The sequence below is a fragment of the Ceratotherium simum genome, chromosome 6 (genome assembly GCF_057802395.1).
Source record: "Ceratotherium simum simum isolate JZ-2026a chromosome 6, ASM5780239v1, whole genome shotgun sequence".
Lineage (NCBI taxonomy): Eukaryota > Metazoa > Chordata > Mammalia > Perissodactyla > Rhinocerotidae > Ceratotherium > Ceratotherium simum.
The window spans coordinates 3,540,254-3,603,102 of NC_141905.1; the positions used below are offsets into that span (position 1 = coordinate 3,540,254).

The 62,849-nt window shown below is 50.4% G+C and overlaps 3 protein-coding genes across 4 annotated transcripts in view; all 3 read left to right on the forward strand.

Moving 5' to 3' along the window:
* Positions 1-14,539, forward strand: part of GHITM (growth hormone inducible transmembrane protein) — a 17,351-nt gene extending 2,812 nt beyond the window's left edge. For both annotated transcript variants that reach the window (XM_004432487.3, XM_087431788.1), the window contains exons 4-9: positions 1,313-1,424; positions 2,382-2,523; positions 5,620-5,728; positions 10,263-10,451; positions 11,229-11,400; positions 13,087-14,539. In XM_004432487.3, coding sequence (XP_004432544.1) covers positions 1,313-1,424; positions 2,382-2,523; positions 5,620-5,728; positions 10,263-10,451; positions 11,229-11,400; positions 13,087-13,171 — 809 coding nt within the window. In that variant the 3' untranslated portion in view covers positions 13,172-14,539. The remainder of the gene's footprint in view (positions 1-1,312; positions 1,425-2,381; positions 2,524-5,619; positions 5,729-10,262; positions 10,452-11,228; positions 11,401-13,086) is intronic.
* Positions 14,540-23,627: 9,088 nt separating this feature from the next.
* GPR15LG (G protein-coupled receptor 15 ligand) lies at positions 23,628-32,234 on the forward strand. Its single transcript, XM_004432486.3, has 3 exons — positions 23,628-23,712; positions 25,937-26,026; positions 31,083-32,234. The coding sequence occupies exons 1-3, from the start codon at positions 23,643-23,645 to the stop codon at positions 31,166-31,168; spliced, it is 246 nt and encodes an 81-aa protein (XP_004432543.1). The 5' UTR covers positions 23,628-23,642; the 3' UTR covers positions 31,169-32,234.
* Positions 32,235-39,516: 7,282 nt separating this feature from the next.
* CDHR1 (cadherin related family member 1) lies at positions 39,517-60,210 on the forward strand. Its single transcript, XM_014789040.2, has 17 exons — positions 39,517-39,571; positions 40,179-40,274; positions 41,208-41,353; positions 42,197-42,247; positions 43,488-43,577; positions 44,816-44,902; positions 46,087-46,203; positions 47,286-47,429; positions 49,075-49,153; positions 50,459-50,559; positions 53,138-53,341; positions 53,829-53,981; positions 55,556-55,720; positions 56,217-56,284; positions 56,862-57,090; positions 57,725-57,982; positions 58,656-60,210. The coding sequence occupies exons 1-17, from the start codon at positions 39,517-39,519 to the stop codon at positions 59,193-59,195; spliced, it is 2,583 nt and encodes an 860-aa protein (XP_014644526.2). The 3' UTR covers positions 59,196-60,210.
* Positions 60,211-62,849: the final 2,639 nt, after the last annotated feature.

The following is a 62,849-nucleotide window of genomic DNA, read 5'->3' on the forward strand; positions in this document are numbered from 1 at the left end:
GTCTCATACAAGTAGGTGGCAGTCTTTAGTGCTTAAACTGGAGTAAGTGGGTATGTTTTAAGAGGTACATGAACAGCCTCCTAAAAATATGCAGACTTGTGTATATGTGCATTTTCTGGGAAGAAAGGCTATCATTCTCAGGGATCTGATGACCCAGAAAAGATGGATACTTGACACTGGGTACAATGGTTCCCAGTCATATTTCTTCCAGAGAAAATTTTATTTTCACCATTATTTTTTTTTTTAAGCTTTAGTTAATATACCATGATCTAAAACATATAGTCTGTTAAGGAAGTTCATTTGAAGTTGCACAGAATCTTCATTCAAGCATATGATATTTGTGTATGTTTCAAGTCAAGAGTAAATCACCAAAACCTACATGTTTATAAAAACCTAGCTATTTAAGAAGGGTCCTTAACTGGCTGCCCGTATAGGGCCTCTCAGGAAGCAACACTCTAATGCAGTCAGTTTGGTTCACAGTTTGAATTTCAGCTTTGCAAGTTCAGAAACTAGATTGTTAATCTACCCAAAGCCAAGGAACACTACTGCTCCTTAACAACCTTGCAAAATGTCGGTGTACTATAATGGGAGAGAGCTCTAATCCGTTTCCCTCAAGGTATTTCTTTCTGATTAGTAAATTGGCTCTCAGAACCAAATTATATGAATCATGTAGCGACAGCATAGTAACACTCTTAGTGAACAAATTCAGACTGAAGGGAGTAAATGCTCTTTATGAACGCCTCCATCCGGTTCCAGTTGGTAAGTTGTTTCTTTCTCAGTACTCTAAAACAAGAGCACAGCCTCTCCCTTGATTTAAAACAAGAGCACAGCCTCTCCCTTGATTCTGCTGCGTAAACGCTGATTACGTTTTGCTTTGGTTCCTTGTTTCCTTGACTCCATGTAAAGGGCCATCTTTGTTAATAGCACTTTAGACTCACACTGACTTAACAGTTCTTTCTCATCTTTACTTTCTAAGAGTGTCGTGAGAACACACGCCAGACTTTTATGAATAAAATAACATATCACAGAAGTATCCTTATCTCCAGATACACTGCCTCCTCAGGTTTTATTGAAGTGAGATTGTAGGTTGATCAGGTCTAATCCTTTTTGTACTGATTATTAACACCTACGTTTCAGTTTCAGCAGTGCCCTTTTTTACTTGTCCCCTAATTTTGAAACCATTTCTATATCTCCATATGTACTCATTATTGCTGTTACAAAGAAGTATGGTATATGGTTTGATTTACCACCTGCATTTTAATTTAGTCAAGACATGACAGTGTTAATGTGTGTTTCCTCCTGTGTTCTTCAGTTGATCAGATGGGAAGATGGTTTATTGCTGGAGGGGCTGCTCTTGGTCTTGGAGCGCTGTGCTACTATGGCTTGGGAATGTCTAATGAGATTGGAGCCATTGAAAAGGCTGTGTAAGTAAATTGTTCCCAAACAATTTCAGCCTTAAAGGTGCCAATTTTCTTTTCATTCTTTTGCCACTTTTGGAATGTTTTATGTTTAGTCTTCCAACTGTGTAGCAATATACAGGAATAAAAATAGAGTCTCCTTGTGGTACACACACACACACACACACACACACACACACACCGGAATACTACTCAGCCATAAAAAAGACAGTTGTGACACACACACACACACACACACACACCCCGGAATACTACTCAGCCATAAAAAAGACAGTTGTGACACACACACACACACACACACACCCGGAATACTACTCAGCCATAAAAAAGACAGTTGTGCCATTTGGGACAACATGGATGGACCTTGAGGGTATTATGCTAAGCGAAGTAAGTCAGGAAGAGAAAGACAAATACTGCATGATTTCACTTTATGTGGGAGATAAACACATAGATAAGGAGAAAAGATTAGTGGTTACCAGAGGGGAAGGGGGTTGGGGAGGGTGAAAGATGTAAAGGGGCACATATATATGGTGATAGATAAACTAGACTATAGGTGGTGAACTCAATGCAGTCTATACAGAAACTGAAATATAACAATGTACACCTGAAATTTACACAATGTTATAAGCCAGTACGACTGCAATAAAATAATAAAAACAAAATAGAATCTCTTGTTTCCTTGGCATATATTTATTGAAACCTAAATAAAAATCTTTTACCAAGGTTATATGTGTTTAAACAAGGAGAAAATGTGTTGCTTTGTATATGTGCCAAGTGCTTGTATGTTTTAGATCATTTAATTTTTATGGTAACTCTTAACGTATGCATCAGTTCCATGGTAAATGAGGTGACTAAGATTTAGAGCAGTAAAGTGATATTCCCCCAGGTCTCCCAGCTAGGAAATGATTCAACCAAAATATATATCCATAATCTTATAAATTAACTATGTTGTGTTTCTTACAGAATTTGGCCACAGTATGTGAAGGATAGAATTCATTCTACCTATATGTACTTAGCAGGAAGTATTGGTTTAACAGCTTTGTCTGCCCTGGCAGTGAGCAGAACTCCTGTTCTCATGAACTTCATGATGAGAGGCTCTTGGGTGGTAAGTTGGCTTGTTTTTGTGTTCCTTGTCCACTAAATACCAAAAGATTAGATGCAAAATGTTAGGAAGGGGTATTAAATGGAAAGAATACTATGTTGAAAGTTTTTGTTCAAATATATGAATTATTAGTGCAGCTGAGACAAAGTAGGAAGTACATTCTAAGGTTAAGTCAGCTGTGTTTGTTGAATGTGTATTTTAATAGCAGCAAAGGAGTTGGAAAGCAAACTTACAGGAACATCCTTCTTATCTAGCAGATGTCGAGCAGCCTCTTTTGTAGCAGTTTACTAAAAAATAAGGCAGATGGAAAACCATCTTAGAGGTCATTGGAAAATATGTCACAAAAACTCAAGCATTCTATACTATTAAGAGTAGAAGAGTCCTGCCACAATTATTCTGAACTTTCTCGACCCAGTATAAGGTTTTATATTCACTGAGTGTCTTTTGATCATTTGTTGTTTTTCTAGATACTAAAAAGTGGTTTCAAATTCGGTGCCTATTTTTCTGCTGATTGAAGAGATGAACTGGAGTAAGTGGTAGAGGATGTGCAATAAGTAGAAAGTGTAAAATCATTTGAAAGACTTTTTGTCTTGAACTAGTAGGGAAGTTCCATGAAGGAGGCGTTTATTTCATCAGGGCCGTTGAAGGCTAGCATTTTTGATTTTAGGAGAGGGCAAGAGCGGTCCAAGTTTGCAGAACAGCTTGAACAAAGTAGAGGAGGTAGTCATTAAAAGTAACTTTATAATCCCGTTAGAGTGAAGTTAGAATATTTGAGGTCTGGAGTGTGAAGAAGACACAATTAGAGAGGCAGTGTTTGACTGCCAAGCTGAGGAGAGAACCTAAGCAGTCAGAGGCCATTACAGTTGCTGGAATGGCAAAAATATAATTTGTATTTGAGTTTCAGGAACTAATGTGGAAGAGACAAGAAGCAGGTGTACCAGCTGTGCCTTTGCAAGATCTGAAATGAAGGACGATAAGAACTAGAGCAATGAGTGTGAGACTGGAAGGGCAGGGGAGATGGGAGAGTTTATAATACTTAACAGATTTCCCATGGCAAACCAGTTCTCCCCAGAGGTAACCCAGGTCCATCATATTTCCACTGTAGTGTACTTTCCAAGAGGAGAACCATTTACAGTAGCATAGCCGTGTGGACGCCTCAGTATCCTTAGGATCTTGCTTTTCAGAGGGGTGTCATGAACTCCTAACCTAGAGGATCATGAAGGCACAGAATAAGCAGGGTGCGTTCTCAGCTGGAATGTCAGTTTTAATCAGAGTTTTTATTAAATTATGTTTAAATAATTTAAAACAATGCTTTTGTAATAAAGCAAACATGGCTGTATGAGAGAGATTTAAGTATGCAAAAGAGTTTAGCCCCGCAAATAAGACTTCAGAGAAGTGTTGTGCTTGGGCCATATTCTCAACCTCCTGTGGGCGTAAGATTGCTCTCACCTGCTATTAGGGCTACTTAAGTAAAGTAGTTTGGAAAGCCAGGTAGGTGCTACAGAGATGGAGAATGGAGCCTTTAGGGGGTGACAGACATACAGAGATAAAAGTTTGTACCAAGTGCTTTTGGAACAGAGGAGAGGCATCTGACACTGCTCGTGGCAGCCAGGGTACCTACCAGAAAACCTTCCCAGAAGAAGAGGTAATCCTTGAATAAGTCACCCGGCTAGGAAGGAGGTATTCTTAGGCCTCATGAACAGCATTAAAGAGGCATGAAACTGGGACATGTTGCAGCCCTACTAGTTCAGTGTAGCTTGAGTGTAGAGTGTGGAAAGGTAAAAGGCCAAAAATGAAACTGAATCCTGAAGGACCTTAAAAGAAAAAAATATGGTTGTGATAAATACCCTGAAAATGCTTTGCACAGAGGTGTATGAAATAGTCTTTAGTCACTGTTTTTCCATTGGAAAGTGGTAGAGTAGAACCCAGTGTGCTTTTTTGTATTAACATGAGTGAAGGCTTTTCCATTCTCAGCAAAAACAGCTGTTCTGTTTACCTGTACTTTACACAGGGGTTGAACGTTCAGATGCCGTGGGTCCAACAGGTAATGCAGATGAGTGGGGCAGGCCAGGTATGTGGCACAGGAAATTGGCATCTAGAGAAAGCCTTCCCAACTAAAAGCATTCACATGGAATTGTTTTTTGAAGACTTCGCCAAACAAAACGTCTGCCTGATTGTGTCCAGAGGCTGCAAGTTTGCAATTTCTGCTTTAAATTTCCTGAAGGGTCATTATCATCTTTCTTCCATTGTATATATTTCTTCCTTGTTATACACAAGGAATATTTAAATGTTAGAAGAGTGGAAGTCTAAGATAGGCAAAGAAAAGAGATGAGGACCAATTCAGCCAGAAAACTGGGAGGACAGAAACATAGCATCTTGTTTCTCCTGTTTTCCATGTGCTTCTATTTTTCAGGTTCTCATTTAGCAAATATGGAGTTTCAAGGCAATGTGCTATATATATTCTAAGTGGTATATTATGACTGATTTTTTTTATTTTATTTGTGCTGTACTAAAATAAATATAATTAAAAATAATTATTTGGGGATTCTAAAAGGGGTTTGTTACACCTGTAACAAGAATAAAATTTTTAAGATGATGGTGTCAAAGCTCAACTCATTCACTTTAAGTTGTCTGCAAAACTTTATGTATTGCAGTAGGGGGCACTCCTGCTAATTTAGCCAAACGGAAAGGAACCTCAGGCCTTTAATGTGCTAGATAAATAAAGGATTCAGTTTATGGTTTTTTTTTTTTTTGGTGAGGAAGATCAGCCCTGAACTAACATCTGCCAATCCTCCTCTTTTTGCTGAGGAAGACTGGCTCTGGGCTAACATCCATGCCCATCTTCCTCCTCTTTATATGGGACGCCACCACAGCATGGCCTGACAAGCGGTGCGTCGGTGCGCGCCCGGGATCCGAACCGGCGAACCCCAGGCCGCCGCAGCAGAGTGCTCACACTTAACCGCTTGCGCCACCGGGCGGCCCCTCCGTTTATCTTTTTAAACATGGTTTATCAGAGGGACTAAGTGAAATTGGAACTTATGGGTTTCTGCTTTGTTGTTGTACAAGGATTGATTTTTCTTAGTGATATGTGTCTTTCAGACAATTGGTGCAACCTTTGCAGCCATGATTGGAGCTGGAATGCTAGTACAGTCAATACCATATGACCGGAGTCCAGGCCCAAAGCATCTTGCTTGGTTACTACATTCTGGTATGTTCTGATTTTAAATTGTTATTAAATAGTCTTGAATCATACCTTTTTTGGTGGCTCTTCACAACTGGAAATGACATGTGCATAATTTAGTTAAGCCTCGTGTTTAGAAACACAGTTTTCTCCACTTACTACGGTTGTATTATTGCCACACCTCTACACTGAAAAATGAATGATTCTCATACTGAAACCATGGACATCCCCAATGTTACACTTGCCTCCTGTGACAGTCTAGTATATGCAGAGATTTCCTTTTATGCATTTTGTCTAATATCAGGAGGATTTCAAAGCTGGTACACATCATTTGAGAATTGTTCTTGTTATGTATCTTTAGAAAAATAAAAACTGAGGGTGGAGAAGAGAAGGAGGAGGTAAGACGTGGAAGAATAGGAGTAGAGGTTTTGGCAATGGAGCACTGGGAGCAAGAAAGCAGTAAAAAAGATCTTTGGAAATGCGTGTTTGTGTCTCATACGGTTAGCTGGGTAGGTATTTAGATAGCTCTTGGCACAGAATTACTGTGGGCAGGGTAAAGGCTCTCCAACCCTGGTATTGCAGGACAGTTTTAATATTTTTTTAAGTACATGTTGTGATCTTTCTCCTAATTAAGGAAAGAAAGATTTTAAAGTTTGGAGAAAGTGTTTTCCACTTTGTCCCAGAAACAAAAATGCTTCTTAGATGCATGTTCTCTACCACAAAGCAAGACAAAATTTTATAAGTATTTCCTTGAAACTTCCAGGGAGACACTCTGAAATGTTTCTGACATTGGTTAGTAATGGGAAATTAGGTTTTGGTACCAGTGTGCCAAATTTCTGGTGTGAAATATGTCATTTATATTCTTCATCTGCTGTCTTTGTTTTGGTGAACATGAGACAGCATGACTTCCCAACCTTGGTGTTCAAGTCTCTTTCGTTAGGTCTTAGGTTTTTTGACTTTAGATATTCTCCATGGAGGTTTACAGGACAAAACCCTTGTGGTTGGCAGGGACGGTGGTCCATTAGCTTCTAGTACCAATAACCTGCTTCTAAGAAAAAATTTAAAATATAGTATGGTACATTTGCTATAAAATTTAATATCTCTAAGTGCCATCTGTAGTATTGAAGGATTATTCAATTGAACTTTGGAATAACTACATACCCTAGTAGTGTACAGAGCTTTTTTTTTTAAAGTGTGTATCCTTTCATTGAAACACCAAAATCCTCACCATCTGAGTTTTAACATTTACATTTATGTTTCTGATTCTCTGGATTGTGTTATCTTGGTCAGTGAATAGAGTTCTGTACCTGTTACCAATATTAGACACTGAATTCCTTGAGAAAATGGGTTTGTTGTCTTTTTATCTCTGATAAGTAGTAGATACTTAGTCACTTGTTGAATTTAATTTAAAAAGCTATGTAGTTTAAATTCAAGGTGAGAGTAAGTAAGCCTTTCTACCTTGGTTGCTTAGAAAACCCCTTTTAATCTGATATTATTGTAGCATATAAATTACTTGAGTCGGGATATTTTATGTGTGTTGTGGGGTCCCCAGACCACCCATTCATTCAGTGATTTGTTAGAAGGAGTCACAGGACTCAGCATATAATTGGACTCGGAGCTAAGGTTTATTACAACAAAAGGATACACGATTGAATCGGCATGGGAAAAAGATAAAGGCAGAGTCTGGAGAAATTCACACCCAGGCTTTCACTGCCCTCTCCTTCCTGTGAGGGGACACCGCAGGAATGCGAAAAGTGCACTAATGTGACCAATGTTTCTGCCCAGGAAGCCCTTTAGAGACTTCACTGCCCAAGATTGGTTTTTTTTTTGGTAACATCCATTGCCAATCTTCCTCTTTTTGCTGAGGAAGATCAACCCTGAGCTAACATGTTGGCAGTCTTCCTCTATTTTGTATGTGGGATGCCACCACAGCATGGCCTGTTGAGTGGTGTGTAGGTCTATGCCCGGGATCCGAACCTACGAACCCTGAGCCACTGAGGCAGACTGCACAAACTTAACCACTGCACCACCAGGGCCAGTGTCCGTCGTCATCCCCCCCGCCCCCAAGGCCTTTATTGAGGACTGATCATGAAGGCACCATCCTAGCAACTATCAGAATCCAGGCTCCCAGGAGGAAACCAGGCATTCTGCATAAATCACGTTGTTTGCACAGATCATCTAACCCTGTCATTTAGAGAACGATTCTAGTGCCAAATTCTCAGCCACCAGCCGAGGACCAACCTTGCAAGCAGGCCTTTGGAAAGAGGGCCTGAGTCCTGCCTGCTATGGTAGCCCTGTCCTGCCCAATATGGATGCCAATTTTTTTTTCTTCGTTTTTTTTGGTTCAAAAGTTGCTTCATTCTTCGTAGATACCTTAGGAAACTGCAGGCGTTAGCATGTCCATTTCACAGATGAGGAAGCTCAGGCTGAGTGAGGTCACACAGTAGGAAGTGCCAGAGTCAAGAGTGACATCCCAACCTCATTTCTTCAAGTCCAGTGCTCTGTCCACTCCTCTATTCACTGGCATGATGGATGTGAGATCCGAAGAGGGTTTGGATGACCCAGGGGCAACCATTCACAGTGTTGAAGGCACATCAAAGCTGGCTTTTCACTCAGAACTAACATGCCAATGCATTCTGTTTTCATTTTTCACCCAGATGTGTAGATACAGCTGTGGTCTCAGGAGTAAGTGATACTTTGCAGAAGTTACTGAAATGCTCATTGAAAAACTACTCTCTTCTAATTGTGTTTCTTTCCCCCAGCTTCACTGAGATATAATTAATACATAACATTGTGTAAGTTTAAGATGTACATGTTTGATGCATTTATATATTGCATATGTTATATATATTTTATATATGTGTATATTAGCATTAGCTAACACCTCCATTTCATATTTACCATTTCTTTTTTGTGGTGAGGACATTTAAGATCTACTCTCAACAACATTCAAGTGTGTGATATAGTATTATTATTAGCTATAATCACCATGCTGTACATTAGATCCTCAACTTGTTAACCTTATAACTAAAAGTTTGTACCCTTTGACCAGTATCCCCCCATTTTTGCCACAGCCTCCAACCCCTGATAACCAAAACTCGACTCTGTTTCGCTGAGTTTGACTTTTTTAGATTTTGCATATGAGTGAGATCATACAGTATTTGTCTTTCTATGTCTGATTTATTTCACTTAGCGTAATGCCCTTGGGGTCCATCCATGTTGTCGAAAATGACAAGATTTCATTCTATTTTTATGGCTGGATTATATTCCACTGTATATATACACCACATCTTCTTTGTCCATTCATCCATTGATGAACACTCAAGTTGTTTCCATATCTTGTCTATTGTGAGTAATGCTGCAATGAACATGGGAGTGTAGATATCTCTACAAGATCCTGATTTCAGTTCCTTTGGATATAAACCCAGAAGTGGGATTGCTGGATCATACGATCTATTTTTAATTTTTTGAGGAATTGTTTTCCGTAATGGCTTGTTTTCTGTAGTGCCTGTACCAATTTGCTGAATGCCAATTTTCATTCACAATAATAATGTTGAGCTATCTTTGTTAGTTTTGTAATTGATTTGTCCTTAAGTAAGAAACATCTATTACTATTTAATATTTTTATCAGAAAGTATCATTGAAAAATCTCTGAATAATCTCCTTAAAAGTTTTGCCAAAAATTTTGCTGTCAATTGCCATACAGGGGAATCCTAATAGAAATTCATACAGAGGAATTTTTATCAAATATCTGTCCTAAAGCAAAAAATATTTTTTAATTATTCGTCATCATGAGATACAATATACCATATTACTTGATCTAGAAATGTTACTCTTGCTAAAGAGACACACTAGTATTGAAATTTCAGTATGAAGCTGTGTATGCCTCATACTGTGTGCATGTTCATGAGTTAAACTATGCATATTCAATGTTTCAGAAAATGGTAACTTGTTCTACTCACCACTGAAATAATGCCTTATCTGAGGTTTATTTTTTAGTTCAGGAGTTCTGTTTACCTTTGCTAATTTTTATGAATATGTTTATAAATATCTGACAAAATTACTTTTTACAAGCTGTGACAGCATATTCTCTATTACACAAGTAACAGCAGTGTCCTTGAAGTTCCTATATTTTAAGATTAGCGTCATATACTCATTCTCTTGTTTTACTTTGTTCACTTTTTAGAGGCAGTAGGTTTGACCTTGAGTTACTTATTTTAAGCCTTTTTACCTCAATTATATATAGGAACATTATTATAAAGACTCATGGTATGCTCATATTTAAATAACGAGCTACATAGAGTTTCACATTACTAAAAATCTAGATTACTGTTTGTACTTGTGAGTTGTGACTGACTAGGAATAATGTTACTATTGTGATTTAGAGTTTGGATAGCCTCAAATTTTGGTTGTGGAATTTTGAGGGTAATATTACCTAAATGAGGGGAAGACTTTTTGTAATCTTTTTAACAATAAGGTTATATAATATGTTCAAATTGCATATTAGTTAGAAGTGGCATTTTCCTTTTGGTTGTTTAGTACATACTTGCTCTTTTTCCAGGGGTAATGGGTGCAGTGGTGGCTCCTCTGACAATATTAGGGGGGCCTCTTCTCATCAGAGCTGCATGGTACACGGCGGGCATCGTGGGAGGCCTCTCCACTGTGGCCATGTGTGCCCCCAGTGAGAAGTTTCTGAACATGGGAGCACCCCTGGGAGTGGGCCTGGGTCTCGTCTTCGTATCCTCACTGGGTAAGCCACTGTGGTTTCTTGGTTCATGATGTCCTAAAGTTATCTGATGTCCTCAGGTATCCTAATGGAGAGAATTTATCAGGAGTCATTTTTACAAGTTGTTTAAAAGAGACAAGCTAATTTGGCTGGATTTTCTTATTTGGCATCATGGTAAAACCATTACTGGTTTTACCAAATACATTTAAATGGGAAAATTAGTGTGGAGAACATGAAAATTGCTCTGATGCAAGAGCCTTCCTGTAATGTGGGCAGGTGACCCACTGCAGGAATGAGTGTCATGGGTCTTGAAGTGAATGTACATAAAATTAGTGCTTATTTTCAGTTAGATGTTTTCTTTTTTTTTTTTTTTTTTTTGGGAGGAAGATCAGCCCTGAGCTAACATCCGTGCTAATCCTCCTCTTTTTGCTGAGGAAGACCGGCTCTGAGCTAACATCTATTGCCAATCCTGCTCCCTTTTTTTTTCCCCAAAGCCCCGGTAGATAGTTGTATGTCATAGTTGCACATCCTTCTAGTTGCTGTATGTGGGACGTGGCCTCAGCGTGGCCGGAGAAGCAGTGCGTCAGTGCGCGCCCGGGATCCCAACCCGGGCCGCCAGTAGCAGAGCGCGCGCACTTAACCGCTAAGCCGCAGGGCCGGCCCAGTTAGATGTTTTCTTATCTGTGCAGTATACCAAAAAAAATTTTTTGAAGTAATGTTAATTATAAATCCAGGTATCGAAAATCCAGTTATGGAAAAGTCCTTTTTCAAAAAAACCTTTTTTTCCTCTTTTGACTTCAGGATCTATGTTTCTTCCACCTACCACTGTGGCTGGTGCCACTCTGTACTCAGTGGCAGTTTATGGTGGATTAGTTCTTTTCAGCATGTTCCTTCTGTATGATACCCAGAAAGTAATCAAGCGTGCAGAAATAGTACCAGCATATGGAGTTCAAAAATATGATCCCATCAATTCGTAAGTAGTCTATAATGTCTTTCCTTTGTTACATAAGGACATTTGTGTTATTTTGGCCTATTTTGTTTTATGGCTGTATGAGTTTCTTAGGGCTGCTGTAACAAATTATACGAACTGGGTGGTTTAAAAGAACAGAAATGCTTTCTCTCGCAGTGCTGGAGGCCAGAAGTCTGAAATCAAGGTGTCATCAGGGTTGGTACCTTCTGAGAGCTCTCAGGGAGAATCTGTTCCATGCCTGCCTCCTAGCTGCTTGTTATGGCCAGCAGTCCTGGGCATCCTTGGCCTGTAGATACATCAGTCCAGTCTCTACATCTGTGTTCACATGGCGTTCTCCCTGTGTCTGTCTCTGGCTCTTATGAGGACACCAGTCATGTTGCATTCAGGCCCACCCTACTCCAGCATCATCTCATCTTAACTCACTTTGTAATTACATTTTCAAAGACCCTGTTTCCCAAGTAAGTTCACATTCACAGTTACCAGGGATTTAAGGCTTCAACATATCTTTTGAATTCAACCTACAACAATGGCTTTGTCAAATTTTACTGTTTTATTTCTGTTGCTCTTTGGTCTGTTCTCGCTCTTTAGTAGGCTGTATGTCCACAGAACATTTGATTATATTGCAACTATTTATAATATTTAGATATTTATTCAGTTAATTGACATTATTTGGTCGTTTAATTTGTTTAGTAACTTAGATTTAGCAGACTTTAAAACTGAAATGTACTAGTCAAGTATTTGCTAGAAAGTGTATGTAATTGACTTGAAATTTTTAGTAGAAAAGCCTATTTTATTGAAAATTGGAAACATCTCAGTATGAAAATTTCATTTTGGAGATATTCCGCTTTAGCTGATACTAAGTATTATATAATAATGCTTTTTTCCTTTCCTAGGCCTCTCCACCAAAGTAGGTTATTTTATTTAAACAATTTTCTTGATTATCATGGTGTCTATCGTATTTTTTTAAGTAATTTATTTTTGTTTCTTTAAAGGTGAAACTTAATGTAATCGTTTTTTTAAATACTGCTATAATGCTTACAGATTTGTAGCAGTTTTTTTTGGATTGGGAGTGTTGAGGGGGTGGAGTATATTTAAAATTGCCAGAGTTGTGTCTAACACCTTTTTGTAAAGATGTTTCTTTGGTTTTGTTTTGATTATGTCATTGTCTATCACCCAGGTTTTTTTGAAAGATCCTGTACTTAGGGTGTCAGAGGATAGAATAATGATTTTTATTTATTTATTTTTTTTTTTTAAAGATTTTATTTATTCATGTTTTTCCCCCCAAAGCCCCAGTAGATAGTTGTATGTTGTAGGTTCACATCCTTCTAGTTGCTGTACGTGGGACTCGGCCTCGCGTTGGACGGAGAAGTGGTGCCTTGGGGCGCGCCCGGGATCCGAACCCGGGCCGCCAGCATCAGAGCACACGCACTTAACCGCTAAGCCACGGAGCCGGCCCGAATAATGATTTTTAAAACTGCCCTTTAACATTTAAAATATTAATCTGCCAGAAGAAAATCTTGACTGTTTTCTAGTCTCGGACTTCCCTAGTTAGCTTTGCTTTTATTTCCATTTCATCTACCTAGGACAAATAATCATTATTGCTTTTTTTCTTTTCTAGATTTAAGAAATAGTTTTTATCATTGTTATTAGAATTGCATCATGTATAATGGGCATAATTTTCTTTTCTAGGATGCTGGGAATCTACATGGATACATTAAATATATTTATGCGAGTTGCCAGTTTTCTAGCAACTGGAGGCAACAGAAAGAAGTGAAATGACTCGGCTTCTGATTTCGTAAAATGTCAGATATCTTGCTTGTTTAATAGGGGCAGATATTCATTAAACAGTGCGTTCCAGCAGCTTTCATGACGTTTAGAGGTTAAGAACTTGTCAACATGTTTCAAATGTTCCAGTAATGTGATGCTTCAGGTCTGCTTTTTCTTCTGGAGAATAAATTCAGTAGTTCTCTTCCAAATAAGCACATACATTTCCAATTCTCATGTTTTGAGTAATTCTAAAATGTTTTAATGAATGTGAAAACTAAGGTTTGTGTTGTGAGAATGTAAGTGTTTTATGTATTAAATTTATTTGGTTAAGTGAAAATCAGCAAACTTGTGTTTACCTGCATATTTAGGGGTATGTGGAGTATTAACGAGTAATGTCATAAATGATGTAGAGGTTTGGTAAAGGGACCAGAGAGAAGTAAAGGGTCACCTGCAGTCTTTCTTGGAATGCTTAGAACTTAGCCCTTGTGTCATTGGAGGTGAGCCAGTGAGAGGGATCTGGCTGTTGGAAACAAACAAGTCATTGCTGTTTTTACATTTGTCTGCTGAACTTACCAAAGCCTTGAGCATGAAACAAAGATATAGGTGATTCATTCTCCTGCTGTTCCTTCTCAGTGCTCTTCACAACGTAGATGTGATCGTGTTTGGGTTTTCGCTATTTGATGCTAGGACAGTCCAGAACGTTATATGGAGAATTCCTGATATATAATATATATTATATGTGTGTGTGTGTGTACATTTTACTTTTGAATCTTCTGGAACAAAATATCCTTAACTTTTCTCAGGATAAAAAATTCAAAGCATGAAAATTGTTGCATTTTCAAGTATTCAAACACTGTGTTTATAATTGCTGAGGGGTTTTTTTGCATATTTATCAAAATATTTAACAGAATGCATGCTTGCCTTTGTCATCTCTTCAGGCTTTGAAGCTTTTATCAGAAAAGCCTGTTTGTGGCTTACACTTGAGATTATGAAAGCAGTTTTTCTCCTAAGACTTAGTTTCTCGTGTTCCCTCTCAGACTAAGCACTAAAAAGGAGAACAAAGCTAGTCTTTCTTCATCAGCTACGTCAGTAAGAAATGTAATGGGGAAAGTGCTTCATTAGAGTTTCCCCTAGCAGAGTTTCCCTTCTCTCCTGCAGACACCATTACTTAGCTCTCTTGTGACATTGTAAGTGTTTTGATACAGAAGAGTTATTTTTGGAAGTTCTTAATGAATGAAATGTGTGTATGATTATTGAGATGATTGGTATTCTTGACAAATATGTATTACAGTAACCCAGAAATAACTATTCTGACCACCTCAAATTACATACGATGCTTATTTCTGAAATAATAAAGGTTCCAGGCAGATGGTCATGGGTCTGTGATTTTTCCAAGTGCACCGTGTTCATACTGTTGCTGTCCAGGAAAGCGGCTTGTTCTTTCCCGGTGTGCTATGAGTAGTACAGTGTGGCTATGACTGCTGCTTGCAGCTGCTCTGCCTTTGCTGGAGCCTCAGCTCTTCCACTTAGTGCTCATGTGACCTTGGGCAGGTTATGTAACCTCTCTGTGCCCGTGTCCCCGTCTCATGCCTCACAGGGTTAAGGTTAAATGTGTGGGCCCTTAGTAAGCACTATATGAATTCTAGCTGCAGTGGCTGGTTTGTTTTGGGGTTTTTTTCTTAAGAAAAATCTAAGTACCAAGCTTCTATTTTTCCCTTCTCTGCGTTGCTCCCTGAACAATGGCAGTGTGATCTTAAAGGGAAATCTTAAAAGGCCTGTTGTCTTTAGTCAGATTTTGAACCAAAGTTGATGTCCTTATGTTTGGGTGGTATCACACACAGAACAAAATGATGTAATTTCAGCAGCGGCTGTTGGGCAGAAGTTTATCTAGAAAATCAAGGGAGCCTTTTTCTTTAATGACTTAGTATTTTATTGTCACATTTTATCTGACTTTGCTAAGACAATGAAGACTTCAATATAAAAAGTGAGTTTAATATAAATGTTAATATAAAATAAAATATTATACTAGATCTAAAGTGATTAAAAAAAAAATCACTAGTTCCTTGGCTCCTATTAACGTAGCACTGGGGATTTTTTCCTCCCATAATCCACAGGGAAGAGGGAAGACCTGCAAATTGATAGACTTAGGCAAAAAAGAAAAGATATATCTATTTCTCATTTTCTGAAACATCGTCTGAAGTGTTAAAAGGATAACTGAGATATATGGTTAAAATAATTACATACAAAAATAAAAGGCCTTTCTGATTTGCTTAGAACAGTTTCTAATGAACATTCAATCAGAAAACGTTGGTGTATCAGGCACCATGCTAGCTGGACCCAGCAGAGACGGTGGTGAGTAAAAATCATTGCCTTGTAAAGCATAGCAACCCCATGTAAACATGGCATAATCCATTGTGTTGAGTGTCATAAGAGAGAAGTGAATTGAACACAGCTGAAATGTGAGAGTAATAAGTTTCCAAGATGTCCCTGGAGGAGGTCTTCAAGAGTAAATTCAGCAGTTATGGCACATGAAAAAGGCAGGAGGGCGTTTCATACAGTATAAGCAGGAATATGGGGAAGATGACAAGAAATGAAAGGTCTCTTGAAGCTAAATTCCCTGCTCACAGTAGGTGTGTGTGCTGTGCCTAAGGCTCTGAAGCCTTGAATATTTTCTGTGCACTTGAAAATGTTAGAACCTGGGAAGAAAGGTATTTCCCTTAAAATTGTTCATCTGGATAGGATATGTCCACGTTCAAGTTCCTCAAACTGAATGATAACCAAGATTTGTATCATTCCAGTAGGGTAGGAGGGTCCAAGTATGCCCTAATAGCTAATGATTGAACTGAAGTTTTTGTATATTGTGTGCTAAGCCCTATACATGAATTTAACGACATTCCTTGGAGCTGGGTACTGCTGTTCCCATTTTGCAGAGGAGTAAACCAAAGGCTGCAAGTTTGATCTTTGCACAAGGTCATATGGCTGCGAAGAATGAGGTGGTCAAGTTGGAACTCCTGACCACTTATACTGGGAAGTTTGTAATTAATGCCATAGGGCTGAAATCCTGTTTGAGAATCACAAAAGCACTGTACAGATTAAATAGGTTGAGATTTTACTGAAAATACCTAGAACATTAGAATTTTAGTGTTTATGAAAAGGGATTGGCCTCAGTGTCTGAAAGATAAATGGTAATGATGTTGTGCTTGCCCAGATCCTGTTTCTTATGTACCAGGAAGTCCTTTTCTGTATTGCCTAGTCCACTTGGAGCTACAAATCAAACCATTTCTTTAAGGGCGATGTAATCAGTAAGATGGAATCCTCCCTAAATGTACTCAGTTAGCTAATACTCAAAGTGGAAGCCATTTTTCAGGGAAAGATACAAAAGTTATGACCTTGAGGTCTTTGTCTTTTGTGAAACAGTTCGGGAAGACAGAGCAAGTTCCCCCAGTATTAACACTTGAAAACAGCAAAAGGAACATTTTATACCAGAAGCAAAGATGAAATCAAGTCTGATGGGGAGGGGACATTATATGGACCATTCTGGCTAGTATTGCTCAGGGCTGCCGGCCAGTTGGCCTAAGTGCAGGTCCTGCAGTCTCCCCTCAGCCTCAGCATTCCAGTTCTCCCCCACTCATAGCGTGCATCGGTTCCTCACCCGGAGGATCACTAGTCTTGCTAAGGGGCCTCTCAGCCTTCCACCTTCAGCTGAGAGGTTGGTGGGGGGGCAGGGGTTGCAGCCTCATTGGATGCAGATAGAAGCCTTGGGGTTCCCCATGGCTACACCCAGAAATGCAGAATTAATATATTCAGGCAGGACCAAAATGACATTCATCCTTAAAACTAGGAACAAGTTTAGAAACAATTTTTAAACATTTAGAACAAATGCTTTCCACTGAGCACTTTGTGAAAGCTGCTGGATCACCTGTAGGTGTGGTGTTGGCTGGCCATCATTCCTCCAGGCTAACCTTCCGTGTGCCTGGAACACGTGGGCTGCTCACCTGTCCACCCCAGAGCCGTTTTATATAGCAGCACAGAGCTTGGTGAGACGAGGTTCATATGACGGTCTCACAGGAAGGGTGTTAGATGTCTTAATTTTATTTGCTCATTAGCCATGTTACCTCAATTATAAAATGCAGTATTTTTCACACTTCATTTCTGAAATGTGTTCAATTTCATGGTTTTTTTGGGGGGGTCACCAAATAGCATATCAAAATCAGTGGCGTTTTCGAATTGAAGAAATATGGTATTTTGCAGTGGTTTGTTTTCCGTGTCTAATAGTTCATTGTCCTATAAGAACAGGTATCTAAAGGAGTATCTTTTGATAATCAGCTGTAGCATCTTTTACTGATGATTCAGAGGGAGTCTTCCACAAGAAAGTTCAAACAAGCTAGCCCCACCCAGTTAGGTACTTTATACAGGCTGAGTGGACTGATTTCCCAGCAATGCAAAATGATTCCCAGACAGGAAGACCAGTGGCAGTTGAGAGCATTAGTGGTTTGGTAGGCTCTGACTCTTCATAAGGAGAGTAAGGGATTTAAGGGTTGTTCAGTTTGATACTCTTTGAAGGAGTTAACTCAGCACCAACTGTGGGCAGAACCAAGGATGAGTAAGACCCTCCTGCCCTGCCGTCACAGCCTGGCAGGTAACACATCAGTCTGGAAGGTAGCATCTGGAAGGTGGGCAGAGGTAGTGGGTGGTAGCCAGGAGAGAGCTAGTGGTGAGAGGAGGCCGCTGGCCTTGCTGGATGTGAGCAGTGAGTGCTGGAGACAGAAGGCCTGACTGTAGGTGGGGAACTTAGGGCCCAAACACGGCAGTGTTCATCTTCACAAATCACTCTTTTGAAAAAGAGAGAAGTCAGCAGATGCGTCTTAGGCACTCGACTGGGTGCCACGAAGTTAAAAATGTGAGAAATAGCAGCAAATGACCCAAGGTAATCGTGAAGTCATAATCCACAAACTACGAAAGCATTATCCAGATGAATTGCTGCAGGGGTTCAGAGAGGGGCAGTGGTGCCGATGGCCTGCAGGAACGTGGGTGTCCTCCACACGCCAGCACAGAAGGGTTAGTGGCTGGAGGGGACTCCCTGCTTTGGGGGTGAGGGGATCGTGGGGAGTATCCTGATCTACTTTGCAGAGAACCCAGCCTCTGCTTGCAAACTAAATGTGTTTATGACTTGGCTTGTGTGCTCACAATCAAATTATGTCACTCTAACCATACTGGGTGCCTCAGAAAAGATGGGAGTGTGATCACCTACCTCATTTAAGTAGCAGCGTCATTTAAAAAGTTGGGGAAGTTACGACAAGATTTTCATTGCTCTTAATTCTGAGTGGCAGAAAAAAAATGGACATTTGGTAGGAGAATGGGGTGTTTAGTATCTTTTTCAGTGTATTTTAGCTGCCCCTAAGTAATTTTTTAAAAAGGAAGGTACATACAGAGAGAAAATACATCGAAACACTTTAAAAGAAGCTTTTCAGATTTTAGGAACTTAGCAGAAAGACCCAGGGCAAGCAGAACATCTCTCCACCCTGTGGCCTTTGGCCCGTCGCGTCTCTGAGTGGAACTGGACCCAGAGCCTTCCAGGTCCTTGCAGCCCTGACATGCTGTGTCTGCAGTGACAGCAGGGTTGAAGTTTGCTGCAGAGCACTGTGGCCAGTGCTGGCCACACCTTGCACGCCCGCCTGGTCCTGGTGGTGCTAGGTGTGGGGTGAGAGTAAGGGAAGGTGATACTTCTCTTCTGGGAAGCCTGCTGCCAGGCCTGCGGGACTCAGGGCAGGTGCCGACAAACAGGATCCATCCCAGCCCTGCCTGCACTTCTCCAGCTGGGCGCTGGCGAGAGCAGGAAGCCTGGGCCCTGCCCTCCCTCCTGCTGCCCTCTCTCACGCTTGCTCTGCTGGGCCTCCGCCCTTCCCTGTCGAAATCCACACTTGTGCGTGGACTTGACAATCGGTCATCTAGACCAGAATTTCAGTGTCTTTCTTTTTTTTTAATTTTATTATTTATTTTTAAAATTTTTCCCCCAAAGCCCCAGCAGACAGCTGCATGTCATAGTTGCACATCCTTCTAGTTGCTGCACGTGGGACGCGGCCTCAGCATGGCTGGAGAAGCAGTGCCTGGGCGCGCGCCCGGGACCCGAACCCAGGACGCCAGCAGCGGAACGTGAGCACTTAACCACTAAGCCACGGGGCCGGCCCTTCAGTGTCTTTTTTTTTTTTTCTTTGCCCTGAGTTGTGGGAAGAAAAGACAGTCGTTGTTCCTTATTAAAGAAGCATTGTACATCCTTGAAGCATTGTACATCCTTGAGTACAAGTGAGAGGTTGGTATTTTTTGGAGACACGTTGCTACTGAAAAAGGGAGGGAGAGCTATGCACCCCACACCTGGGAATAGACCACCTAATATGACAGAACATTATTTTCTTAAAGCACAGCACTGTAGCATTACACTCTCATCAAAAGGATCTGTTCTTCACCTTCAGCTACCGTTTTACTGAGGAACAGAGAAGTTGAGCAAATTGTCCAGGATCACACAGCTGAAACGTGGCAGAGCTCTGCTTAGATCCTGGATCATGTGGCTCTAGAGCCTGTGCTTTTAACAAGTGTAGGGGCGGTACAGAGACAGAAATGGAAGACAAGGGTCCTGAGCCCCGACTCCAGGCTAAAACCATGGGGTGGGTGTGGGGGCTAAAGGCCAGAAGCTCCAGAGAGAGGGTGGAAAGCAGAAAGCCAAGGGACTGTTCCCATCAGGGACTCAGAGATGGTGGCTTCACAGGCACCCCAGCACCAACGTGGAGTGGCCACAGGATGGAAGAGGCAGCGCCCTCTCGTCTCCCCGGTGCCTCTGTGTCGTGGAGGAGATGGTGACTTCCCAGCACAGCCCCACGGAGCAGCCACCATGGCGAGGCAGAGTAGCCCACAGCCGTGCCTGTGCCTGGATAGCCTGCACCCACGGGGAGGAGGCGGGAGCAACAGTGGGAGGGTGGACAGCATCAGTGAGAACCTAGGGGACCCGGAGGGCGGGGGGTCGGCCTTGACCCTGGCAGCGGGACGCCCAGAGGCAGGCAAGACCCCATGGGTCGGAGGCTTAGGAGGAAGTTCGGAGTAGTTATAGAACATAGAGGAAGCTATCATTTTTTGGTACAATTGTGGGGCGGTATGTAAGCTGAATATCAACATTGTGGGTTATTTTCTACTACTCATGGGCTCTCATGGAACCAGCGTCTGGAAAGAACCTTAGCTCTGGGGTCAGACAGACCTGGTTCCAGGTGAGAAGTTGCCGTAACACTCTCTGTGAGGTGAAGGGAAACATCACTTTCCTTTGTTACAAGATGGAAGTGACATGCTTGCCATCCTGAGGCTGGAGGAGAGTCAAATGAGAAGACAGCTGAAGGGTCCCGTGGAGTCTGGCTTTCCTCTGCTGTAAACTGAGCTGCAATGTGCTGAGCAAATAAAGGAGGGAGAGTCATTTCTGACCCATCACCTTTGGAAGAGTGTGGCGGCCAAGAGTGAAGGGAGGGATGCAGGCCAAACATGCTCTAACCACAGAGGGTGGGGACGCTTCAGGCACTTTCCCAATTGACTAGAAATCATAAATTTGATTTGAAAAGCGTTTCTTCCTTGTAAATTCCCCTGAGTGTTAGGTGTGTCTCTGGAGACTTTTTTCTCAGGAAGGCTGCCAAGGGTTCAAAATCGTCATTGGAAATTATTCAAAGCCTCAAATTTGATTATTTTTGTACCCAAACTGCATATGCTTAAAACTAACAGGTGTTCCTGTTAAAATGCTTCTCATTTTCACCTCCCTCAGCTCAGCTCAACATGAGACTTCAAATTTTCTAAAGATCCAGAGGTGTTTCTTCCTTTTTTAAAGTAAGACGTTGACAGCTCTCTTTGAAATGTTAAAAAGCAGGTGAAAATCTGAACAGTGGTTGTCTCTGGAGAGTAGGGTTTGGGGTGGAACTTATATTTTATAAGCTGTGTTCGTTACATTAATGCAGCATAGATTGCTTCAGGATTTTTTTATAAGCATTTAAAAGGCAGTTGGAGGGCCGGCCCCGTGGCTTAGCGGTTAAGTGCGCACGCTCCGCTGCTGGTGGCCTGGGTTCGGATCCCGGGCGCACACCGAAGCGCCGCTTCTCCGGCCATGCTGAGGCCACGTCCCACATACAGCAACTAGAAGGATGTGCAGCTATGATATACAACTATCTACTGGGGCTTTGGGGGAAAAAATAAATAAATACAAATTATAAAAAAAATAAAAAATAAAAAGCAGGTGGAGTTCTGACATCGGAATCTATTCTTCCATTAAACATCTGGCCCGAGGAACACCTGCAAATCTGTGAGTCGTGTGTGCGCGTGGGGAACAGAGCCCTGAGACAGCCAGTCCTCCCTGCTTGGGGCTGTGCGGTGTCCTCACAGCTCTGTTCTGTGGTGAGCAAAAAGCTAGGCTGAGATCCTAACACCTCTTTCTGGCCCCCTGACGGAGTGGCTGAGTGTCCTGGGGAAGTCACCCGAGTCCTGGCTTTGTCGAACAGTGGATCCAGGGGAATCTCTTTCCTCACTCGCCTGAGAGTCTCTCCTGATTTCTGCCCCATTGCTGAGCAGTTCAAGTTCAGCTTGAAGATTTCACCTAATCCCTGCTCCCCCTACCAGGTAGGTGGTTCTTTTCCCCTCCGATGATGGTCTGCCGAAAGCAAAAAGGACCATGCCAATGCAGAGTACCTGTTACGACAGGTACTGGGTGAGTAGCAGCCAGAGGTATGCTGTTGCCCAGAGAACTCAGTGGTGGCACCCCAAATGACCCCGGATAAAAATAAATAAAACCGTGGTGATAGTCCTTGACGTGGTCCATGGATGTAATCCTAATCTCAGGTCGTATCTTTAGGAAACTTCGCTGAGGTTATGGACCTGTAACACGCACTCTAAGTAAGAATAGTGTGCTGGCTGGCAAATGCAGCCCCGAGACAAGACCCGCCCTCTTCCTGACCCTCCTTCCAACACTGGCTGCCCCCAAATCTCTCCTGGCACCAGCTCTGGAGTTGTCCAGGGTAGACCCCTGGGTCTCTCTGCCCATGCCCTCTGCCGTGGCCACTGCCCGCTCAGCACAGCCATCAGGGTTGAGAACACAGCTTGGAGAGGGAATCCGGCTGGGGCTGGGTGGGTGACTCTCATAGGATGACGTACGGTCGGTCCTTCAGCTCAGTGGCCCCAACAAGTTTCTTTGTGTGATCTGGGTTTAACGTTTTTGTAAATGCACAAAAGCATACAGGCTGACTGTGGAAATATCCACTGGCCTCTGCTTTGCTCACTGAGCTGTGTGAGCATGTGGTCTAAATTGTCTCTAATGCCTAGCATGGGAGGAGGGCCAGCGAAGTGCCCCGTTGACCAGTCTTGGGCAGCAGGGAACATTTCAACTGGCTGCTGGGAACCAGTGAGACCCTGGGGAATTGAACCAGATACTAGCATCTTCCCATGAGCCCCTTGAGGCTGGAAACCAGAGCCAGCTCCTTGGTGAGAAGGGCAGACTTATTAAGGCAAGGGCAGATGGACATGATATCACAGGGCAAACGCAAATTCTGTGTATCTGCACGACTGCCTCCACCAACAGATCGTCCTGAGGCCAGGCACAGCATCTTCCGTGTCCCCTGGGCCAAGCGCACGGGATGTGTCCAGCAAATAGGTAACAACTGGGCCTCCTGCACCCATTGGCGGACTCTTCCCCGTGCCTGCCCTCGTAGGATGTTCCCCTCCTCCACGCCTTTGCTCAGGCCGATCCTGTACCTGAAGTGCCCTTTCGTTTCATCTTAAACACCCATCAGGGTCCAGCTGCAGCCCCAGCTCCCTTATAGCTGTACCAGTGTCCCTCCCCGCTGCAAATGGCTTCTCACATACGTGCTCTTTCCGGCTGGAGAGAGAGGCAGCGCTGTGCGCATTTCACAGATGGGAGGCAGACATTCAATGACAAGTTCAAGGTCACACTGCTGAGATGTGGCAGAGCAAGGACTGAAACCCAGGGCGTCTGAATCTAGCCGTCTGCTCCCTACATTTCACCAATTACTCTGGACTCTTCCCTGAGGCTTTGCAAAGGGTTTTATGGTCCTTCTCCTGCCACATCTAAGGAATGAGCAGGAAGATCTGTATTTGATGGAATTATTACTGACTCTAAAAGTTAACGTTCAACCCTGGGCAGTGGCTCTTCCCTGGCAGGAGTTTCCTGCTCTGACCACTGAGGCCAGCGCTGCGAGCTCTTGGGCTGGGCATTTACAGCTCCGTGTGTTACAGCTCACTAAATGCACTCAACTTCTTGAAAAGCTGGTTTTTCCCTCTTGGGAGGGGCTGACTCTACCCTTCATGAAATTTCCAAGGCTGCTGGTGCCCTGCCCATCAGGAAATACCTCTCCCTGTCACTCTATAAATGTCCAAGGTGGCCCTGAGGGAGGAATTCTGTGGCACAGCTGCCTCCCCAGGACGTGAGATTCAGCCACCCCACCATGAGGTTTCTCATCCTCTCCAGCCTGCTCTGCATCTTGCTTCTCTGCTTCTCCATCTTCTCCGCAGAAGGTACGGCCGTCCCCAGGGTGCTGGTGCCTGAGCAGGGATTTCAGTGTCTGGGAAGGTCGGAATCAGGAAATGTTGGGGGCAGGCCCCCCTCAGGCAGTCCTGGGCCTGGAAAGACAGGCTCTCACTGTCAACTCTGTGAGGCACCTCTATGCACAGTGGCAGCACTAAGGGTGGCCTGGGAGCTTTAGACCCCACGATCCCCAGCCACAGCCGCCAATCCACAAAACGAGCACACGAGCTACAGACAAGCGGTGTGCTTACCCTGCAAACACACAACCTCCCAGCTGGATTGCTTCATACGCCTAGTCCCATCCGGCTAGAAGTTCTGGAGCCGAGCTGTGGTACCTATGTCATGCAGTAAATTTGTGTTGACTAAATAAATACATTAGTTAGTAAACCCTCTGAGTGTGAACATCCCAAATCTCACGCACAGTAAATACCTGTGGCAGATGGGATGAGAGGGTGTGTGCTGGGGGCGTGTTTGCGTGTCTTTAGAAGTGGGGGGATGGTCCTTGCACCTCTGTGGATGTGAATATTTAGTTCTCCTGCCTTCCTTGGTTCAGATAGCTGAGTATTTTGAGCTTTTTCTCTTGCCAAACCCTCTAGAAACTGCCTACTTCTATTTTTTGTTTTGGGGGTTATGGTTATTTTAACATTTATTGGAGTTGAGAGTATAGAAATACAGGAGTGAAAAACACCCATAATTTCATGACTCAAGAATAGCCATGTTCAACATTTTGTTTATTTCTTTTGAGTTTTGAATGCTAGTGTGTTTATTTATTTATTTATTTATTTTTGTGTGTGTGTGTGTGAGGAAGGTCAGCCCTGAGCTAACATCCATGATAATCCTCCTCTTTTTTTTTGCTGAGGAAGACTGGCTCTGAGCTAACATCTATTGCCAATCTTCCTCCTTTTTGTTTCCCCAAAGCCCCAGTAGATAGTTGTATGTCATAGTTGCACATCCTTTTAGTTGCTGTATGTGGGACGCCACCTCAGCATGGCCGGACAAGCAGTGCGTCAGTGTGCGCCCGTGGTTCCAACCCCGGGCCGCCAGTAGCGGAGTGCACACTTAACCGCTAAGCCACGGGGCGGCCCATGCTAGCGTTTTTGTAATTGATAAATCTCTGTATGTTCAATGTTGTGTCTCTATTATTTATCACTATATTATTATAATCACCAAAAATACTTACGACTGAGATTATTCTGAAAGCATTTACACCAGACTGTCAACAGCAATGATCTCTGAGCAGTAGGAAGTATTCGTTTTCTATAGTTTCTGCAATTTCTATAGTTGCTGCATATATAATGTGAAATGCAGTGATTAGAATTCCTCATAAACACCGTCCATAGCGGACTTACCAGGATTTATCAGACCTTTATTTGTGGACGTGTTAGAGGTCACCAGTGTTACTTTAATGACAATTTAGTGAAGACCTTTCCCCATAAAGTTTCACTTAGGAGTATCTTGAGCATGCTCTCCAAAGTGGTGTTATTAACTAACATTTTTAGGTATAACTTGCCAAAGAGTGAATATGCTATGATGAACTGACATGCTTAGACATTTAGATTGTTCACAACTTTGCACAATTTTAAGTATGTGGTGAAAAGCACATGTGTACATAAAACCTTTTCCATATTTAGGATTATTTTCTTAGGCTAGATTGCCAAGGGGAGAAGGACTGTGTCAAAAGGCACAGACACGTCCGAGTGACGGTACTGAACCGTTTCTCGGCGGGAACATGAGGAAGACATATTATGGAGGGAATCTCGCTACACCGGCTTTGTTATTTGTTTTTTTTTTTTTTTCTTTTTTTATAATTTTATTTATTTATTTTTCCCCCAAAGCCCCAGTAAATAGTTGTATGTCATAGTTGCACATCCTTCTAGTTGCTGTATGTGGGACGTGGCCTCAGCATGGCCAGACTCGCGGCGCCTCTGTGCGGGCCCGGGATCCGAACCCGGGCGGCCAACAGCGGAGCACGAGCACTTCACCGCTAAGCCACGGGCCGGCCCTGGCTTTGTTATTTGTGAACAATAATTCCCCCAAGGCCCGCCCTTTCCTGGGCCCCCCCATAGCCCAGCCCGTCCTGGGTTTCCTTGAATAAATGCTCCTGACCCCTGGCCTTGGGAGCTGAAGCCCACTCCAGTCATTCCTGCCCAGACCCACCCCACGGTGTCCGCAAGCGTGCTGAGGGAGGTCTCTGCCCTCCGTGTCCACCCTCAGGGAGAAGGCACCCCAGGCATCCCGCCCGGCCCGCGAAAGGCCGGCCCTGCTGTCCCGGAGCTCGGACCGCTGTCCTGACGAACCAGAAAGGTGAGCCCGCGCCCTGCCCGGACGGTGAGGAGAGGCTCCGGGGAGGCCGCGGCGCAGGTGTAGACGCGGACCAGCACCGCCCCCCGACCCCCCCCCCGCCGTGCCTGGCATCCGGCGCCGGGGTGCGGGGGCCGCAGGCAGGTGGGATCTCGACCCCACGGAGCCTCAGTCCAGCAGGGAAATCGGCCCCTCCCAAATTAACCATTTGAACTGAATACTTTCTGTCAAGGGACAGAACAGGCTGCAGCTAGAAACGGTTTGGGGAGGCCCCTCCCGGCGGGAAGCATCAGGAGGGGCGCGTCTAGGAGACCTGGGGGCAGGCGCCGAGCCGCCCGAGGAGCGGAGAGCGCGGCTGTGCGGGCCGCGGAGGCCCGGGCGACGCCGAGGGGGCCCGGGGACAGAGGGCTGGGGTGAGGGGCTCAGGGCGGGGCCGGCACGCGAGGTGGGGTGACCGGCGGGTGCACGGCGCACATGGGTCCAAGGAGCCCCGAGGGCGGGCAGCCCGAGTCCCAGGCGCCAGGCGGGAGGCGCAGAGCCGAGCTCCATGCCGGGGTGAGGCCTGGAAGAGCACGGCCTGGGGCACTGGGCGGTGAAGGAGACGGGCCCCAGGGGGGCTGGCGGCACCCCGCGGCCAGCACTGGGGCACCAGGCCAGGGGCAGGCTGACGCACCGGAGTTGCCTGGCCTGGGGTGCGAGGTTAGGACTGCTGGACCTCTGCTGGCGTTTGGTAGGAGGGTCCTAGAGCCTGGGGCAGGCAGAGCACCCCTGGGAAAGCTGCAGAGCCTGGAGCCAGCCGGGCCTGCCGCAAACCCAGGGCTCCTGCTCCCCACTCTCTGCAGCCTAAGGCCCCCTCTCTGCTGGTTCCTTGGGGGCTGTGGCCCAGAGAGCCTGTGACCAGAGTCGGAGCCTGCACACCCCTCCCAGCCTCCAGAAGTGCTGTGCACCAAGGGGGGCCTGGGTGTGAAGGAGACGGAGGGGGGAGCCTGCGTGGCTCAGCGTCAGGCCGCTTCTCCGGAGAAGCTTCCTTCCACAGTGGCATCACGTCCCGCTGGGGCCGGTAAAAATAACCAGTTCTCACACGCTGAGCCGGGTGTGAGGCACCCGCCTGCCGGGCAAGGTGGAGGGCAAGGGCCCTGACTGGCTGCCTGTGACTCTGCCCACCCTGGGCCCCAACCTGGTGGAGGAGGAGAGTTTCCGGGAAATAAATAAGGTGAAAACCTGGGGAAGACAGAGGCGAAGTCCTCCACAGAAGAGCAGGTGTCCCGCAGCCCTCCTCCCACCCCACACCGCTCCCCCGATGGACTTGCTCAGAGGCAGTGAAGAAAAGAGAAGCTAAGAGTGTGCACACACACACGTGCACACACAGACACACACACGTGCACACACCGGTGACGGGAAACACGGCCAGATTAACTCCTGTGCACAGTACAAGGGCAGCCGTTGTGTTAGTCACACACTTTAGAATAATCTGGATGCATGGCTCCCATGTTGTCTGGAATTCTTTTAGTGCATATATTTTTAAAATTCTGTTGCAGAAATTTGCAAACAACTTAGACCAAGAAAAGCAAAACAAACATTTCTATTGTGTCCTTATCATGCGATTTCATCTAAACCCTTGGAACCACCCTAGAGAAACACTGTCACCATTTTACAGATTGGGAAACTGAGGCTCAGAAAGACTCTGAGGCAGAGCCAGGAACCTGGATCTCTCCACCTCTTTCCACTACAACACACTGCCTCCTGGGCAGAGAGCAGGTTTCCGCAGCACGTGTACGGAGACGTGCGCGTGCCCGAGGGAGACCCGGGCTCCCCGGAAGTGGGGAACGCACCATCCGGGCTGGCATCTCAGCTCCGCCCCTGCTGGCTGTGTGCCCTGGAGCCTCGGTCTCCCCATCTGTGAAAGGGTATGATAACAGAATCGACCTGGCCAGGCTGTGGTGAGGGGTCAGGGGGTTTGTGACACGTGACCATTAGCCTGGCACCGAGTACCCCGGGAGCATGCCCTGCTGTTGCCGTGGAGGAAATCTGAGCCCCGCCGGGGCAGCTGGCGCAGGAGGCCAGCGCTTTCCAGACTGGAAACAAGCCCGTGCAGTCTTGCCCAGGCTGCGTGGCTCCCCGGCTGCCTTCAGGGCTGACCCTGGGCCTCCCTCAGCTCTGTGTCATCTACAGCAGGGCTGCTGGGCGTGCCGGGTCTGGGAGTGTGGCCTCTGTGCTCCGGCTCACTGACGTATCAGACTGCACCTGTGTGTCGAGAGAGAAAAGAACCTAGGTCTTCCTCGAGGATGTCCCTGAGCTGACAGCACTGGCTGTGACCCACACACGCCAGTATTGCAGTGTCTTTCCTGAGCATCTCTTTATGTTAAGGGCTGTGCTGGGCCCAGGGGGGACAGGAAGTGGCAGGCAAAGGACTCTGGGTCAATTCGACAAAACCATCGTCAAAATCAACATGCTGAGTGGCCAATTTGCTGAATTTACCACATTTACCAATTTACTAAAATAGGCTTTCTCTAAAGCATTTGAAAAGTTTGTAGCAATCTGTATAGCAGCATCGTCATAGCAGCAATTTTTTAAAAAAAAGAATGATGAAATCATTGACTCTGTTAGCACTTGAGGGGCTCAGGCTTAGGCTGGGGTCAGACTGAGAGCTGTTTAGGCCCCACCAGCTGGGAAGGTCTGTGACCCTGAGGCCTCTGTCACACTGCCTTCCTTCCATATGTCCTGAGACGGTCAGAGAGGAAGCTCGTAGGGAAGACTGGGGAGGTCTTGTGGGAAGGCCCCTGGAGCCTGAGAGTGGGCCTGCCCATGCACAGACGGCCAGGGCCCGAGAGCTCTGTGCCACCCTTGAAGTCCAGCAGAATGACCTGACCCACAGTGAGAGACAGGTGGTGGAAGGGCACCGATTCCTCCCCACCATGGGGCTATCCTTATCTTCAGGGAGGGGCCCAGCCTGAAGGGACAAATGTCACCCACTGAGGACCACGAGTGTGATGACTCAAGGGTCTGGCAACTTTGGGTGGTACCAGGGTGGACCCAGGCAGGACACAAGGTCCAATACAGTGGACCCTGGAAGGGAGGAGGTAAAGAGGGTGCCCAGCCCATCCTGCCCAGTGGACCAATCAGAGGGGCTCAGATCAGTGGTCTTGCTCTTTGTGATTATATCTGTTAGCCATAGCTGCGTAACAAAGCAGTCCCAACTTTGGTGGCCCCAAACAACAAGTCTTTATTATTTTTCACGAGGCTGCAGGTCAGCCGGGCAGTTCTTCTCGTCTCGGCTGGGCTCATTCATTCCTCCCAAGGTAGAGAGGCAGTTCTGCTGACCTTGGCAGGGCTCTCTCACGTTTGGGGGTCAGTGGTCTGTACGCCTAGGGTGGCCTCAGTTGGCAGCTGGACTCTTCCACATGGTCTCTCATCCTCCAACAGGCTAGCCCAGACATGTTCCCCTGGGGCTGCAGGGCTCTGCTAGGTGAATGGAAGCACCTAAGGGCTCTGGAGGCCTCAGAACTGGCCCACCTTCATCTCCACCGCCTGCTAGTGGCCAAAGCAGGCCACCAGGCCAGCCCAGATGCTTCAAAGAGCAGGGAAACAGACCCACATCTTGATGGGAGAAGCTGCAAAGTCACATGTCAAAGGAGGAGTGGAGAATTGTGACCATATTTGCAATCAGTCAACCACAATATTTACTGTAGGAGCCAGAGAAGAGAGTCTTGGGGTCTGAGGGTGGGGACAGCGGTGGAGGGGAAGCAGTGGTTAGGAAATCCTGGTCTTCCATCAGAAATGGTGGGAAATTCTCACAACATGATATTAACAAAAAAGGGTAGTTTACACTGTGTATTACTATGATTATCACTATGGGAAGATGAAAGCACGTTCAAATAGGAAGAAAAAATGGAAAGAAATCCACTCCAATATTAGCATAAGACATGAGGCTATGGATGAATTATGATAAATAAATTTGTTTTTGGTACAGCTAGTGGTTATGTAGCAATTACTATGCAGCACTTACATCTGCTAATTCATTTAATCCTCACAATAATCCTAAGAGTTAGATACTATTACTATCCCTGTTTTTACAGATGAGGAGCCAAATCACAGAGAGGTTAAGTAATTTGTTGAAGGTCACACAGCTAGTAAGTAAGTAGAACTGAGCTTTGAATCCAAATAATCTGGCTTCAGATTCTCTGCTCTTAACTATCACACCACCTTGCATATGGTAATAATCTGGAAACAGAAGGAGAAAAAAGAATACTCTCATTACCATAACTTAACCCTTCTTATTCGTTTATGTTTCCTTCGTTTTTTTCATGCAAACATGTTTACCCAGTTTTATTTTTACTGTACCTTATTTTTTAATTTTTAAAATTAATATTACATTATAAGCATTTTTATTTGTGTTGCTACATAGCCTTTGCAATTGCAGGGTTTTATCACCATTAAACATTTCCTTCATCATGAGCACCATTACCAATTAACCATTTCTGTACTGTAGGATATTCAGATTGTTTCCAGAATTTTTTTTTCTGCCATTAAAAACAAAACTATGCAGAATAGCTTAATAGCTTAATAATCGTGTGGATTATTCCTCCCATAAATGGGACTGGTTTGTCAAAAGACGCAAACTTTAGCTTTGAGACACGTGCTGTGTGAGAGGAGCCAGCCTGAGGCATGTGAGGGCCTGCGAGTGCGTGCCGGCCGGGCCTCCCACCGCGGTATCAGAGACGGGCCTCCAGGCCCCTCAGCTCTGGTGGACTCTGCTCTGGTCAGAGCCGGAGCCGGGTTAGCAGGGAAGCCGCCTCCTCTCTGTCTTCTGCCCATAAATCAGGTTTCTCCCTGATGGGACTGAAACAGCCTGGGTTGGTCACGTTTGCCAGGAAAGGCCCCTTCTGGGCCTCCAGGAAGGAGGGTAAGATCTGACTTTTGCTTCGATTTTCAAAAAACCTTTGTGTCTGGAAATCAATCTTAATTGTGTTTCCCTCTCCCCACCCCTGGCTCTGCCTCCTTCTCTGCCTCTTGTCTTGCCTTTCTTGTCTTGTCGTGCCTGCTCATTGCCCCTTCCCAGGACGCCCCGTGAGGATCTGCAGACAGTGCAAGTTCAAGGCGCAGACCCGGGTTTGGGTGGTGCCTGGAGCACTCCCACAGGTGTAGTGCCCCCAGCACAAGGCTCCAGACAGCTGGGATCTGCATACCCAGTTTGTGAGGCACCCAGAAGCCTCAGCTTCCCCCAGGATGCTCCCCTCAAAGCTGGTGGCAAGGATCCCAAAGGCTCCGGCCAATAGAAGCCTCTGCCTATGAACCATTAGCTCCTCTGTTAAAGACACGACACTTCCTGCCTCCCATGTTGGATTGTGCTCATGCTGCCTTTTAGAAAAGCGTGAACCAGAATCTTCTGAAAACCACAACACAGATGCAAAGGTCACAGCTCTGGAATGCCTGTCTTGCTGTGTGGCCTTGGACAAGTAACTTAGCCCCTCTGGGCTCATGTTGGCTTCGGAGGTGTAAAATCCAGTAAGAAAAAACATCCAGGGAAGGCCCTGGCACTAAGGGGCTTCACTCGCCCCTTTCAACTTTCATGGCAGTGAGCTGGGATGTTGGAGGACTCATCTCAGGCAGCGAGGGCCCTGGGACAGTTCCAGAACTCCACATCCTGCCCCAATCATACCACCAACCTTCAGAGTTGTTGTGAGCCAGGCTCAGCCCACCTGGCCTCAGTCCCCACCTGGCCCCTCCAGTCAAGATTTCACTGTGACCTGTGGCAGGTACAAATCCAGAGACTTCCGAGCCTGCCTGGGTGCGGGGTAACAGGCACCCAAGAGGGCCGACCAGCACTGCAGAGGCTCAGCCGTCCTGAGATACCTGGCCCCTAACCATCCGGCATCTGGTGGCCCTTGAAGGAACCCTCCCTGACTTCCTGATGTGATTCTGCTAGAAAGAACATTCAAACAGACAAACAATAAATAAACACACACACACAATGCGTGGCACATCCTTGTTTGAGAAGGTTGGTGACGGGCCTGAGCCCAACGTTTTGCTAGAGGAACCCCATGCCCGGAGCCCCCTGCAGGCCACCCCTTCCTCCCAGCACAGTCTAGCTGTGAGAAGCGGGGAGTGAGGAATGTGACAGTAGCAAGGGTCTCATCCTACACACAAGGACTCAAATCTCGTCCTGCCCAGGATTTTGTGTGACCTGGCGAGTCAGTTCCTTTTCTGCGAAGTGGAGAGCGCAGGACCTCTCCAGGGCCGGACACGAGGCTCCCGCACGTAGTTGGATGGCCAGTGCCCACGAAGGCCCGGCACACGCAGGGGCTTGGATCCGGGAGCCCCTGCCTTCCCTGCCCCCACGCCGGGGAGTGTTGATGCCCACAGTGAATGCAGGGTGCCAGAGCTGCGGCTCAGAGGGCACAGGTGGCCCGGTCTAAGGGGCTTATCTCTCAATAGAGCTCCCTTCTAATCGGATTTCCCCAGCAAGGTAAGAACCCCACATCATCCCCACGCCATGTCTGGGGATGCCAGGCCCACCAGGTGCGAGGCTGATGGGCAGGATTCCCTCACATGGGGCACTGGGGACAGGGGCCCCAGGACAAGCCAGAAGTCCTTGCCTTGTCGTAGGCCAGACCTTTCACTTCTTTCAGGAGCTTCATTCGTGGGCTCTCCCTCCCTCATCCGTGCCTGGTAGGAACTGGGCGGACCGTGCTGGGTTCTGAGGTTCAGAGACAAACAACCCAGGCCCTTAGGCTGACAGGCTTGTCACTGCACAGTCCTGAGCTCCAGGAGGGACAGAGGGCAGGCGCAGGAGAGGTGGTAACAGAGTCCTGAGCTCCAGGAGGGACAGAGGGCGGGTGCAGGAGAGGGGGTTAGAGATGAGGAGCCGACAGCTGAACTGAGTCACGGGGAGTCCCTGCTGGAGAAGGGCCGTGTGTGTATGTGTGTGTGTTGGGGTGCAGCAGGGGAGCAGCAAGGGCCAGGCAGGATGACTCGAATGCTTGAGGAGAATTCAGCAACTGGACAGCAAAATCAGGGGACAGAGGGGAAGCAGAGGACTCAGTCCGGGGCCGTGGGAGCCCCTGGGATGTAGTCAGATATTAGACTTTGTCCTGAGGACGATGAAGAGCCAGAGCAACTTGTAAGCAGGAGAGAATGCAGACAGGGAGGGCCATCAGGAGGAGACGGAATGAGCAGGGCCTGGGTGAGGCTCGGGGGGCCAGATCAGAGGGGTTTCCAGACAGCGGCAGAGGGGCCTGGTAGACCCGGTAGCTGGCTGGGCTGTGGGGACAAGCCCACGGCGAGCATTCCTGTGCTGTGTCAGACTCTCACCAGAAGCTCCCTCGGCAAGGGCTCCTCCCCTCCCAGCAGTGCGAGAGCTGGCTGTTCCAGGCCCTCCTCCCTCACCTCCTCCTCTCCTCTCTACCACTCCCACACCACGAAAAGGTCAAGAGAAGACTCACACGAAACTAAACCCGCATGCTCCAGAGTCAACCGGGAGGAGCAGTGCAAAGGTCACGTGCTCTGCCGCAGCACAGGGTCCCTCCTTATGCTCAGGGGACACAGGCCCCAGAAGCCTTGACTTCTCTGCGGGGCACAGCAGGGAAGACCAGTCATTGATGCACACAAGTAAGAGGGAGACAGCCTGGCCCCTGGAAAAGGAGGAGCATAGTCCCTGAGGGGCAGGAGGGCAGTGCCCGAAGCCCTGGGCCACTGGCCTGCAGGAGATAGTGCCACAGAGAGACCAGCCTCGGGCTGGATGGGCAGTGACCCAAAGGGGCCTTCCAGGGACACCAGCCCCTCAGAGCAGCCCAGTCCAAAGGTGGGAGGCACGAAAGGGAGCTGAGGACCCTGCACCTGCCCCACCTGTCCTTCCCCTGAGGCGTGAGGGAGCCTGAGACCAATTCCCAAGCGAAAAGAGATGCCCGCAGAGCTGGCGACTGGCCAATCACCAAAAACCTTCCTCCCCCGCTCACCCGTGGGAAGCCACCTCCAGAACCTGCAGTATGGGCTTTAAACTTGGTGGAAAGACTTCCCCTCAAAGGGTAGATGGAGTCTACGGGAAAGTCAGGTGAATGAGGCAGTTCAAGGCTATTGGGGGCCCTGTGAGGATACAAAGAAAACCCAAACATCTGGAAGTGACTTTAAGTCACAAAACTGGAATTCTTACGTTGCCCTAATTGACCCTTGAAGAACATAAACATGTCGGCAGGTTAGTGTGGTGTCATTAGAGAAAGTGTGCAATCTCCACGGCAACCAAAGGGGCCACGTTCCCTATATGGGTGGGACATCTGGTGTAGCTGACGGAGCACAAGCGTCACAGACAGACAAGGGTTCAAACGATGGCTCTGTGCCCACTGTGTGGTGTGACGTCAGGGAGGTCAGGTGGCCTCGCAGAGCCTCAGGGTCCTGGTCTGTGAACTGAGGCCTCACCTGCCCCAGAGGGCTGTTAGGGGAGCAGGGAGAAGGTGAGAAATGCCTGGCTCTGAAACAGCAGCCAAAGGCGCATCGCAGACCGTGCTTCCACCAAACTACATGGATGCAGGCCTTGCCCCTCTCACCCCCATTCAAGATGGGGTCCTCCTGGACCGAATTCATCCCAGCTGCACAGAACCTCCCGATGGGCACTACATGCACTTCACAGACCGGATGCCTACCACTCCGCTGATTCATCTCCAGGCTTATCTCTGGACAAACCGCCCAGGGTGAGCCGCTTTCTGGAACCCTGCAGAGGCCATGCCCTGGCGGGTTAATGTTCACTCGGGACCCCACACGTGACTCCCCTGAATGACTCCGTAGCCATATTTCCTGCCATGAAAACATCATAAAACTCCTAGGATATGGGTGTGTCCAGAGCTCTAGTCTGGTCTCCCAAGCGTGGCTGGACCTTGCCTGTTTACTGGCAGCCTGGTGACATGCAGGCAGCTCCAGAGGCAACTGGCAGACTTGCCATCAACAGCTCCATATCTGGAAAAGGTCTTTGGCTCCTCTGCTATTTAATGTGTCAAACTGCACTGCCCCTCAGGACTTGCGAAGTGTGAACCAGAAGGTGGGAGGTCTCAAATTACAAGATGTCAGAACTGAAAAGGTCCTTTTCCACATCAAAATGCAATCATTTTGCTTCATTCAACTCAACATTTAAATATGCTGTGGATGTGAACACTTATATATGCGCCATAGTTGCCACCACTCCTTAGTGCCTTTCACACAGCCATCTCACCCATTTCCATTCCCGCCTGGCTCAGCTGCCACTTCAGTTTATACATCTTGGCTACTCTAGTCTATAAATTTATGGATGGTTGGAGGGGGAAAGAGCATGTCAAAGGCATGCAGAGGGTGAGTTGTTGACTAGGACCAGAAACCAAGACTTATGACATTGTCAGGTGCCTCTTCATTCATTCATTTATTCAGTCATTCATTCAGCCAATCAACAACTTCCCATTGAGGACCTACTGTGTGATGGGCCCTGTGCTGATACTGAAGGAACCTATGCATGAAACACAGTCTCTTCACTGCACTCTGGGGCAGACATCAAAGCAGACAGATGACAGCGCTAACGTCTTTTAAGGACCCGGTTGAGGTCCCAAGTAGGGACCAGTCCTACTTGGCGGCAAAAGTATGCTAGAAAAACAAGCCTTCTGGAGGAGAAGACATTCTTTGGTGTCCCCCCTACCCGGGCTCAGAAATGTGGCAAGCTAAGATAGGAAAGGAGACGACTGTAGAGTGAAAACAGTCAGGGTCAGGGCTGGAGCTCTGGCCCACCCATGTGGACACCACTCTGCCCAAGAGCCAGCATTACAGCCCAGGAGTCCGAGCCAGTGGGTACTAGTACCAGCTCGATGGGTACTGGGGACAGGTGGCAGCCCCAGACTCCTGAGGAGTCCCTCAGTTGGGGGACAGGCAAGGCCTTAGACAGATAGGGGAGAGATCCCATCCCCATGACAGAGGAAACTGAGGCAGCCACCCTACACCTGGCCTGGACACAGCGAGGGTGCAAAGGGAGGCCACATTTCAGAGTAGCTGGGGTACAGGGCTCCCCAGGCCCACTGAGCCCACAGCTGAGCCACTAGTCCCAGAGCTCACTACAGGGGAGGGACTCCCAACTTCCTGCCAGGTGGGTACACCCTGGCCCAGACCTGCAGAGGACAGTCTGAGGGAACCTCACCTGTTGTGTCCTCACAGTGTGCCCAGAGAGGGTACCTCCAGGCCAGGTACATCCCCTGACCATGTGCCTTCATGCTCAGTCCCACATCCCGCCCTGGACCAGCACTTCCCTAGCATGAGCAGTTATTTTGTTGGAACTTGGCAACTGGACAGAACAGCTCAGGAGGCCAAGTACCGGGGCAGAGGTCAGTGTGCTGGATGGTCTCACTCAGACAGCTGGGCAGAAGCAGCCCTGGAGACCTGCCCTTTGCCCCTCCTGAGTCAGGGTCATCAGGAAGATGATCCTGAAAGCAGGCCCCTGGTGCTCATCGCCTCCTCAGCACCAGAAGGAGCCTGGAGAGCTCCTTGCCCCGCCTCTCTTGGTGCAGGTGTGCACACGTGCTGGGTGTGCGTTTTTATACGAGGAGATGTGAGCGGACTCACACGTAGATGGGTATGCAAGCATGTGTGTATAAATGAGTTGCAAATGAGACTAGAACTCTTGTGTGTTTGTGGCAGCTGTGTGACTGTGTGCTCGCAGCAGGGCACCATGGGTTAGCGCACTCAGATCAGACATGGGCAGAGTTGCAGAGCCCGGGCTGGCATCTTGGTAGGTGGAGCTAGAACACACACGCACCGCCAGGCTGGCAGCTGACACACCCACTTAGCTGGACCAGCTGTTGTAAACCTACCTGAGGAGGAGCTGTCGGAACCTGACCTAGAGATGACCTGAGTTGGTATTTCACCACAGGTGCCATGGCGAGGAAGCCCCGGGAGAGGGGGAGCTCCTCACCCTGCAGGGTCTGCCAGGCATGTGGAAGACGAGGTGACTGGTGTGCCCGAGGCTGCGAGGGTCTGCGGGTGAGGGTCAAGCTCCACGACTCACAGCAGGTGAGCCTCCCTTCCCAAAAAGACAAACTGAGCCCTCCAGGTAGCTTCCAGACCCTCCCTGCTGCAAGGTCAAGGTGAGGGTCCATGGTGAGAGCCTCCGCGAGGAGCTGCTGTTTTCCTGGGTTCTCAGGTGCTTTGAGGACTGGTGCCAGTCTGGGGTGACCAGCCCAGACCTTCCTGGTTTTAGCATCAAAAGTCCTGCAACCCTGGAAAGCCCCTCCGTCCCAGGCAAACCAGGATGGCTAGGCACCTAGCAGATCTGAACCTGTACAACTGAAGCGGGGTGGTGTCTTTAAGAAAAAGAACATAAACTACAAATACAAAATTAGGGCGATAGAAGGGACGTGTGAGCAAGGGGCTCGGGGGCTGAAGCTTCAGTAGCTTCACAGTCATCTTTCTCTGCCACAGAAAGACTTTCAACTTTTTTTAGAGCTAGCCCAAACTGGATGGGAATCCAGGTTCTGTTCCTCACTGGGTGTGTGAGCCCAGGCAAGTGACTTACCCTCTCTGTGCTTTAACTTCTTCCTTTCTAATAGAGCAGGGACAATCACACCAGGAGAGGCTGTGCTGGTTCCATGAGATAATAGTGGTGACAGTACACACACACACACACACACACACAGCATGTGAGGTACTCCTCAACTGCTCTCCAGTGCAAGTCTGTTGACTGAGTGAACTGAGGAGAGAGGAGTCCAAGGCCCAGAACCACTTGATGGCAGTGGAGATGGACACGCGAGAGCTGGCTCGTGTCAGCACAGACCAGACATTTGCTCCAGGAATCCCTGGCTCTGCCTCCAGCTCACTGGTGATCTACAGAAGGCCTGGGTCTCACCCTCTCTTTATAGGACTTGTGGATGCTGGCCTTGGCTTTGTCCTAGCATTTCGTGACATGAAGATGCAGAAATATCTGTGCAATTCTAGGGGCATCTTTCTAGCGAAAGGGCCAAGCCCGAGGGGATTCAACAAGAAGGATTTTGGTTAATTGGGCCTGAAAATTGCTGAACTCTCTGGAACCACCGATTCATCTTCTCCTTGTCCTAAATCCCTAACTCTTGCTGACATTAGATCAAGGGGGGCGGGCCCGGGGGATGGGGGTGCTCTGCTCCTGGGGAGGCCCCCTGGGGAAGAACGTTGAGACTCCAGCGGTGGAAGCCTCTCCCAGGAGCACAAAGGGGTCTCCTCTGTCTGTGGACACACCCTCCCCAGGGCATCCTGGGGAGTGACCAAGCTTGGGCCTGAAGTGACCACCCTGTGCCCCCTGTGAGTAGAAGGGAGACAGGCTGCTTCTCCAACCAAACTCCAGCATCAGAGCAAGAGAACGAGGTCCAACCTGGGGAAATTTACCAGCTGCCAGAAAGGCTCCCGAGCTTACCTGCTTCTCCCAGTGGTAAGCATCCAGGGCCCCCAAAGCAGCACCTTGCTTTGCCTAAACGTCCTCCAGGGCTGGGGAGCTCACCCCTCCTGGGGCAGTCCATACCCGCGCTGGCCAGCTCTGTTAGCAAGTCTCGCCTAGAACAGGGCTTAAATCCGCCTTCCAACCAAAATATTCACCCTTCCTTGCAAGGCTTGAGTGGGTCTGCTGTTTCCCATGGTCACCCCCTGGACACTGGGGATGTGTGAGGGCAATCTCTGCCTCCCACCTTAGCAGAGACTTGTCTGCCCTCCCTGTTGCCGGCCACACATGTGGACCCCCACTAGTGACCCCATCCTCTGAGAGAGCCCGCCTGGCGGTCCTATAACCCCCACCATCTGCCCCTCTCGGGACCACAATCCTCCTCTTTGTCCTCCAGTCTCACCCCCAAAGCCTTCAGGGACATTATCTCTGGAAGCTATTTGGATTTCTAGGGTCATACCCTCCCCTGAGCCCATTCACCCCTTTTCTCCCCAGCTCTTATTTCCCTAGAGACTAGAGGGAGGGATCCCTCTAGGCCTAGGCTGGGCTGTCTCCCTACCTCTGTTTCACAGTCTGGAGTGCTCAGGCTCAGAGAGGGTGGCAAGCTCCCTGAAAGTCACAGAGGAGGTTCATAAAAAGGGGAAACTCTAGCGGAGCCCAGCCCTCCCAGGACTTGGGGACCCTGAGAAGCCCCACTTTTCCAGTGCCCTGCTCAGGGCAACCTGGGGGAAGGCACATCGCTCCCTGCACAGTGCTCCTATCCGCGGACCTAGGGGCTCCTGGCTCCTGCGCTCCGGACTTGGGCGAAGGGGGCGTGGTAGGAGAGGGGTTCCCTCGTCACGGCCCCCTCCCGCTGCTGGGAGCCGGGCCCCTCAGCTCTGCACCCACTAATTGGTCTCGTCAGGCGGCCGGCGGGCGCTCCAGCTGCGCAGATCCGAGCCGTGTCATCCGCTTAGAGCCCTCGCGCCACCCCGTGCTCCCGCCCCGCGGCACCCCCCACCCCGCATCCCCGCCGTCATCTCTGCCCTCGGCAGGGGATGCTCGGCGCCCTAGCGCCCGGCGAGCGACGCCACCCGCCCGCGGAGACATGAGGCGCGGCCCGCGGGCCGCCGCGGCCCTGGAGCTGCTGTTCCTCTGCCTGGGTGAGTGGGGGCGAGGGGGACGCCCGCGCTCCCTGGGGGGACACAGAGACACAGTTCTGACCGGTCACTTCCAGAGGGACCGGGACGGGGTGGGGGTGGCACGGGCGATTCTTCCAGCCGCCGGGCGCCGCGGGGCGGAGGGGCGCTGCCGGAGCACTTCTCCCGAGGCCAGACCTCCGGAGACCCGGGATTGGGAGCCAGGACCCTGGCTGCCCTCCGCTTCTTCAGAAGCAGGGTGGGAGATGTGGCGGCTGCTCTGACGGCTGCGTGGGGCAGAGGAGGGTGTCCCGCTCCTCGTGTGACCTTGGCCAGGACACTGCCCCTCTCTGGGCGAGAGTTCCCTGTCGGCCGGTTGATGGGGTTGAGATTGGCCGCTGCCTGGGTTCCCAGCGCCGCAGACGGTGCGTGTCCGACAAGCCCGCGCCCACAGCGGGTGGTGGCGGAGGGACCCTCTCCGCGGCGCCCCAGCTGAGCCAGTCGGTTGCCGGGGTGGGGAGGGGAGAGCCCGCCGGCCCACGAGTGGGGCCGGACGCGTGACCACGCCGGTGCGAAGCTGTCCCTCCGCATGTCCGGGTGTCCGTCTGATCTGTCTGCGCTCTGTTCCTAGCCCAGGCCAACTTCGCCCCCCACTTCTTCGACAACGGGGTCGACAGCACCAACGGAAACATGGCTCTGTTCAGCCTCCCGGAAGACACCCCCGTAGGTGAGTAGCCCTGGCACCGGCCCCGCGTTAGTCTCCCGGGGGGTCCCTCGAACACAGGGACAAACCTGTGACTACTCCGCGCCCGTGGAGATGCCAGTGCCAGGCTGCGGGCGCTCCCGGGGGGCGCCCTGTTTGCGCTCTGAATCCCCTGGGGCAGTTGCAGGAAAGGAGGTCACGGCTGCCATGGAGACGTAAGCCGGGCCAGTCCTGGAGACGGGGGGTGGGGGGGCCCCGGGCGGCAGGCAGGTGGCAGTCCGCAGCATGGTGGCTGCCGCTGGGCTTGGCCACGGTGCCGCCTCTTAACCACTGTGCGACCTTGAGCAAAGGTGCTTACCTCCCACAGTCTCGGGTCTCCAGGCTTTGAAACAGTCTGAGCACATCCAGCTCTCTGGGGTCTGCGGACAGAGGCTGAGAAGGAGAAAGAGGAGAGAGAGTGCATTTCCTCTCCCTCAGCCTGTCTGAGCGGGAACCTGAGCAATGGGATGGCAGTGTAAAGGGGTGCCTGCTCAGATCCCTGAGGAGCGAACCCAGGCATGCGGACATGTTGCGCAGGTCACCCCTCCCGCCTTATGGACCCTCCCTTGTTCCCCACCCCCCTCCCCAGGGAGCCCCCCATCTTGACTCCTGGGACAGGAGTCCTTACCAGGCAGAGACCCTCGAGTTAGGCACAGGAGACCTGAATCTCCTTTGTAGCCTGTATTACAGATCACAATCTGTAGAGTGGCAGACAATAACGTCTCGCAGATGTGTGAAGAAGAAAGAGAAACCCAGGGGAAGCAGGCTGCAGGGGGGAGGCCAGCAGTGGTGCTCTGTCAGGGCGGTATGTTTGGCACTGAATTGTGTGAACGGTTGAATCCTTGGTCCCAAGCAGCTGCCCCTTTTAGGAAAAGTCAGGTCCCAGATTTTAGGTCTCCCCCCGATGTCTCCTTCCAGGCTCTCATGTGTACACCCTGAATGGGACAGACCCGGACGGAGACCTTGTCTCCTACCACATCAGCTTTGACCCCAGCGCTAGAAGTGTCTTTTCTGTTGACCCCAATTTTGGAAACGTCACTCTGATTGAAGAGCTGGACAGAGAGGTATGGGGAGGTGCAAGGAGGCCGGCCCTGCTGGCGGTGCAGACAAACCTCTGTGGTCTGGATGGTCCCCTAGAGGTGGTCCTTGGAGAGGTCCTGTAAGCCACAGAAAACTCAGACTGCAGATCGGGCTGGAAAGAGTGGTTTAGAGAGTGGGTCTGAGTTTGGTAAAACCCCACCCGTCTGTATCCTTCTGCAACCTGTGGGTGACAGAGCATGGGCTGTGTTTCCCTTTTGAGACCCTACACCAGGCTGGTGGGTCTATCTGGCCACATAACTAGACCTCAGCTGTGGGGCTGCTGTCAGCTCTGGTCCGATGGCAGACTCCACCAGCCACAGGCCAGAGTAGAGAAAGGAATGGGTGGGTCTCAGAGACTGTGCTGTCCCCCGGGGACCTGGTGACCTTGACACCCTTTCTCATTGAGGTCCCATCGTGTCCTGGGGAGTGCAGGAGACACCACAGACCAGGACCTCTGTAGACCATGGAATGTGGGGAGAGGCGTGGGAGGGAAAGGGGAGAAAAAGGAAAAGAAAAAAGGAATAACCCCCTCTTCCTGGGACCTCCAGCACATGGGGTTAGCGTCTCGCCTCATTTTCACAGGGGAACACTTTCGGTTGGCGCCTCAGCAATCCCTCTGGGTTTATGGGAACCCTTGATATGCTAAGCCCTGCAACAAGGTCTCAGGGGTGCCAGCTTTAGGGTGCCTCCCCCTGCTCTAGGGCTCCCTAAAAATGCCCAGGCCTCCTCTGATGGGCTCAGTGGGGCAGGGAGAGCTCCCCACCGCCTTGGGGGTCCCCATGGTGCTTCAGGCTCCTAGATGCTCACTTGGTCCTTGTGCTTCACAGAGGGAGGATGAGATTGAAGCCATCATTAGCATTTCCGACGGCCTGAATCTGGTGAGCGCACCCCCAAGCCAGCCCCCTGGCAGCACACAGCTCCCCAGCCTGAGCACCATTCCTCCCCCAGCCTCCTGGGGGGTCCCTGGCAAACCCAAGCGGAAGCCCAGCTAGATCTGCCCCAGCATGCCCACAGGAGAGAACTGCAGCTGGTGAGGCCAGTGGGGAAGGAAGGGAGGAGAGAGCAAGATCTGCCAGCTGCAAGTCTGATGGATCACACCCATATTCCTCAGCATCTCCTCAAACCTGCTTTCCCAGCTGCCTCCTCCGACCCCTCCAAGAGTTCTTGGCTCTGCCCCATCACCCAGACCCCTCCTTCTCTCTCACCTCCTTCCCCACAGCCCCCACTTTCCCTCAGCCCTCATCAGTGCTTCCCCAGATAATCGCGAAGGCTTCCCTCCCTCCAGACTCCCCTGATCCCAATCCACCTCTGAAGTTCAGCCAGAGCCATCGCTGTGGAACAGAGACCTGGCACTAACAGCTGGCCCCCATGACCCTGAGGATGAAATCCAAGCTTCAGTCCAGCATTCAGGGCCTCCCCATCGAGCACCACCTGCCTCACCCACCTTTTCTCCCACATTCACCCTGCCAACATCTAGCCATAAATCTACTTATGTTCTCTCCACTCCCCATGCATCTCCCTCCCCTTCACCTTTGCACATGTTGCTCCTTTTTCCTGGCCCACCTATGGCCTCTTTCCCTCTCACCTGGCAGTCTGCTGCAGAGCTTGGTTCCCACTCCTCTGGGAAACCCCCTGCAGTCCACTCCCACAGGCTGGGGTAGACACCTCTTCTTGAGGCCTCTGGATGCAGCCTCCTACACTGTGCAGCCACAGCCCTGAGGGTTGCATTTACCTCCAGCACGTTGTGCGTGGTGCCCCAGCATTTGCAGTGCAGGCGCCCTGCCCTCGGTGCCTGGCACGCCTCTGTTATTGCACTGAACGATCACCATAGGCTGATCTTTGCTCACCATCCCATCCCGCAAAATACACACCCATCGGACTGTGTCTTCTGTCTCCGCGATGGAACACAGTGCTTGGCACTGAGAATTTGCTTAATAATACTTGTTGCATGAATGAATAAAAGAGGGAAGGAAGGAAGGAGGAAGGGACAGAAGGGAGGGAGGGAGAGAAAGGGGAGGGGTGGGCAGAGACACACACCTGGGGCATTAGAGACCACCATCCCTTTATCACCTACAAGGTCTCACTGCCCCAACTCCTGTCCCCTTTGCCCCTTCTCAGGTTGCAGAAAAAGTTGTGATTCTGGTGACCGATGCCAATGACGAGGCACCCAGGTTCATCCAGGATCCCTACGTTGTCCAGGTCCCCGAGGTGAGCCAGGGGCTCTTGGCAGGGCCAGTGCACTCCCACCCCAGGCTGGGGGCCTGCCCTCTGGGCTGCCCTGTGACCTGGCCAAGGGGACCGGGCATTGGAGTGAAGAGCATCTCTTCATGGCTCACGGCCTGCTGGAGAGCATCCCCTCACTGTCCTCCCCCACTTCTGTTGCCATCTCTTCACACAGTCATTTTTATTCCAAAGTAATGTTCATTTACATTTTCCATTATATTCATAATGTATGTTTATTCACAGTTCATAACTGTGAAATATATAGAAAAGTAAGAAAAAAATGTTTCGAAACTCGTTTTCAATCCCTCCAACTTGGAATAACATTGTTAAATTTTGGTGTATTTCCTTCTAGTCATTTTTGGGATTATAGGTTCTTATTTTCTGTTTGTTTTACATAGTCGTGAGCATACTAAACATAGGCTTTCTGTGTCCTATTTTTCACTTGATTTATAGCTAAGCATCTTCCTCAGTAATTGTAAAGTTTGGGTAACTGTCATTTTAACAGCTTCCATTTAGTGCATATTCCATCATTTACTGAACTGTTCCTTTATGTTTGGATATTTAAGATGCTTTAAATTTTTGCTGTCGTAAGAAACATCGGTTTCTGAACATAAAAGTTCCTTTTCTCTAATTGGAATGCATTCCTTAAGACACAGTCCAGGATTTGGAATGGCTAGGTCGGAAGCATGAATGCCTGTGAGGTGTGGCCAGAGGCTTCCCTGGAATGGTGCCTATCTGCCCTTTCCCCTGGGATGTGGGAGAGGGTTCATCTCCCCATCCCTCGCCAATGCTGGGGATTTGCAAATTTGTAAATGTTTGCCAATTCCATGGCAGAAAGACATTTCCTTCTGGTTCTAATTGTATGCGTGTGATCCTTGGTGAAGCTGCAGATGTCCGTGTTTATCAACTGTTTTCCCATTTCATAGTCATTTTGTATTTGAACCCTTTCTCTATCTGGAGTCCTAGTTTTTCTTGGTCTCCCTGAGGCTATCCTTGGGGGAGATATCTGACTATTCCTCCTTTCCTTTTCCTTCTTTCCTGTGCCCACTCTGACTCGGGGTGTCCTCTCCCCTGTTAGGTGCTCCCTGGTCAGTCACCACCTCTTCACCTGTTTTTAGCCCTTCACTCCCCGGACCCCACCTTCCATGGCCCCAAGACCCCCAGTTCCCTGAGCATTCTGTCACTGCCCCAGCACTGACCCCCCTGTGGCTGTGACCCTTCAGGACACTCCTGCCGGGAGCAGTATCCTTAAGGTCCATGCAGTGGACAAGGACACAGGGTCTGGAGGGAGTGTCACCTACTTCCTGCAGGTAAGGTGGGGCACACAGGATGTAACCAGAGGCAGGGGCCAGAGGGGACACCTGGATGGCCCCCACCTCCATCACCAAGCCCTTACATCAGTGCCTCTCCCATTCCCAAAGATCGTCAGAGATGCCTCATCAGATCGCAGCGGGGTCTCAGTAAACAGGAGTGGGACGGACAGGTGGGGATGTGAGAGCCACATATCCAGGACCCTCTGCTCTTCAACCCCCACCCCTTCCGCAGGAGAAGGCCCCGGCACTTGGCACCCAAATGTGGTGAAGAAAACCTGTCTGGGCCTAGAATTGTCAATAGGAAAAAAGGCAGAGGCAATCCTCGGAAGGAGCAGAGCTATGACGCCCCACCCACCCGGTCCATCAGTCCCTCCCTGTCACAGGCGCAGCCCCTCCCTGGCCTCCCTGGGCTCCTCAGGAACCGGCCGCCCTTCTTTGTGGGGCTGCTCTTTCTGTGGCATTTCCTCTGCTCTCACATTTTGTCACTTGCTCTCAAGGCAGTACAGCATGGTGGCTAAAAACACAGGTTCTGGAGAATTCCCTGGCTCCGCGGGTACTGGAGAGACCCCACCACTTCCTTCGTGGGGCCTTCACCCGTCATCTAACTTTCCCAGCTGAGTTTCCTCACGTGTAAACTGGAAAGATGCAGGCACATCCTCACTGGGGTTTGTGAGGTTAAATACATGTGCAGCTCTGATGACAGCTCCTGAGACAAGGAACCCTTCCTCAGACTAAGGGCCATCTCCTGTCCCCATCCAACCCTACCCCCGCCCCCGCCCCCAGATGCTGCCTGGGACTGGCCCGCAGTCACTGCTTGGTCCCGGAGGTTCCTTCCGTCACTCTGGCTCCTGAGCCCCAGCCCCTCTGGTTAGAGCCCTCCGCTGACATTTCTCCCTGCTGGAACCCCGTTGTTTTCCAGCTGAACAGAGAGAAGAGCAAAGGCCCAGCTGGAAGGGAACTTCTCGGTTTTGACTGAAGGAGTGGGAGGGGAAGCCCAGAGCCCTAGGAAGGGGGACCCTGGGGGCCAGAAAGACTGAGTGCCCTGAAGTTTGAACCTCAGCCCTAGGCTGGAGTTCCTGTGACGAAGGAAGGTGAAGACCCCCTTTCAGTAAGCAGAGCAGGCATTCCTGGGGCCGGCCTGCGTCCCTCCCCAAGGCCCAGCCTGCCCCTCACTCTTACAGAATATGCGCTCCACCAAATTTGCCATGGACCGTCACAGCGGTGTGCTGCGCCTCCAGGCTGGGACCACCCTGGACTATGAGAAGACCCGGGCCCATTTCATCACCGTGGTTGCCAAGGTAACAGAGAGGGAGGATGGGGAGCAGCCAGTCTTCCCTCAGCCTTTGTCAGGGGAAGCCGTCCTGGGATCGGAGCAAAGGGAGGGTCTACGATGGAGTAGCGGCAGTTTGGAGAGTGAAGGTGTGATGGGGGCAGCGATGGGGATGCGGCTGCTCGGAATCTCTGTTGAGTGGACCCTGCACGGACATGGACATATTCTCCAGGGAGGCTGGTGTCTGTGGGCTGGAGAGGGTCTCTTCCCTTCTAGGAGAAGGTGTGTGCCCTCTCAAGACTCACAGGCCAGGTCCCCTCCATAGGACCAGGTGGCCGTGGTCAGCACCTCCATCTCTCCACCCAGGCCTGTTCGCCCCACCTCTTCCTCTCTTGGGACCAGTTACCTTCTCTGAGCCCCGGTGTCCTCGTCTGCCCACCCTTGCACTTAGCTAGACTCCGCATATTTCTAAAGTGCTGGTGTGGGGCCTGCAGCTCAGCCGGTGCCCAGCCAGAGCGGCTGTTCTCCCCCTGAGGGCAGGAAACCCCGGCCACCGCTCGAGGCCCGGCATTTTCTTCTCTAGGAAGAGAAAGACCCTTGCTGGTCACATACTGGCTATAGGCCATCCCACTCCAGACTGCACCCGGAGGCCCGGGGTGGCCCTGCCTGCCCGTTACTCCGCGGGCCTGCTCGGTGGGCACGCATCTCCGTTGTACACACTCGGGCACGGGCCCAAGTCGTGCTGTTAGCGGGTCCTCGGGGGGTGTCTGCCACTTGGGTCCTGGCTGGGCGGGGGAGTTCGGCTCTGAGCCCCTCCTGCTCTACCACTCATTGGACGTGGTTTCCCGGGAGAGAGAACTAACCCTGCTTCTGAAGGAACACTTTTGAGTGCCTGCTGCATACCAGGCCTGACTGCAGACCTCTGTGCATCATCTCATTTAACTTGTCCAACACTCCTGTGAGGGAGGATTATCTCCGGGGCACACAGGAGCGAACAGAACTGAGAGGGGGCAGCTGGCACCGCGGCCAGTCAGTGGCAGGAGCCAGATTCCACCAGAGTCCGTCCGCCCGCAGAGCGCAACCTCCCTTCGTTCTCTGATTCTTCCCCAGGATGGCGGAGGGAGGCTTCGAGGGGCTGACGTGGTGTTCTCGGCCACCACCACGGTCACAGTCAACGTGGATGACGTGCAGGACATGGCCCCTGTCTTCGTAGGCACACCCTACTACGGCTATGTGTACGAGGACACGCTTCCGGTGGGTGGCCGTGCCCCTCAGCCCACTGTCCCCTCCAGACGCCTCCTGCCCTACCCTGCATGCTGCCCCAGACCCCCGCTGGGATGGCTGGGCTCGGCCCCGGTCATCCTCCCTACACAGAGGCTGGCTCTGGACTTGCTCAGGCTCAGGCCACGACCAGGTCCGCACACGCAAAAGCCTCGAGATGTATGGGGGAGAAGGTACTGGAGCTTGTGTGGAGCCACGGCTGTGCCAGGCCTTTCTGCACCCATTCAAACCTGCCCAGCCCAGCCACACGTGTCGGCCCCTCAAAAGGGCTAAGAAGAGAGGCTGGCAGGTGGCGATGGCCTTGGTTTGGGTGGGGCCTTTCCTACACCCTGTGGGGGCTGAGAGTCCTTGGTGCCCCCCAGCTCCCAGCCTGTACCCTGAGGCTCCTCAGACTGGTAGGTGGCCCACAGTTTGCTGCCGAACCACCACGACCCCTGTCAGACATCACGCACAGGCCCAGCTCACCTCAGCCTCCTCCTGCTTCAGTGCGATCTCGCCCCCTAAACTGCACGTGTCTCTCCACTCCGCCCCCATCCCTCTGCCTGAACCGTGCCCATGGGCCTGATGCCCCTGCCCTTCTCTCTTCCCCGCCTTCCCCGACATCTTTGTTCAGATGGGAGCCCCCTCTCTGCTCCCACACTCCGCACACCCCTCTGTGAGCACACCCCTCCTTGGGGGGCGCCCGTGTGTTTATATGCCCCCAGCCGGACCGTAAGCTCCCCGTGGGCAGACACCAGGCCGGAGCCAAGCCCCCCACGGCCACGGCTCAGGAACTCTCTGAGGAATTGAGTTCTACTCTCAATTTTCACTTCCCAGTTTCTGATTATCCTCGATTTTATAAAACAATGAAAACACTTACTGAGGGCCGTTCACATGCTGGGCCCAAGCTAACATACCAGCTGGCAGCCCAGGGGAGGTGATGAGCACAGAGCGAGGGAGCGAGGAACGCCGGCTGCCGCGGGCAGGGCGGGGCCCAGATGGTCCTGCCCGGGAGCTAAGGGCTAAGGGCGGGAGAGATGCGGAGGGGAGATGCGGAGGGGAGAGGCGGCCATCAAGCAGGCGGGGAGCAGCCGGGAGTGTGGAGAGGCCAGGAGAAGGGCCTGAGGAGGGCGCTCAGAGGCGGCACCCTGCCCTGCCCAAACCCTTGGAACGGCACCCCAGGGCCACAGGCACAGTCCTAGTTCCTGGACTGTGCATTGGTCCCCTCTGTGTCCTGCCTCCCACCTGTCTCTCCCGTCTCGCTCCGGGCACCTCTGTAGACAAAGATGGCCGAGGCAGCGGGCGTGGCTGGAGGGCGGCACGGGAGAGGCCGGGTGTGGTGTGTGGGAAAGGAGGCAGGGGAAGAGGTGTGCGGAGGAGGCCCAGGCAGAGGCCTGAGTGTCCCTGGGCCGCCCATGCCAAGCCGTGTGGATGAGGGAGCAGGGAGGCCAGGCTGTCCCTCCAGCCCTGGGAGGCCAGTGGGTGCTGCGAGCTCCCCGCAAAGCAGGGGTGGGGCCACACAGAGGCCTGGCTCTCTTCCTCGGCGGGGGTGGCACCCCCTCTGTGATGGGGCCAGTGTCTGGGGCGGGGAGAGCCCCTGCATCACCCATCGGCCTGAGGCAGCTGCTCCTGTTCCCAGGGCTCAGAGGTCCTGACGGTGGTGGCCATGGACGGAGATAGAGGCAGACCCAACCGCCTTGTCTACAGCCTCGTGAACGGTGAGTCTGGGGCACCTTTGGGGACAGGCGCATCGCTGGGCTGCAGCTCAACACCCTGGGCGACCACAGCAAGGTTTCCCAGCCTCTCTGGGTCCCAATTTCTCATCTGTAGGGCCAGAAGAACAAGACATATGGAGAGGAGAGGCTGGGTCCCTCCGGGAGGCGGCAAGTCTCCTTGGGCGTATGCTTATCATTATGCCCAGCGACAGGGAGAGAAGCATTGGGTGGGGGTCCTGAGTGCCACATGGGTGGCACAGATTCATTTCCCTGCACTCTGGGTATGTGCTCATTGATGGGAAGGGGGTGCCAACATTTTTACACTCTTTAAATTGCTATGTGTTTTCCTCATTCTTTTAAATTTCTGGCCTAGAGCGTATAGTTGAGTTAAATGAATTAAACGCAGCGATGATACAGCACTTCGCTAGTGCCAGCCCCATATATGGATGAGAAAACTGGGGATCGGAGTTCCCATTGGGTTTGAATTGAGGTCTGCTGGCTCCAGGGCCGTGCTCTTTCCACAACTGGGCAACAGCTGAGCAGGGGGAGCTGGCCCTGGGGTGGGCTCTGCAGCCCTCAGTAGCTGGTCCCCACGGGGTCAGGCCGCTTATGCACATGTCTGTATGCTCTCAGACACCATCACCTCCCCCGACCCTGTCCCTAGGACGTGCCGGCTCACACCCTCCCTGCAGCGGCTCACACACGCAGGACCGTGCCCACCATCACACCAGGCTCCTTTCCCCAGGCACACAGACCCTCGGCTGCCTTCCCTCCCAGCACCACTGCAAACCTTCACCCAGTCTCCAAGCACCCACCCCGCCCATCGCCGCTCCTCTCTTCTCCCCCAGTGGCTCTCCTCCTCCAGTCTCTTTCCTCTCCCTCTCTCCTGTGTCTCCCCTCCCTCTCTTCCCTTCTTTCCTTCTCTCTCTCCCCTTCCTTTTCTCCCTCCCTCTGTATCTCTTTCTGTCTCCCTTTCTCTTTTCATCACACACAGAGACACACACAGACACACACATACACACACACACTATGCATAAGAGAAGCAAAGTACTACTGAACCTGGGAGCCAGACAGAAGTGAGTTCAAGTCCCAGCTCTGCACTTAATGTGTCACCTTAGACAAGTTACTTAGCCCCTCTGAGACTCAATTTCCTCTCTGGCAAGACACAGATGATAGAATTCCATTCTATAGAAGAGACTGCAGTGAGAGAACGCGTGAGTAGCCTGTGGCACCCTGCCTGGAGCGACTCCCCTGCGCCCTCCTGTGGTCCTCGGCAGAACTGCAGGGCGCATCTCTCCTCTGTGACAGGGAGCGATGGAGCCTTTGAAATTAATGAGACGTCTGGAGCCATCTTTGTCACGCAGAGTCCTGCCCAGCTCCGGAGAGAGGTGTATGAGCTGCATGTACAGGTACCCTCCCTCTAGCTTGGACTTCTCCACCCACCGGCCCAGGAAGCTTCCGAAGGTGACGAGATCACCTCCCTCGCCCACCAGGGCTCACAGTCTGGGGAGGGAGCTAGATGTTGCTCCAAGGAGCGCCTACATCAGGTACCTGTGTGAAGGCTGCAGCGGATACGCACAAAGCCCCTGGCCAGAGGAACCGTGAATCCACAAGCAGAGTTGTGACAAGGCGGGAGGAGGGAGGACTGAGCAGCAGTGCCTTGAGCAGGGGTCGCCCGAGCAGGGGTCGACCCAACAGGTGGAGACTGGTGGAGGGGAGCATGGTTGGGGTGGGGGCAGAGTGGAGGCAGGGCGAGCTAGGAGAGCCCAGTGAGCCCAGGCTGGAGGTGAGAGCACGGGATGTACTGGGGGTGCAATGCAGAGTCCAGTGGGAGGGGAGCAGAGAGTCCACAGGCAGCATGTGGAAGGAGAAATGGTTGGATCTCAGGCTTGCGCCAGAGGAGGGAAGGCCCTGCCAGTGAGGTCTGGGTTTTCCCTGGAGCAAGGCCAGCTTTGTGGGAACATGCGCTGTGCAAGGACACAAGGACTGAGATTAGAAGGGTTTCATGCTGGGCTTAATGCTCTGCTCTTGCTGTCTTGAAATTCTTAGTAATTTTTTAACAAGGGGCCCCATATTTTCATTTCTCACTGGGCCTTCAAACTATGTAGCTAGTCCTACCCAAGAGCATGAAAGAACCATTGACAGGTTTGAACAGGATTGGAGTCCTGTTAAAAAGCTCACTCTAGCTGCTCACTAGACCAGTGGGGTTCCAGATTTGGAGTTTGACAAGCAAAGATTCCAGGACCCACTCCTGGGGATAGGAATCTAGAGTGTCTGGGGTAAACCCAGGACTCTGTGGATTTTGAGGTCCCAAATGATTCTGGCACCAGTCCCAGCCTGGCATTTGAGAACACTGGTCCCAACTCAGGTTTGGAGGGAACTGGATGAGAGGCAGGGAGGCAGAGCCATCAGCCAAGGTGATAGGCGAAGAGGGCCCATGTGGGTGAGGAGAGGTGGAATGGTAGAAATCGACAAATTGCAAAATATGAAGGAGGCGGACTCCACAGAACGTGGCTGTGAGGGCCGGGGGACAGGAGAGTGGTGGGTGAAGTCCAGGGTGGAACCCCGCCACTGCGAACACAGGAGAGGAGCCCAGTTAAGTGGGACGGGCATGATGAATTTGGGTGCTTCAGGGACATTCAAGTTGAAACATCCAAATGTGGGTATACAGGCTTGGAATTTAGGGGAGAGGGTACAAACATACAGGTAGCTCTGGAAGGATGGGAGGGAACAAGATCACCCAGAGATGGCTGTGGGGAGAGAGGAGCCACTGGCCAAGGGCACAGCTGTGGGAGCATCGAGGCTAGGAGTGAGGGGGGTGGAGCAGGTCAGGGAGAGATCAGAGAGGTCGAGGGGTCCTGCGGAGAGCAGAGTCACATTAGCTGAGGGAAAAGAGCACTCGCGAAGGTGAAAGGGGGCGGTGCGCATGCAACATGGAAGTCAGCAGGAAGTGGGAAGTAGGACACGCAGACAGCAGGTGTGGAAGTCTGAGAAGGGAGAGTTAGGGAGCAGCTAGGATGTGACGGAGTAGGGTTCAGGAGGGTTATTTTAGGATAGGTGACACCAGACACGCTTCTGGAACAAGGGGAAGGAGGCCCGTGAAGGGGCTCATATACTTGTCATGTGGTTCACGAGGTGCCTGTGGATTCTTGGCCCTGGCTTTGCAGCCTGTGTTCATTATCTGTTGCTACATCTCCACACCTCCCCTCCCTGCAGCCTCCCCCTGGCCAAAAGGACACAAGGGCAGAACGTGGCAGGGCTGGGGTTTGAGCCCATGTCTGGCTGCAGAGAGGGCACAGTGCGGTGAGGTGGAGAGAACACTGGCTAAGGAATGAGACACACCTGAGTTCTCCAGTCCAGCTCTGGCGCTCACTAGCTGTGTGGCCCCAGGTGACTGCCTCACCCCTCTGGGCCTCTTCTGTAAAATAGGATTAGTAATAGCACTGTGTTAGTTTCCTATGGCTGCTGTAACATATTACCACAAAATTAGTGGCTGAAAACTACCCACATTCACATCTCTCAGTTTCTGTGGGTCAGGTGTCCAGGCTCAGCTTGGCTGGGACCTCAGTCTCAAGGTCTCTCACATGGCTGCTATCAGATTGTCAGCCAGGACCGGGTTCTCATCTGAAGGCTCGGCTGGGGAAGGATCAGCTTCCAGGCTCACATGGTTATTGGCAGCATTTAGTTCCTCATGGGCTGTTGGCTAGAGGTCACGGTTAGTTCCTTGAAACCTGGGCCTCTCAACCTAGCTGCTTGCTTCATCAAAGCCAGCAACAGAGAATGTCCGCTAGAAGACAGAAGTCACATTCTCTTGTAGTCTAATCTCATCTCCTTTGCCATATTCTACCAGTCAGAAGCAAGTCACTAGGCCAGGCCACACTGAGGGGGAGGGGATTACACAGGGCATGAATACCAGGAGGTGGGGATCATTGGGGCCATCTTGAAGTCAGCCTGCCACACAGCCACAGCCACCTGTCCCCATCTCAGGTGACTGAGGTCAGCTCTGCAGGGAGCCCAGCTGCCCAGGCCATGGTCCCAGTCACCGTCAGGATTGTGGACCTCAACAACCATCCGCCGACCTTCTATGGAGAGAGTGGACCCCAGAACAGATTTGAGCTGTCCATGTACGAGCACCCGCCCCAGGGGGAGATCCTGCGGGGCCTTAAGATCACAGTCAATGACTCAGACCAGGTGTGTGCTCCTGCCCTCCACCCCAGGGTCCTGCAAACGGCATGGGGCCCAGGTCCCAAAGCTGAGCGTGCATCAGCCTTCACGGCTTATGTCACAGGGGCTGGCGGGTCACGATATGAATGAAACCAGAGGGTGTAACCAGGAGAAGAGTGGGACAGGAGCTAATGGAGACTATCTGTGTGGCCTGAGGACGTTCACAATCAATTAAAAAGTAAAGCCAGTCAAACAAAACACCCCTGCATCCAACCCACCAGCCCTATCACCCACTCTGGCCAGCACAGGGCCAGGCCTGTGCTTGTTACCTTGCTTGGTCCTCATAGCCCGCTAAGTCCTGCTGATTGTTGATTGCCTCCCCTACAGAAGGAAGTGGAATACCCACCTCCCAAGGTGAAGGGTGTATGAAGGCTCCTCGCTTAGCAGGAATAGAGGATGAGTTTCCATTCTCGTTCGTCTTCCCTGTCTCCTCTCTCCAAACTCTATTGCCCAGGGAGCCAATGCCAGATTCAACCTGCGGCTGGTGGGCCCCGGAGGCATCTTCCGAGTGGTCCCGCAGACAGTCCTGAATGAAGCCCAGGTCACCGTCATTGTGGAGAACTCAGCCGCCATTGACTTTGAAAAGTCCAAAGTGCTAACCTTCAAGGTAGGTGGTGCTTGTGCTGCCCCGAATGGGGGGATACCAGGAACTCACAGTGCCTGTGAGAACGGCTCCCAGGAGCTCACGGCAGCACCTGGATTCCTTCCCGAGGGCTCGCTTGTCCCTCCCGCCCCTCCTGGCCCTTCTCCTTCCTCTCAGTCCCTCTGCCTCTCCTGCTGCTTTGGAGGCCGTTGGGGCAGGAGAAGGAGAGAGACACGAGAGCCGTCTCCTGCTCACACAGCCTCCGGCTGCTAACCTATCACCGTCCCCAGGAATGCAAGAGCTTCCAAGCGGCACGACCGACACCAGGTGCCATGTGCATAGGTGGAGAGAGAACAGCCATTTGCTGGCCAAGAGAGAGGTTTTCCTCTGTGCATTTGACATGTCATCTGTTCTGATAAAAACTTTAGCAGAAGATGACAAAAATACTCCTCGGTATTTGTAATTGTTTAAAATTATGAACATTTGTAAGTAATGCATATTATACATAAACATATAAACAACATATAGTAATAAAAAGGAAAAATAAATACTTCATCGATATTATTTAAATTGGCATAATTATTTCTAATTATACATGCATACACACCGATAGCTGACATCATGCTTACAAGTGAAATTCTAGAAGCAGTCTATGAAGTCAGGAGCAGAATGTGGATGCCTGCTGGCACACTGTAATTTAACACCATTCCTGAAAAAACGTTATTCTTGGATAAAGCAAGGAAATAAGAAGTACAAACATCAGAAAGGAAGAGACGAAATTATCATCATTTGTAGGTGATGTGATTGTTTGCTTAGAAACATCTAAGAGAAATGATCGAAAAACTGTTAGAAACACAGCAAAGTTGCTAACACGATTGATTACAAAGTTAATATGCAAAATCCAATAGTTTTCCTACATATGAGATATAGCAATGAACATAATGGAACAAAAGGTTCTCTTTTACAATAAAAACTAAAAGATAAAATTCCTAGGAATTATGATAACAAGAAATATGCAGTATCTGAATGACAAAAAAATGCAAAAATTTCACAAACGGATATAAAGAAGTCAGGAAATGTAAAGCCGTACCTTGTTTTAAAAAATGCAAATTCTCCTTAAGTTAATACAGAATCCAGTGCCATCTCAATGAAGTCTTTCCTAGAAGTTCCTTTGGGGAGGTGGTGAGGGGACTCGACACAATTACACTGGTTTTAATCTGGAGAAATAGACCTATAAGTATAGTTAGGAAAATTCAGAAAAAAGAATATGAGGCAGGAACTTGCTCTAACAAATATTAAATTATATTATTGAGCAAAATAATTTAAAAAATTGGAAATAAAAAAGAATATGCAAATCTGTGGAACAAAGAAATTGCCTGAAATACAAATGGATGCTCTGAGAAAGCGGACATTGCAGGTCGGTGGGAGACGGTGTGTGCCTTACCCACGCCCTTGCAGGTAGGGGTGGGAGAGCTGGCTGGCAGCTGAGAGCAAGAACGAGGACAGGTGGGTGGGGGCTGGACGGATGCAGGGACAGGAATCGGGGGCTCTCTGCAGGTGACTGCCACCGCACAGTCCTGGTTTCCTTCCTTCCCCAGCTCCTGGCCGTTGAAGTGAACACCCTGGAGAAGTTCAGCTCCACAGCGGATGTAGTGATCGAGCTCCTGGACACCAACGACAACGCCCCCAAGTTCACCTCCCACTACTACATTGCCAGGGTCCCCGAGAATGCCCCAGGGGGCTCCAACGTGGTGGCCGTCACAGTGGGTTGGGGACCGGCCCTGGGACTGGGGGTGGGATGGGAGCTGCACTGAAGGGGACCTGATGATGTCAGACAAACCCGGGCTCCAGTTTGAATCGCAAAGCCCCACTCATTAGCTGTGTCCTTGGACAAGTTACCTGGCCTCTCTGAGCCTCAGTTTCTTCTTCTATACAGTGGGGATAACAACACCTCACAGGCTATACGGAGGACATAAGTGTAATCCCCAAGCTCGGAGCAAAGGACTCATCTCTTTTTCCTTCCTCATTTACAAAGAAGGAATAAATACCTTCCAGATGTAAACCTTTTGGTTCCTCCAACCCTTGAGACCTCCTGGGCAGAAAACTAGGGCCCCAGAGCAGGCCTCCAGATCACTTTCTCTCCAGTTGGGCAAACCCCAAATCCCCTTGTCTTGCTATTGAAAACAACCCTCAGACACGTGAGCTGCCAACGTGCCCTGACAAAGTGGCAGGTGCCACTGGGAGCTTTCTCTCTTCCAGGCTGTGGATCCAGACACAGGACCCTGGGGTGAAGTCAAATACTCCATCTATGGGTCCGGGGCAGACCTGTAAGTAAATCCAGAATCCCAGACAGGGCCTGAGACAAGGGCTTTGGGAAGCTGAGGGTGGACGGGGTCTGTGCCAAAGGCAGGAGGAACCTGGAAAGGATAGGAGCCGGGTTGGGGAGCGCAGCATGGGGGCGAGGAGTGGAGGGCAGCAGGGAAGCCTGAGGCAGAGATGTGGGGACACACGCAGTGAGGTGCTGGGAGTCTGAGAGAAGAAGGGTCGTCATCACGGCCTGGAGCTAGGGCTCATGGCCTCTGGAGCCAGGCAAGCAGTGCTGGGTTAGGGAGCGGGCAGGCCATGGAAGGAGAGGGAAGGGCTGTGACTCTGATTGTTCAGTTCAATATTGATGGATGGGTGAGTAGATGGGTCAGACTGCCTCCCTCAGTCAGACTGCAAGAGCGAGAAGCAGACAGATGGAGAGAGGAGCAGGAGGGACACCTTGGAGAAGCTGCATAATGCTTTACTACTGCTTCCCAGAGGCAGCTCATCACTGCAGATGCGCGTGTGTCAATGTGTGTGTGCACACATGTGCATGTGTATGTGCTTTGCACACCCATGCCTGCGCTCTGTGCCCGGCAGCTTCCTGATCCACCCATCCACTGGGATCATCTACACCCAGCCCTGGGCTACCCTCGACGCTGAGGCCACTGCCAGGTACAACTTCTACGTGAAGGCAGAGGACATGGAGGGCAGGTACAGCCTGGCTGAGGTCTTCGTCACTCTGCTGGATGTCAATGACCACTACCCCCAGTTTGGAAAGAGCTTCCAGGAGAAGACGATGGTGCTGGGGACCCCGGTGAAAATTGAGGTGGGCTTCAGACGCAACTGAGCTCCCTAAAAGCCTTGTTCCAGCAGCTGCAAGAGGCCCTGTGGCATAAGAATTCATTTTAGAATAAAATGTATTGGATTCCCACTATAGGCGAGGGACTTTAAGGTATGTGATATATTCCCATCTCAACCCAGAAACAACCTCTGAGAAAGAAAACATTATTGCCACTTTACAAATAAAATTGAGATTCAGACAGGTGAAGTGTTTGGCTTGCCTTAGTTCACACGGCTAGTCTGCTGCTTCCGAAGCTACGCTTTCCCACTGCACTGCACGTCTTCCAGTGTGGGCAAAGCACGAACCTGAACCCCAACAGCCTTGGCTTTGAATCCCAGCTCCCCTCCTTCTACCTATCCTGAGATAAGTCACCCAGCACCCAAGCTCCTATTTTTTAACGACAGCTGCTTCCTAGACTTGCTGAGAGGGGAACGGCATGACATGTAAAGGCCCAGCATAGACCCTGGCTCATTCGATTCCTCTCCCAATTCCAGTCCACTCAAAGTGGGGTTAGGACCAACCCCATCAACCCAGTGATCCACATATGACATGTTGGTTTAGCCAGGGCACACACGTATCATCCTCAAAGCCCAGCTCTATCTATCCCTCCCGTGCGCAGGCCACAGACCAGGATGCAGAGGAGCCCAACAACCTGGTGGACTATTCCATCACCCACGCAGAGCCGGTCAACGTGTTTGACATCGATGCACACACCGGGGAGATCTGGCTCAAGAACTCCATCCGCTCCCTGGATGCCCTGCACAACATGACACCCCACGGGGACTGCACATGGTCCCTAGAGGTGCAGGCCAAGGACCGCGGCTCCCCATCCTTCAGCACCACAGCCCTACTCAAGATTGACATCACAGACACTGAGGTGGGTACGAAGCCCGTGTCGGGGAAAGGGTCAGAGGGCCAGCTCAGGCCTCCCTGCAACATGGCCAGAGGGAGAAAGACCATCTCCAGCCTTCCTCCAAAAGCCACTCAGTGCTGGCAAGGGCTGCCTGTGCTGTCAAACACAAAGCTTTGAATCAGGTTGAAATCCTCATTTCAACACTTATTAATGATGGGACTTTGGGCCTTGCTGGGCCTCCACTTCTTTTCCTGTAAAATGGGAGTAATAATGCCTCCTTCACATGGGTGTTGAAAGGCAGAAGTAAAATCATTCTATGTAGTTCTCAGCTCAGTGTCTGGCAGAAAGTCATCACTTAAGGGGTTTCTGAGACCTCTGGGAAGACGTGGCCCCCCCATAATCGAAGGTAAACAATGTCCTGCTATCTCGAGAACAGAGTGCAGCTAATGCAGGAGTTCGTAATCAAACCTGGTTGCTTGCATCGTGCTCTCTCTGTGTGCATTTTTCCGGAGAGCTGCACGCATTCTGTTTTCTCTGTGTGCATATTTTTTTTGGAATGAAGCCCACAGTGCTCATCAGATTCTCAAGGGAGGGTGACCCCAGAAAGTTTAAAAACCATCAGGCTTGAGGGAGCTCCTGACGCCCCCAGGGAGCAGGCAGGAGCAGCTGAATGCAGGGAGGTGGCTCTCTCTTCCAGACGCTGTCCCGAGGCCCCATGGCCGCCTTCCTAATGCAGACCAAAGACAACCCCATGAAGGCCGTGGGTGTGCTGGCCGGCATCATGGCCATCATCGTGGCCATAACCGTCCTCATCTCCACTGCCACCTTCTGGCGCAACAAGAAGTCCAACAAGGTCCTGCCCGTGCGGCGTGTGCTCCGCAGGCGGCCCAGCCCCACACCCCGCACCGTCCGCATCCAGTGGCTCAAGTTCGGACGGACCAAGGCCGCTGCCAAGTTCGTGCTCAAAGAGGACGTTCCCAATGAGAACTGCAACAACAGCAGCCTAGGAAGCTCACTGCCCCCGGGAGCCCCAGCTCCCCCTCCACCACCCAGCATGGCGCCCACCACGGGCACAGCCCACTGGACTGTGCCTACAGTCTCTGGCTCACTCACTCCTCAGCAACCCCAATGGTCACCAAAACCCAAGGCCCCAGGAAGCCCCATCCAGTCAGCTCTGGTCTCTGAGCTCAGGGAGAAGTTTGAGAAGAAGAATATAGATAAAAAAGCTTACTTTTAAAGCGTGTCCTCTGGCCCCTCTCTCCCCCACCCCAACTGCTCTGCTCCTTGGACCCTGCTCCCCATCTCTGCTCCTTAGGATCACCCCTGTTTTGTACAATGGTGTAATCCCCATATCCAGGGCTGTGACCAGCACCTCGGGCAAGGGATGTCTCTGGTTATGGGAGGCAACTGGCGAATACTTCCCCATCACCCGGATTCTCGACACAGCTACCATGCTTTCTGTTCTGCAGAGGCTGGGAACCGACAAGAGGCCAGCTCTATGTGTCCTCTAGTCACCAACACCAGACCTCACAGCCCCTTGGGTCCTCCTGGAGCCTCAGCATCCTTAGTTGAGGAGCAGGGCCCTGGCCACAGGTGACCAGGCTGACTAGAACCTGGATCCTGAAACCTTCTGCTAAGAGCAGAAGCAGGAAAAGGAGGTTCAGTCCTGGTGAAGGTTGGGGCTCAGTGAACCTTGCAGGCTGGAGGAGAGCGAATGCATCAGGGGAGGGCAAAGATGCACTGAAGACTCTCATTGACTAGGGACCTGTGCCTGACGGCCACTGGGAAGATGGAGGATGGTGTCTGGGCAGAGACTGTGGGCCCCTGCTATGCTCACCTGGGACCAGGGACACAGAGGTGTAAGATGGGCCTTTCAGGAGTGAGGGCAGAGCCCCAGCCAGAGCCGCCCTGAGCCTGGAAAGCTGGGGCCACTGTGGTAACCTTAGAGGCATCCGGAAGAATGTCAACTCCCCTCTTTAAGGAGCTGCCCCACCAGAAGTCCTTGAAGAGAGTGCAGGGCTGAGATCTGGAGAGATTCATTTTTCTCCAGCTCTTCTGCTCACATGGTGTAACATTGGAAGGCTGTTTAAACTCCCCGATTACCCTCTTCCTCGTCTGTAAAATGGAGAAAGTAAGTCATTCCTGGCTGCCTCACTCATAGGTCTTGGGTGAAGATCAAAATAAATAGTGGTGACAAGGACTTTAACCAAGTGCAAAGCAGCACAAACATAAAGTATTTTTCAGCAGGCCAATTCTCTGGTGTGGGGGGTGGAGGGGGGACGACACACATGACTCTTCCGGAAGTTTATTAGGAACCTCTCGGCTACTCAGCCAAGCACCCCCAGGAGGTGCTGTGCTGGGTGTGGGTGCTGCCACTGGTCCAGGGCAGCCAGAGCTGGATGATGGCTTTGCCCTTGACTCACACATCCTCCTCCGTTCTCCCCCCACCATGTCCCCCTCGTGGCCCTGGCTGGTCACCGTCAGAAAGGACAACCCAGCCCAAGCCTCTATTTTGTTGAGATGAAGAAAGTGAGTTCCTAAGAGAGGATCACCTGAGACCACACAGCGGTTGTAGCAGGGACCTGGTCTGAGGGCTCCCGGTTCCTCAGCATTTCCCTCCAGCTGGGGCACACACCTCGTCAGCTTGTGACAACCTCCCTTGGAGAGAAGACACGCAGGCCCCTGTGGTTAATGCACAGAAGCTCTGCCGAACTTCAAGGAAGGCATGCTCTATAAGGAAGTTGAGATGTGTACAGAGAGTGTAGAGCAGTTCTTGGCATTTCGCTCCACTCATTAATAACCCTCTAGAACATGTCAGCGACTTTATTTATAATTTTATTTATTTATTTATTTTTCCCCCAAAGCCCCAGTAGATAGTTGTATGTCATAGCTGCACATCCTTCTAGTTGCTGTATGTGGGCCGTGGCCTCAGCATGACCGGAGAAGCGGAGCGTCACTGCACGCCCGGGATCCGAACCCAAGCCGCCAACAGCGGAGCGCGCGCACTTAACCGCTAAGCCACGGGGCCGGCCCTCAGCGACTTTATTTAAACCGAGTATGTGCACATGCGGTTTTTCCTTATTTCTGAGTCTGTGTTTCGAGGTGTTCCTCGGATGTGCTGGTGTGCAGGCTCCTTGCCGGGGTTTCTGCAGGCCCCACCCCCCTGCCCCTGCCCAGAGAATAATAAGAGGTGGGCTCTCACAAGCCCGGAGCCCAGACTGAGCAAACAGCTACTTTGCAGCCCAGGTTTCAGGAGAGGGCTGCGCTGGACCCTGCTTGCCCCCCACAGGGAATATGGCACCCTTACCATCTGCGTGCAGTCAACCTCTTTTGTAAATAACATCTGTCAACTGAAGGCCGAGCTGGCCTCCTCCTTCCTGCTTATGTTCACGTTAGCTGACTCATAGAGACCAGTCTTCCTGACACACACCCAAGCTCAGCCTGCCTCCTAGCTCCTTCGGTGGCTGGATCCATCCCTCGGCACCCCGATCTGACTCTGTGGGAGGCTGCAAAATTTTGTCCAAATTGCCATGCATACGCCGCTAACAGTAGCATGTCTGCAGAGTGTGGCCCAGCATGGGCCTGGACTGAGCTCTTCTCCCGAGCATGACAAGCCCCTGCGGGGCTTCCTGGGGAGGAATGGGATCTGAAGCCAGAACTAATGAGCCCCCAACCCAGCCCAGCGAGGGCAGAAATTGGGAGGCCTGGCATGGGCATGGAAGCCTGGGAAGCAGTGTCGTCTCTGGGACAGTGGTCATGAGGCCCCTGGGCTGGGAGCTCAGGCCAGCATCTGAGCCCTGGGGGAGAGGTAGGCTCCTGCACAAGCCCAGGCACTGGAAGCAAGCAAAGGCAATCTTGGAGACCCGGCGTGTGGGCAGCTTTTGCGCTGAAGTATGGGGAAGTTGCCTAGCTGCCAGCATAAGCCATCCTGAGAAACAGAAGGAGGGGACCGCCAAACCCGAGGACCAGCAGCTGTGTTCGCCATTGGAGGAGACCCCAGGGCTGTGGGGTGAGGCCGGGCCAATTCCACTGCATTAGGGAATTGGGGGGCGAGGGACTGCCTTCTCAGTCACAGTGGGACAGATAGGCCTGGACTACAAGCTGGCACAATGTTAGGCCTCAAGGTAGAGCGCTGGGAGGCAGAGGGGACAGATTGGGCAGGCTCTCCCACTCCTGGACCCTATGAATGGGTGGACAATTCACAGATGTAACTCCAAGAAATCTGCAGAACGGTGTGTGTTTTTTCCTGTGGCTGAGCTCAGATTTTCTAATTATATAAAATAACATAGTGTTTTACAGTCTGACAGCCCCTGGTCTGAATCCTGTTTCTGCCACTTAAGTGTGACTTTGGGCAGGGGACCAAGCCCCCCAGGCCTCACTTTCCTCATCAATACCCAGTGCAGAGAAGCGTTGCTATGAGGATGACAAGAGCTAATCCACGTGAAGCACCTGCCACCAGCTTTGTGTCTGCTGATAGGCTCAGGAGACAGTTGCTATTCTCAGTTGTACAGAGGGCATCTGAGGGTGGCTGACGGCCCACGTGCTACAGCAGCATATGCTGGAGGAAAGGACCCCTCCATGACCCTCACCTCCAGGAGGTTCCCCTACTGACAGGCCTGGGAGCCTTTCCTTTGTAGGAGAAGAGAGGAGAGTGGACTGAGAGGGAAGTAGAGGAGGACTAGGCAGACGCCCAGCATCTGTGACCTGTGCAGCCCCGCAGCCTGTGTTGAGCATCTGTACTCCAAAGGAGTTAGGAACTTATGAGACTGTCCCTAAGAGAACCTGTGGGACTCAGAGCCCAGCTGGCAAAGTGTGGCAAGGGCTGGCAAGGAGCCAGGGTCTCCAGCTTCTTCAAGAACTTCAGGAATTCTGTCACTCTGAGGACTGGAAG

Bases quoted from the DNA above. Each gene is read 5' to 3' on its own strand.
- CDHR1 (XM_014789040.2), top strand. From the start codon at position 39,517: ATGAGGCGCGGCCCGCGGGCCGCCGCGGCCCTGGAGCTGCTGTTCCTC. The intron at 41,354-42,196 runs GTATGGGGAGGT...TGTGCTTCACAG, and splicing joins TTGAAGAGCTGGACAGAGAG to AGGGAGGATGAGATTGAAGC. The intron at 56,285-56,861 runs GTAAGTAAATCC...TGTGCCCGGCAG, and splicing joins TATGGGTCCGGGGCAGACCT to CTTCCTGATCCACCCATCCA.
- GPR15LG (XM_004432486.3), top strand. From the start codon at position 23,643: ATGAGGTTTCTCATCCTCTCCAGCCTGCTCTGCATCTTGCTTCTCTGC. The intron at 23,713-25,936 runs GTACGGCCGTCC...GTCCACCCTCAG, and splicing joins CTCCATCTTCTCCGCAGAAG to GGAGAAGGCACCCCAGGCAT. The intron at 26,027-31,082 runs GTGAGCCCGCGC...GCCCCTTCCCAG, and splicing joins TGTCCTGACGAACCAGAAAG to GACGCCCCGTGAGGATCTGC.